Source organism: Schistocerca nitens, chromosome 4 (assembly GCF_023898315.1).
Source record: "Schistocerca nitens isolate TAMUIC-IGC-003100 chromosome 4, iqSchNite1.1, whole genome shotgun sequence".
Lineage (NCBI taxonomy): Eukaryota > Metazoa > Arthropoda > Insecta > Orthoptera > Acrididae > Schistocerca > Schistocerca nitens.
The window spans coordinates 836586291-836658379 of record NC_064617.1 but is presented as its reverse complement, the minus strand read 5'-3'; positions in this window follow the sequence as shown (position 1 = coordinate 836658379).

Genomic DNA, 72089 nt, shown 5'->3' with positions numbered 1-72089 from the left:
AGTTCTCAAAATGTTTTTATATGCCCAGTATGGCTTCAGCCAATTGCCGTCTTATTAGCGGTGGATTTTATTTTTCTTGCCTGGTCACCACTTGCCCTGTTAAAGCCATCCAGCCACTTACCCTCGGTTTGTTCTGGCCTTATCCTTTTCTGCACTGAAACTCGCCATTCTCTTGTTAAGTGGAGTTTTCCAATGCCATTAACCACCTGCTCAATTCGTCTCCAAAATGCATTATACTTTAACTTACTGATGCATGCCCCTGTCCGTATATTGGTAGATATTGTTTTGTTAGTGTTCGGTACTTGAGATTACTGCATTTGCTTTTTGTTGATATAATATACTTATTATTTTCTGAGGATGTCATACCCTATCGTACTGTCGTTATGGATCAAGCTTGTGTAAGGTCGTCTTACACATGTTGTCTCTTCCGAATTAATTTTGTGTTGTTGTGTTCAATGGTTGAGGCATTGCTCATTGCAGTGCATTTACAAATTTACACATGAAACACAAAATATAAAACATTGTACATTTATGAATATACTTTAACAATTTACAAATTGAAATATAAAATACAAATGAAACACACAAAGTACAAATTCTCAGTGGTACAGGTGCAAATGAATATTTAAAGGCATCTCAACTCTTTACTGATGTGAATACCTTTTGCACTCTTTATAAAATTTCAATGACTTTGTCTCATGCATCACTTTCTTTCTTCACCTACTTTACACTTTAAACTTTGGGCTGGGTTTGCTTCCTGATGCTGCTGTCGATCAGTGGTGCCTGATGCTGCTAGTCAGTTGTAGATTCGACATGATGTTGATGAAGATTATCGACATTTACAGTTCTGAGTGTTTGATCACAAATACCATTAAATGGTCATTCCATGTCACGTTGTTTTGACAACAAACTGCTCGTCCAAGACAATACCATGATGTGATAACATAGGTGGCCTTGTCCTTTATTGGTGTAGTTGCCATCAAGGTTGATGAGTGTAGCCCCTCGACAACTGCTGCAGTTTGATGTCTCCATTATGGGTACTCTGTTTGATGGTTTTACCACCTTTGGTTGGTTTGATAGTTTGAACGAAATAACTGCCATGGTTTTATTGGATATTGCTTTCAGTTGATTCTGCCAAATCTCATACTGGTTTAAGATATAGGCTTTAGAAAGGAATCTTGCTGTCTTATACCCTCATCTTGGGACCCATTCTTCTCTTCATTTCTTGTCGTATTTTCATGTCTTCTTTCTTGAAACTTGCAACTTCTTGGGCATAGGGATAGGATATGTTATGCAGTCAAAGTTATTCTGAAGGATTACCAGTAATGTTGTCATGAGATATGGTCAAGTTTGAATAGATTACGGAAGTGATATATTTGCTTTTAGTTATTAGCTTCTCCATTTGGTATTGAGAGAAATATTCCGAGTCTATTTTCCAGGCTGTACTACTACGGAGCTGTCTCCGACAGTTTGCTATAGTTAGCCGCCAAGAGGGAGGTTACAATGAGAAAAAGATTGAATAATCAACGAAAGGATAACGTTTTACGAGTCGGGGCGTGGAATGTCAGAAGCTTGAACGTGGTAGGGAAACTAGAAAATCTGAAAAGGGAAATGCAAAGGCTCAATCTAGATATAGTAGGGGTCAGTGAAGTGAAGTGGAAGGAAGACAAAGATTGCTGGTCAGATGAGTATCGGGTAATATCAACAGTAGCAGAAAATGGTATAACAGGTATAGGATTCGTTATGAATAGGAAGGTAGGGCAGAGGGTGTGTTACTGTGAACAGTTCAGTGACCGGGTTGTTCTAATCAGAATCGACAGCAGACCAACACCGACAACGATAGTTCAGGTACATGCCGACGTCGCAAGCTGAAGATGAACAGATAGAGAAAGTGTATGAGGATATTGAAAGGGTAATGCATTATGTAAAGGGGGACGAAAATCTAATAGTCATGGGCGACTGGAATGCAGTTGTAGGGGAAGGAGTAGAAGAAAAGGTTACAGGAGAATATGGGCTTGGGACGAGGAATGAAAGAGGAGAAAGACTAATTGAGTTCTGTAACAAGTTTCAGCTAGTAATAGCGAATACCCTGTTAAAGAATCACAAGAGGAGGAGGTATACTTGGAAAACGCCGGGAGATACGGGAAGATTTCAATTAGATTACATCATGGTCAGACAGAGATTCCGAAAACAGATACTGGATTGTAAGGTGTACCCAGGAGCAGATACAGACTCAGATCACAATATAGTAGTGATGAAGAGTAGGCTGAAGTTCAAGACATTAGTCAGGAAGAATCAATACGCAAAGAAGTGGGATAAGGAAGTACTAAGGAATGACGAGATACGTTTGAAGTTCTCTAACGCTATAGATACAGCAATAAGGAATGGCGCAGTAGGCAGTACAGTTGAAGAGGAATGGACATCTCTAAAAAGGGCCATCACAGAAGTTGGGAAGGAAAACATAGGTACAAAGAAGGTAGCTGCGAAGAAACCATGGCTAACAGAAGAAATACTTCAGTTGATTGATGAAAGGAGGAAGTACAAACATGTTCCGGGAAAATCAGGAATACAGAAATACAAGTCGCTGAGGAATGAAATAAATAGGAAGTGCAGGGAAGCTAAGACGAAATGGCTGTAGGAAAAATGTGAAGACATCGAAAAAGATATGATTGTCGGAAGGATTGACTCAGCATACAGGAAAGTCAAAACAACCTTTGGTGACATTAAAAGCAACGGTGGTAACATTAAGAGTGCAATGGAAATTCCACTGTTAAATGCAGAGGAGAGAGCAGATAGGTGGAAAGAATATATTGAAAGCCTCTATGAGGGTGAAGATTTGTCTGATGTGATAGAAGAAGAAACAGGAGTCGATTCAGAAGAGATAGGGGATCCAGTATTAGAATCGGAATTTAAAAGAGCTTTGGAGGACTTACGGTCAAATAAGGCAGAAGGGATAGATAACATTCCATCAGAATTTCTAAAATCATTGAGGGAAGTGGCAACAAAACGACTATTCACGTTGGTGTGTAGAATATATGAGTCTGGCGACATACCATCTGACTTTCGGAAAAGCATCATCCACACAATTCCGAAGACGGCAAGAGCTGACAAGTGCGAGAATTATCGCACAATCAGCTTAACAGCTCATGCATCGAAGCTGCTTACAAGAATAATATACAGAAGAATGGAAAAGAAAATTGAGAATGCGCTAGGTGACGATCAGTTTGGCTTTAGGAAAAGTAAAGGGACGAGAGAGGCAATTCTGACGTTACGGCTAATAATGGAAGCAAGGCTAAAGAAAAATCAAGACACTTTCATAGGATTTGTCGACCTGGAAAAAGCGTTCGACAATATAAAATGGTGCAAGCTGTTCGAGATTCTGAAAAAAGTAGGAGTAAGCTATAGGGAGAGACGGGTCATATACAATATGTACAACAACCAAGAGGGAATGATAAGAGTGGACGATCAAGAACGAAGTGCTCATATTAAGATGGGTGTAAGACAAGGCTGTAGCCTTTCGCCCCTACTCTTGAATCTGTACATCGAGGAAGCAATGATGGAAATAAAAGAAAGGTTCAGGAGTGGAATTAAAATACAAGTTGAAAGGATATCAACGATACGATTCGCTGATGACATTGCTATCCTGAGTGAAAGTGAAGAAGAATCAAATGATCTGCTGAACGGAATGAACAGTCTAATGAGTACACAGTATGGTTTGAGAGTAAATCGGAGAAAGACGAAGGTAATGAGAAGTAGTAGAAATGAGAACAGCGAGAAACTTAACATCAGGATTGATGGTCACGAAGTCAATGAAGTTAAGGAATTCTGCTACCTAGGCAGTAAAATAACCAATGATGGACGGAGCAAGGAGGACATCAAAAGCAGACTCACTATGGCAAAAAAGGCATTTCTGGCCAAGAGAAGTCTACTAATATCAAATACCGGCCTTAATTTGAGGAAGAAATTTCTGAGGATGTACGTCTGGAGTACAGCATTGTATGGTAGTGAAACATGGACTGTGGGAAAACCGGAACAGAAGAGAATCGAAGCATTTGAGATGTGGTGCTATAGACGAATGTTGAAAATTAGGTGGACTGATAAGGTAAGGAATGAGGAGGTTCTACGCAGAATCGGAGAGGAAAGGAATATGTGGAAAACACTGATTAGGAGAAGGGACAGGATGATAGGAAATCTGCTAAGACATGAGGTAATGACTTCCATGGTACTAGAGGGAGCTGTAGAGGGCAAAAACTGTAGAGGAAGACAGAGATTAGAATACGTGAAGCAAATAATTGAGGACGTAGGTTGCAAGTACTACTCTGAGATGAAGAGGTTAGCACAGGAAAGGAATTCGTGGCGGGCCGCATCAAACCAGTCAGTAGACTGATGACCAAAAAAAAAAAAAAATTGTCGCCGCTAATGGGGTCGCTTCGTCTTCCTCGCACCTGTGCATCGTTTGTCCCTCGCTGGTGCTGGTTTCCCCTGTCCTTTTGCTATTGGGGTGCGGCGTGGGACAATATTCTTTAAAATACACCTGGCTCGTTCTCCGCACTAATGTGAAGCGTGAGTCAGTAAATTCCTTCCTTCGGCCTCCCGTTTGTCGCTGATGCCCTATTGTGAAATCGTATAAACACTCACACTCAGACTGTAGCTTCCCGTCGACTTTCCGCTTGTGTTTTTAGCTTGTATTGCTTCCCCAGACAATTGTAGTGACGTGGCGCTGCGTGTGTTCTCTATTTCACCTCATTGTCATTATTTACAAGTATCTTGATCTAAATTTACAATGAACTTCACATCGAATATTTACATGAATAATACAATGAATTTTTAAATAGTTTTTTTTCTGTAAAATACAGAAATTTATTATTCACACCTTAAGTTATTTTATTTTATAACGGTTCATTTTCTACGTGAATGATGATATGTAGGTTAGTTAGTTAGTACATCGTGCTAATTTTTCTGACCTACTTCAACGATTTAAATGATTAGCATTATTGTACATATATTTGAATATTTACATGTTTGTGGCTCGTCCTCCGTGCCTCTTGAGATCTGCTGCTACCTGAAACGTATCGACATTGGTTTGCTGTATCATCTGTGATCCATTTTTGTTTTGTTTTCATGGCTAATTGCCATATGATCACTGCAAGAGTTCCTATCCAATGTGTCTGTAGAACAGCACGTCATTCTTCAGCAAATAATGCTGACGAATGTCAACCGAGTTCTTGTCTTTCCACTTATGTATGACCTTTAACCCCTCTGGGTCTTTGTTCTGTTCGAATAAGTCATTGTCTCCATTGCAACGATTAGATAACTGCTCTGATATCGCCGTTAACTCACTCCCACTATCTACTACTGCGTTAACGGCAATACCCTTGACTGTTACATGGAGTATCGGACTTACCTTCAAATTACTCTTGTCTTCGACTTCCTCCCTTAATATGTCCTCAATTACTTCGTAATTTAACCGATCTATGTGTGTTTGTTCTGTCACAACTGGGTGTTTATGGGCATCCATAGTTGCGTCGTCGCCCATCAACATTTGATGGTCTTCATCAAGAGTTTGGGGAGAAGTGCTTCCCTTTTTTTAAATTGTCCAATTATATTCTTGCTACTTCTAGATCAGTTTCTACCGTAACCAATCTACATTTTAAACCTCATTTTCACATCTTACTACTTCCTTTAAGTTTGTCTCCTTGTCAAATATCGGTGTATTTAATTTGGATTTTAGAGCCTGGCAAATATTCTTTAAGTGTGACAGTACTTCCCACTTAGATTCTTCGGATTCGTCAGATTCTACAGTAATTGTGTCTGTACTCGCATCCTGATTAAACTCGTTATTATATTTGTTATCTACTACTGAGCGTTACAGATTCAAATTTTCAGCTGTGTCGTCATTTATTACGACGCTGTTTTCTGTGTCTGGTGTGATGATTACATAGTATGCCCACATATCTGCAAAAACTGTATACCTTTGAATCTGATTTATCAGACTGTTCGCATATTTTATAATCTGGTTCGTTTTCCGATCCAGACAGAATATTTGCCCTGTCATTTTCCTCGCCATTATCGAGTTGTTCTTGTCGATTTTGTTCGATTCCCGCTGTCCACAACGCCTCAGATTCTTCCTGCTTTTCTTCCACAGTTTTGTGGAAGGACTTTAGTAGATCTTGTAGCGTGTCGAGATGGCCGGTAGGCCGTGCGGTTCTAGGCGCTTCAGTCTGGAACCGCGTGACCGCTACGGTCGCAGATTCGAATCCTACCTTGGGCATGTATGTGTGTGATGTCCTTAGGTTAGTTAGGTTTAAGTAGTTCTAAGTTCTATGGGACTGATGACCATAGCTGTTAAGTCCCATAGTGCTCAGAGCCATTTTTTTTAGCGTGTCGAATTTTGATCAGGTGCACGTATCCGTACTTCCCCCTTTTTTCTATGACCTGTATTAGCCGTATTTTGTCGGTTAATCCTATCGTCTTGATCAATCGTAGCGTTACAGGTTACAGTAAGATTTGTATTATCCTGCTGAAAATGATTTTTTATCTCTGCAGAATCAAATATCTGCACCATTTACATTAATGCTTCGTCATAATTAAATGGTTCATTACTAGGTGATGCTGGGAGTTCATCCTCATCGTCAGTGTCAATCCACTCTATCTCGTCCCAGCATCTCAGTTGTGACTTCCTCCCTATTCGTAGTATCTGTACCCTGTTCCCAATTCCGATTCTTGTACGTCACACCTTAACCTGTTTATTGCTATGGTCGCCTTGTCATCCGTTTCTGCAGAAAGTGTATTATCCGCATGAACTTCTGCAATACCTAACGTCAGTCAATCCTCACGCTTCCCAGAATTTGGTGATCGCAATTCAACTTCCATCTGTGGTCCGTTTCTCCGGTAACTACCCGATGTATCTGCCTGTGGCTTCGTTCTCGCACCACCTCCACATCAGCTTTCTCTCCATGGATCTGGCAATCTCTGATTAAAATCAGTATGTCGGTTATCTCGAGTTCTCCTGTTTCCATTTCTATTTCCGTCTATATTCCGCCTGTTCAATCACTATTAAAACCATATCCATTACGCTGTGATCTAGTGTTTCCATTACCGTAATTATTCCCATTTCGTCCAGAATTCAGTCCCAATACCGGCCTACCATTGCTACCATTATTATTACTCTCTTTACTATAACGTCTTCCTTCAATATTATTCTGTCATGAATCGCGACGTCTTTGAGCGTCGTTTTCATACATGAATTCTACTTCTCTCAAAACACCTTTGAAAGTTTCTACATTATCGCCCCTACGTCCTGTCAAGGCTTGTTGATACTTCATTGGCAGTTTCGTTTTGCAAATTTGAATCAATTCTCCGTCGCTATATGGGTTATCTAAGTACTGGTTCCTTTTAGCCATATTCCCAAAGAATTTGACTGCTGTTTTCTCACGCGAATTTTCGAATGAGACATTTTGTAATAATCCATATTTTATTCTCATCTGAGCCTCAGGTGACCAATATGTTGCTGTAAAGGCAGTTCTAAACGAATCATACGAATCGCAAATTTCTGCTATCTTCTGCATAGCTGCAACAACACTTCCCTCCATATGTGTGCAAATGAAATCCAACTTAAGTTTCAATGGCCAATGTGCGGTATTTCTACTTTAAATTGGTCAATAAATGTGCGGGGTTGGAGAATATTTGCATCTTCCTTACAGTGCTGGTATTTCCGCACTGTAAGGAAGGGGTTATCATCAAAACCTCTCGCTTCTCTCTGTAATGTACCTTCTGGGTTTTGAAGACTGGACTTCTGTCCTTGGTTTGCATCAAATCTACGCAAACGTGTGTAACTTAGTTCATTCTGTGACATTTGTGCCGTAGAATCACTTGCAGATCTCATTGCACAATATGCGTGCATAACGCCCGCTACCCGCTCTGTATCATGACTTGTAAGTAATTCCGGCTCGTTAGACGCCATACTGTAACCCACCGGTATTCGTCCTACAGGTTGTGGCACTGCGTAACGCGACTCTATGGCTTGATCAGCGTATGTCACACTTTGTGCTTGACGTACAGAACCTAGAACCAAACCACACTCCTGTATTCCCGATTGACCTGTTATTCTTTCTTGAACAAGTGGTCTTAATCCACACTGTTCCCTACGGTTACCGTGATGTTCTGGCATACGCTGGTTTGGACTAATTTTCCGTTCGCGGTTTACGGTTTCGGACTGACATCGACATGTGCCTTTCCATCCTAACGTCACACGTAATTTCGCGTACCCTTGCTGTCCTATTATCGGCAACTACTCATTTTGTAGTCTTCACAGTAGTATCTACTGACACTGAAGTGGAGTCTGTCGTCGCCTGCGACTCCTCACTAACGCTTTCTACGTAACCTCGACTTTAGATCAAACGTAAAACTTCCGATCTCACCAGTTGAACTAGGTGTCCGTTTGTCTCTTGTATTTTTAAAATACGAGCATCGAATTTCTTTAATGGTGCTTTTGTCGTTCTTTTGTGAGACTTCTCAGCAATAACATGTTTGGCTTTCGTCGTCGCATTGATAGCAAAAGCTTCGATTTGTTTAACCTTTTTGACGCTTTGTTGCGTAACTTCACGCAACGTAACCATGTCTGCTTGGACAGTGTCAATGTTTGTGCCCTGTAACGGGCGTTTGAAGCGTGATTTCCGCTTCCTTGGTTTCAGTTTGCATTTGATCTAATTGGCCTTGAATAGTATCACGCATTTTTTTGTATTTCCTTGTTAGTTTCTTTCAACCCCAGTGTTACGCGCCCATTTAATTCTTTTTGCCCTTGTGTTATGCACCCTTCTATTCGCTTTTCTGATTTCTGAGATTGTTGTAATATACGCTTCAACATTCCAAATATGTTGGCGTTTTCATCTACACCATTTTCGCCTGTTAGCCATCTTCATGTAGTTAAAGCTAACTGGCCATTGACCTTCTTCTTCTGTGCTGGATGCACACACATTGCCTGAACTCTTATAGGACTTGGTAAGATTGTCTGCCGCGAGTAATGAGTGTAATGGGCAGGGGCACTCTGAATGTAGTGTGTGGACATTAAGTTGGGAATGTGGGTCTCACAGGGAGCACGCAAGGGATATCCCTGCATTCGCATTATCCTCTGTGCCCTCAGTGGCTCAGATGGATAGAGAATTTGCCATGTAAACAGGAGATCCCGGGTTCGAGTCCCAGTCGGGGCACACATTTTCAACTCTCCTCGTAGATGTACATAAACGCCTGTTGACAGCTTACGGTCTTCATTTCATTATCATTTCGTTCCCTATCTCGTTTTTTGTGAACCATTTCCTTCACTTCCGAAGATAGTGTGGGAGCACTAACACTCATTCTTTCATGCAATTGCAAACCTGCCTGATTCAATATGATTAAGTTTGGTTCAATATGTTGAAAATTACTATCTACAGACGTCTGATTCATTAGCAACGCCATTCTCATGTCCATTGTATGGACCATCTTGAACATCATGTGTTTGTATGGACCATGTTGAACATCATGTGTTGCATTTGCGGTCTCATTCGGCATTTCTACGTGTTCTGTCTCGTGTTGTTCACACTGATCTACCTTTTGCATGTCCAGCTCGATCCTATCAAGATCTTCCATCACAGTATCATCCATGGTCCTATATTCAATATTTGAACCCGTTCCCTCATCTTTTACGTATATAGCCTTTTGGTTACTGGAGTTGAGTCAGAACTCAACACAACCCAATTCAACATTGTGTTGCGCCAGCAAATAAGAAATAAATGAATACTATTCTATCTACACTACACAGTTGAGTCACATTTACATTTACATTTTTTTTCCACTTTGCATTAGGTTATTGTTTGGGAGGAGTATGTGTTTTGTACCAATCAAAAGCAAACCTTCAATCCATCAGAATGCTGTACATCGAATCCTAGCAGGGTCGCCATTTGTGAATAGTGCGCAAATGGACAAAACATCTGAACTGTCTTCTCAAGCCCAGAGTGGTAAACAGACATTCTATATATATATATGAACCTGGCCCTGTAAGGCATATAATTTATCAATGTGCTTTCAGGGGTCAAGTGATACACAACTTTCATGTTCAACATATTATTTAACTCTTGGACATACTGAATTGGCGATTATTAAAACGTTATCTCCACATATAAAAAATTTTATCATAGGAAAGAATGATTAAATATCCTCATCAGCTAACTTAGGTCTACGATGGTATAGCTGATCAGTGCACTGAAAAGATGGAGAATAAATTTACTTTTTAAACCAATGAAAAACTCTCATGTACTCAATGTGAGGGTAGGTTAGTATACTAGCTTTTGATATTCAATGGTCAAAGTGTATGCAAGTTGGAGTGAGCAAAATCTTGATTCAACATTTACTGTGGCCTAATGCTTGATGGTACTTTATCAAGTAGGATCTGCAACGACGTTGTCTCCATGCTGGATCTGAAATGCTAGTTCCCTACTCTGGCCTTGATTGAATTTACAGTCTCAACTTTCCTGCATTCCATAGAACGTTAACTTTTCCCTAGTCGAAATAATAGCTATTGCACACTTGCTAAGGGTTGGAGTGATGTGCACAATTTCTTTGCCTGCAAAAATTCCCACAGGAATAATTAACTACCTCTTTGCTATCTGTCACCACAATACATGAAGTATATTGTCCACTCTTCGCAGAAGCAAATCTCTCAATGCCCTCGCTATTTTCCACACACTTGTGCAGTCCGCGGCAAGATGAGAGAGATTCTAGAAATATTTGTTCTCAAAATGCTTTTATATAATGGGGATCTCCCCATCGTGTCAGGTCTGCATCACCTAATATGACTTCAGCCAATCACTGTCTCGTTAGAGGTGAATATTTTTGTCACATGGAGTGGCCACGTAGTTTGGGCGCAATGTCACGGATTGCGCTTCACCTCCCGCCAGAGGTACGAGTCCTCCCTTGAGCATGGGTGTGTGTGTTGTTCTTAGCATAAGGTAGTTTAAGTAGTGTGTAAGTCTAGGGTCCAATGACCTCAGCAGTTTGGTCCCTTAGGAATTCACACACATTTGAACATTTTTTTGAATTTTATTTTTCTTGCCAGGTCGCTGCCATGCCCTGTTAAACCCATGCAGCCACTTACCCTCGGTCTTGGCCGTATGAACATTAAAAGGAACAATGTATTGTTCTGGCCTTAACCCTCTCTGCACTGAAACTCGCCATTCTCTTGTTAAGTGGGGTTTTCCAATGCCATTAACCACCTGCTCGGCTTGTCTCCAAAATGCATTTCACTTTAATTTACTTATGCAAGCCCCTGCCCATATGTTGGTAGATATTGTTGTGTTAATTTTTGGTACATGAGATTACTGCAATTGCTTTTTGTTGATACAATATACTTATTATATTCTGAGGATGTCATAGTGTATTGTACTGGCGTTATGGATCAAGCTGGTGTAAGGTCTGTAAAATCCGGGCACCCTACATGGTGTTATCCTGCTGAGAAAAAATTTCACAGTAATACTCGAAACCAGTGACAGAAACACTCAAATTCTACCCTACATCTACAAGCTACGGGGAAAAAGGCTGGGGTGTAAGGTACCATTTTCATTCATTTTGGTTGGTAATACATTCAACTGACTAGATGCTGGTGTTGGACAGAGAGGAGCATCTATCGCTGTTTGACATCAGAGTTCACTACAGATGCGAACTAAAAATAGCCCTACAGCCCAAGAATCGAAGACAATACACGCTATCACAGCTGATGGGAAAAATGCATCACAATTCTAATTACACTTCGAAACTGTCGTTAAAAAACCAGCACTCATATTGAATGGGTCGTAATGGAGGACTGGGGAAAATCGTCGTCCTAAAAGACTACAGAGGTGGCGGCAGCTGAACGTGCGTTCTCCTCCATGTACAATCACAAACTGCCGAAAATGGAGGCCCTCACTCCACCTGTGGGATGGAAGGACCGAGGGAGCTACTCCCACCATTAGCCTCGCGACATGTGCTAGCGCTATCCGCCTTGATACGCGGGTCCTTCAACAACACAAAAGCAGGTATTGTTAACTAAACAATAGGAGATAAAAGGATGGCTAGCCGAAATGCATCTTGGTCGTCTAAAGTATAGTGACACAGCCGCTCCTAATGGTTAGGGGGCGCAGCTCTGGCGTCGAACTATCACAGACTATACAGGTCCTCAACGCCTCCAATGGGCCTCTCGTTCTGAGATGGAAAACACTCCAGCTCGACCAGGGCAGAGCCATGGTCTCATAGATAAGTCGCCCGCTGTTCTGTGCTGGATTATTTAACATCAACTCGACTCCTGTAATAATGCAATTATTAAAAAAAGGAAAAAAAACATTTGCGACGCTCATAAATGTCCTATTTCCATGAAAATAGACAAAGTCCATTCTCATTTAGTTTTATGAGCAAAATCGGTATAGTTTTTTACTTTCGACTGCATTCGCATCTGATTATTTTATGACGTCCAGCATAGTGTACTGCCGCCGATCACAAATGATTAGCAGAGACATATCCACCCTGTGTAATTCGTAAAATCAGGGGAAAAAAAACTTCGACTATTTTTATGTGAAAACTACCGATCACCACAGAATGTTCTCGTTATTTCAAAATTCAACTGATCATGAGAGTCACTTTGCATGGAGAGTATTTTTTTCTGTAGCCTGATTACACTCACCAGGTAGGTCAAACGGGAGTCTGTGGAGGGAACACGATGTCCTTTTCGAGGAACACTATAGAGAAATGACATCTGAAGTTGACCACAGAGGGATTCTACAGCCCCCAACATGCATTTTGCTCAAGGACCATGCTATTAAAAACACGATCGTCGCAACTACGTTAGCGTCACAATGCATAAAAAGCGGTTCCGAGTCTACAGGTACACACATGAGCCACTGATAGTGTTACGCTTTCTGGTAGAAATGCTGTCTGCAATTTGGAATCAAGTCTATCCATTCAACCAATTACTTGAGTTGGATCCTCTAGAGACATCTTTCAATGATTACAGCCACTGGTGAATCATATTTGTGGCACTCTCGTATCTCGAAACGAGTCACTTTTAACGAACCTATCTGCTAAGGATCCCATACGACAGAAACTCCAGTGCTGTTTTTTAGACAGTCCCTCTGCATCTTGAAACGTCTCCTAAGTCTCTGCCCCGCCCTCCCTGCAGCTTAGTCCATGTGATCGGCCCAATTTAAGTCTGGCCTTATATAGAATTCGGAGAGCACTATATCTAAGACCTTTTGCATCCTCTACGGAAACAGGACGAGCTGTGTTCATGCGACAGGAGCGCGTTTTGACCACTCAGTGGAAATGGGAACATGGTGTCATATCTCTGCCAACCGTGTACAGACCAACGCCAAATGAAGCTTTCACCTGCAACACGAGGTAGTAGGAGAGATAGTATGAGCAGTTACGGTGGTGTTTCTTGATGGGAAAATTAGGAAGACTACACATCATACATGGCATGGAGGAAGGACAAAGATTTTGCATCACATCTCCAAACTACATACAGCTAGTCTGAAGGAGATCTGTGTCTCACAGTGTGCATTCATGTCTATCACCCAAACATATGTGGCGATCCTATTAAATATACAGGTATTGATTCATTGGAGCAGGTGGTTTGTGTTCGAAGTCGCTTCCAGAGACCAATGTAAAGTTTTATCGCCTATACTGTAGGATGACCATATCCAACAGACTATCAATCAACATGAGAGGGGTCCTATATTGCTCCTTCATAAGCAGTTTAATACATTGTTTTTTTTCGGTTGTAACACGCTCAATCAGTGTACACCATCATACTTTTTTTTTCTACTATGACTGAAAGACTTGTGTCAGCTGCTGCTAAACCGACATTAACACGTTTCCATCCTCTGGCTCTCACAGAAAACTGAACCTCGAATGACGTAAACTATACAGCTACCACACCACAGACTGGCAGAAATAAAACACAAACGCAGTGTTTCTCATTGACAAAAATGTGTAAGACATCACAGCTGTTCCAACAGCTATGACCTATACAATTAATCTCATCTTCCCATCGAAAGGGTAGCGGATGTCTCGGTGTTCCGTTTCGAAAAGCATTGGTCCTTCATTTTGCAGTCATGTACATGATTACTGTTCCAGTGTTGACCGTCACCGGAAGGTGCTGTTCACAACAAGTGTGAAGTAGCACAAATAAAAAACGACACTGTTGCCTTATTGGTGAAAAAAAGAAAAGAAAAGAAAGACATGTGTAGTGTATCGTAGCATTTAGAAATAGGATGTGTCTGTAGCAATGAGGAACGCTTCCAAACAACTGTATTAAGGTGATGACCTATACACTTAATCCCATGTTCCACAACGACAAGCAGCAGATATCCAGTTTTCCATCAAGGTTCCCTCCATCTCAACAGAGTGGCGTCAGTCAATCATTATGTGATAATCAACAGCGTACCCAGTGGACGGTCAGGACTGGAAAGACGTCATTGATATGGAGTGATGTACTGTAATACACACCGCAGTTGATAGCGAGATCAATTTTAGCAAAGATGCTACATACTTGCAGGTAATATATAAACAAAGTACACTAACCTAACCTTCCTCTCCCGCCATCTGGACAGTTCCCAAGTGTTCGGGGGTGCACTTAGGCTCTCCATCCAGTAGAATCAGGGTTCGAGTTGCTGATATGTTGCGTATTTTACGTGCACTAACTGTTTGTGCACTGCATTATTTTCGAGTGTTTAAGCATTGTGAGCGTGTTTGCATAGTGTTACACATGCATTATTTCGGTAATCTACGAGTAGTTTGCATGTCTGTATGCTGCGTACTCTATTATTTCGGTAATTTACGATATGTTTGCTTCTCTGCACATCACTGTACTGCATTATTTACGAGTACTTTCCAGGTCTGTAAACTGTGTACTGTGACCCCCCCAAGCACGCGAGGGTGTGTGTTTTGTATCAGTGTAATAAATAAACTACGTGAAATCAGTCTCTAAATAAATTGTTCCAAAAATAAATAAAGTACACTCCTTCCTCTCTCCAGCAGCACAGAACAGGCTGAGTTCTATTCCCGCCATTTTTCCCCTCCAGACTTCCAGGGGGATGAGGAGGCTGGGGCACAAGTGCAACTGAGAAAAACACATGACATCATCATGATGTGGCCGGCCAGGGTGGCCAAGCGGTTCTAGGCGCTACAGTCTGGAACCGCGCGACCGCTACGTTCGCAGGTTGGCATCCTGCCTCGGGCAAGGATGTGTGTGATGTCCTTAGGATAGTTATATTTAAGTAGTTCTAAGTTCTAGGGGACTGATGACTTCAGAAGTTAAGTCCCATAGTGCTCAGAGCCTTTGAGCCATTTTGAGTCATCATGATGGTGTGCTCCTATTAACTGAACTGCACAATCACGCGGCCTATCACGGTGCCCTCTAGTGGTGAACTCGTGAACTAGCTCAGTTCTTCGGTCTGCTGGATCGGAGGCAATTGTCGCTTGTGAGGTGGAAGCTTATATGTACGTTTTAGAAATGAAAGACAGTTCCAGCAGAGACAGATGTAACCACGCGTTCCAAGCATTCCATACGTTTCATGTCTTGTCTTTAATGCAAAGCATTTATTTGCAGGATCGTATTCTTCCTCTTCATATGTTCAAGCATTAATGCTCTCTTCTATTCTCCATGTAGGCGGCTATGGGTGCAGTCCTCGGCTAAATGAGTGCATGTAATACAGCTAGTAAAACTCCTCCTGTCTGGCACCAATAGCTCTTCGATAGAACACGTGCTCCTTCCCCACTGAGAGCTCAACAAGCACTGATATCTCAGCCTCTTGTGGTGGTAACACCACACTAAGCCACTACTGCTGTATGTATGTAGATAATAAATTTAAACAAATTTATGCAAATTTAAACAAATTATATTCGAACTGAATGACATCATGAGCTGTCTGTAGTGGGGGCAACACCATACTATCTCCCCTCAGCTGCGAGAGTAAGCTCTTAGAGCAAAATTCCCTCCAAAATTCGAAATTCCCACCCATTTTCCAAGAGGGTGAAGAACCATCAAGCAAAAAAGTCGGAAAGGGGGGGGGGGAGACTGCCAGGTGACCCATAGAAGCAAATAACTCAATTTCCCTGCAAAATAAAAACTTCCTGCCCGGGGGTCATGGCAGAGATGTGTCCCGCCAAAAGCCACCATCAGCTAACATCACGACCGCCATCTTGGATTGTCATGCGCTGTTGCTAAGTCACAGGCCGCCATCTTGGATTATGTCATCGCCGCCATCTTGGATACATCTGGTAACAATGAAGAGTGGGATGAGACAATGGTTGTTCTACTACTATTGCTCCATGATAACGCCCATCACATACAGCGAAACGAATAAGGGAAATGATTGAGGCATTCAGATGGGAAATATAGGCATGCGACTTATTCTCCAGACTTGACTCTGTCTGTCTATCAACTATTTGCATCATTGGGACACGCTTTTACTGAACAACACTTCAGTTCATATGAAAATGTAGGAAAATGGCTCACTGACTGGTTCACTCCAAAAGAAAAAAGAAGAACTGTTTTCTTGGTGTGACTTTCATAGCCTGCCAGAGTGGTGGGAGAAATGTGTAAATAGCAATGGTGATTATTTTGAATAAAATATTATTTCTCAGTTTCAAACAACAGACGTGTAATTATTTCAACCAAATTCCAGTTTCATACTTCTATACCTGGCATATACCTAGTGATTGAAATTACAAACAACTGAAAAGGTCACAGAGCAGTTCTCGAATGGCTTTAGGACCAATGCTTTATTTCTAAAATTTTAGGTGCTCGAACGCAATCTTTTCAATCGTAGTCTCCCCCTCCCCGTCCCCCACGCCGCATCCCCTTCCCTCACTATAAAAATCACAGTTTCGATTTTTTTAAAACTTGTGATGAAACTTACAATGAGCAATCATTTTATTTTCAAATATCAAAAAATAAAACCACAAGTTTTAAGATAAATATTAGGTGCTATCGCGTGTCCTTGTAGCAGCGTCACTTTGTTCCCTAGATTATGACTTCAGAACAACTCAACTAACTCATGTGTACTATTTTTATCTCCGGGTCCGATTTGTTCTAGTGAGTTCAAAATAAATTCTCTGGGAGGTGCCGGAATGCTGTTCCGGTGGGTTTTGCACGAAATTAAGTCCTGTTTGTGACTGAGGGACTGATTTTTATCATCGAGGAATTGATTGGTAGAACGTTTGAACCATTGTTTACAAATACTTAGTGGCTATGTTGGAAAATAGTGACATATATCTGTGTCATTTTGAAGTGTAGTGCAGCATTCAATGAAATTTTCTTGGGCTACCAAACAGTACGTGATTTGGTACAGATTCTATTTTTTCGTCGGTGAAAATGAGGAATTAAGTGTGCCATATTAGGACAAAGAAACACATCGACGTGTTATTATCCCACTTCTGCGCCAGTTAAGCAAGAGCATTCTGCAGCTGTGATGGTCGGTTCAGTTGATGATTGCTTGTTTACCAGTGCTGGTTCTGCTACTGCTAAACTGCCTACTGGCCTGCCAGTTTGGTATACGACTGCCCTGATAGCTGAGTGGTCAGCATGATAGATTGCCATCCTTCGGGCTCAGGTTCGATTCCCGGCTGCGTCGGAGATTTTCTCCGCTCTGGGACTGGGTGTTGTGTTGTCTTCATCATCATTTCATCCCCATCTGGTGCTCAGGTCGCCCAATGTGGCGTCGAATGTAATAAGACCTGCACCGAGGCGGCCGGACCTGCCCCACAAGGGGTCTCCCGGCCAATGACGCCGAACGCTCATTTCCATTTCCAGTTTGGTACACGCGTATGTCGACTAGGACTGTCATTTCTCCTGCGCGAGACGGGATTGCAACTTTCGCAGACTCCATTCCTATCTCTACATCATTCTATGCCTCCATGCCCAATGCTCCATGCCTTCCGCGCCACCCTCCGCAGGCTGCTGCCAAGACCTCAGGCCATGTACCTCTTTCTGAGCTAGCGTCTCTCGCACCTACGTCATTCGACACACTGCGAGCATTTCGCTTGTATCTGCCACCTCTCATCCACCTGGCCAGCTGCATAGCGATTTTCGCACACTGTTTTCATGGACTTGTTGCAGACCGCACCTGTCTCTACCAGACCTACGCCTGTTTTGTGCGCACACACCTGCCACATCGATTCTCCTGCATATTTCCTTCAAGGATGGCATGCAGATCATCGATGACTCTTCATAGGACTGACAGCATACCTCACCGTCCACCTGTTCAACCCTCAGTGTTCTGGTGATGACCTCAGTGCAAGTCGACTGCTTTTTCTCATTTCCTTCTGCTAACCAAGGACAGTCCAAAGAATGGGTTCACGCTGATAGATAACATGAAAATCAGCCACGAATAATCACAACACTGATGCTCCTGCATCTCGTTTCTTGGACATTCAGTCTCGTCCGAGGGCACCAGCCTGACATCTGATTGCACTGATTTCATCAATTACCTTCCTCTCCTGAAATCTATTCAGAATTGAGATGCTTTCTCGGGATTGTGAACTATTTTTTGGCGTCATATTCCCCATGTCGCCTCTCTTCAGGCCTCTGTAACCAATTCCTTGGCTTGAAAAAAAAACTTCCAGGTCTCATAAGATTCAGTGGTCCAAAGACATGAAGCACTCTTTCTGATGCTCACCTATCCATCACTTCTGACATGAGCGATACCGCCATCGAAGCTGTCTTACAGCAGCACGTCAGTGATCTCTCTCAGCCTCTGCATTTCTTCTCCAAAAAACTTTCAGCCTCTCAGCATAAATGGTTTGCCCTCGACTGGGAGTTGCTGGATGCCATTTACGAGGCTATATGTTACTTCTGAGAGCACATCGAGGGATGAGAAGTCACTGTATTCACAGACCACCAACTGTTGGATAATCGTAAACGTACATGGTGTCCACAGTGATGATGCAAAATTCGTGCTTCGTATCTCGCATCTGTATGAACGTACTGATCTAATCAGTGACCTCATGTTCTCCCCTCCTTTTTTTCCCTAAGTTTGGCAACGAAAAGTCGATTATCGTCGAGCGTCTCACTCTCGTGAAGATACTTTGCACTACGTCATTTATGAGGAACTTTGGAGGCATCTGTGCTCCCTCGTCAGTTTGAATGTGCTGCCTGATTCTGCCATGTGGACTTTATGATCAAGCTCCAACGTGACCTTTAGTTGCAACTCTTGTCTCATGTAACCAATTCCCTGGATGCTCTCCTCCGCATTGCAAAACGGGCATACAAAATTATCCACCATCTGTCAGCCAGGCTCGAGTCCTGCTGGCTCCCTCTCCAACAGAACTACCCACCCCGGTTCCCAACACAGTACAACAGATGGTATGTGACTGACTCTCGCTGTGCACCGAACCTAATATATCCACTGTGCTGGTTTCATGTCAGAACATTCGGTGACGCTGCGTGGAACTGCTGTCCTCCATGTGCACAGGACTCACGCACGCCGCACAGTTAGGCTTAGGCGCCCTGTCCCATGCTGTTTCTCCTTGGCATCTCCTCTCAAAAATCAGCCATCATCTCTGGGTTCTCCCCACCTTAACGCTACCAAATTACACTATGTGATCAAAACTATCCGGGCACCTTAGTGAAAACGACTTACTAGTTCGTGGCACCCTCCATCATTAATGCTGTGATTCAATATGGTGTTGGCTTAGCCTTGATGACAGTTTCCACTTTCGCAGGCATACGTTCAATCAGATGCTGGAAGGTTTCTTGGAGAATGGCAGCCCATTCTTCACGGAGAGCTGCACTGAGGAGAGATATAGATGTCAGTCGGTGAGGCCTGGCACGAAATTGGCGTTCCAAAACATCTCAAAGGTGTTCTATAGGAATCAGGTCAGGACCCTGCACAGGCCAGTCAATTACAGGGATGTTACTGTCGTGTAACCACTCCGCCACAGGCCGTGCATTATGAACACATGCTCTTTGTGTTGAAAGATGCAGTCACCATCCCCGAATTGCTCTTCAACAGTGAAAAGCAAGAAGGTGCTTAAAACATCAATGTAGGCCTGTGCTGTGATAGCGCCACGCAAAACAACAAGGGGTGGAAGACCCCTACATGAAAAACACAACCACACCATAATGCCACGGCCTCCGAATTTTACTGTTGGCACTACACACGCTAGCAGATGGCATTCACCGGGAATTCGCCATGCCCACACCGTGGGATCGCAACGTTGTGTACCATGATTCGTCACTCCACATAGCATTTTCCCACTGTTCAATCGTCCAGTGTTTATGCTCCTTATACCAAGTAGGCGTCGTTTGGCATTTACTGGCGTGATGTGTGGCTTATGAGAAGCCGCTCGACTGTGAAATGCAAGTTTTCTCACCTCTGGCCTAGCTTTCACAGTACTTGCAGTTGATCGTGATACAGTGTGGAATCCTGTGTGATGACCTGGATAGATGTCTGCCTATTACACATTACGACCCTCTACAACTGTCGGTAGTCTCTGTCAGTGAAGAGATGAGATTGGCCTGTATGCTTTTGTGCTGTACGTGTCTCTTCACGTTTCCACTTCACTTTCACATCGGAAACAGTGAACATAGGAATGTTTATGAGTGTGAAAACCTCGGGTACAGACGTATGACACAAGTGACACCCAATCACCTGACCATGTTCGTAGTCTGTGAGTTCCACAGAGCGCCCCATTCTGCTCTCTACAACGTCTAATGACTACTGAGGTCGCTGATATGGCGTACCTGGCAGTAGGTGTCAGCATAATGCACCTAATATGAAAAACATATGTTTTTGAGTGTGTCCAGATACTTTTGATCACATAGTGTACATCATGCTAAGGCTGCAATATATGAACTGTTAGACCTGGGTATTGTGCAGCTCTCCGATAGCACTAGTCATCCCCTAATCACCTGGTGCCGAAAAAAGATGGTTCGTTCTACCTCTGTGGTGACTACTGCAACTGAACGGTCGCACGTCTTTGGACAGTTAACCCAGTCACCAGATTCAGGGCTTCGTCCAGCAACTTCACGGCATGCAAGTTTTCATCATGATTGACTGCTGCAAAGTGTACCACCAGATTTCAATGTTTAAGGACAACATTCCGAAAACAGCTATCACTACCTCCTTTAGATTACTGGAATACTGCTTCATACCTCATGATCTAAAAATGCAGCTCAAACTTGGCAGCAATTTATTCACTCTACACTGTTTTTATTTCCCTTTTGCTTTGTGAACCTCAATGACATCCTCATTTTTTCTTCCTGTGCCGAGTAACATGAACATCAGCTTCAACAGGTCCTACAAGTCCTTTCTGACCACGGGTTGAAATCAGCCACGAATAATCACAACTCTGATGCTCCTGCATCTCGTTTCGTGGACATCCTGTCTCGTCTGAGGGTACCAGCCTGACATCTGATTCCATCAATAACCTTCCTCTCCCGAAACCTATTGAGAATTGAGATGCTTTCTTGGGATGGTGAACTATTTTTTGACGTCATATTCCCCATATCGCCTCTCTTCAGGCCTCTGTAACCAATTCCTTGGCTTGAAACTAAACTTCCAGGTCTCATAAGATTCAGTGGTCTAAAGACATGAAACACTCTTTCTGTGACTTGAAGACGGCCCCAATGAATGTAGTCATGGTGGCACATTCTATCGCTGATGCTCGCCTGTCCATCACTTCTGACATGAGCGATACCGCCATCGAAGCTGTCTTACAGCACCATGTCAGTGATCTCTCTCAGCCTCTGCATTTCTTCTCCAAAAAACTTGCAGCCTCTCAGCATAAATGGTTCACCCTCGACTGGGAGCTCCTTGCCATTTACGAGGCTCCCAGCACAGCACAACAGATGGTATGTGAGTGACTTCCGTTGGACTTTTATAAAAAAGAATCTCTGTAAAAATAAAACACCATTACAAGAAAATAAAAAAGTAACAAACCTCTTAAAAGTAGCCAGCACATTTAATAATTGTTTAAGGATGTTACTGATAATATAAAAAATCAAACATAAAAAAGAATACCCATTCCAGTGAACATAAAATAAGCCCAAGTAGTAGATCAGTGTACATCAGTGCTGTCTCACAAGAAAAAGTAGAAAAAGGAGGAACTGCACCTCTGTAGGCACTAATAGTGACCCTGCAACAAGCTTAAAGAGGAGTGCTCTAAACCTGATTTAATTACTTATGCACTTACGTGACTGTTCACTTCATGCAGGCACTTTTGCTGATGTATTGAAAATATCTAAGGTTATTCCAATACATAAAAAAGGTGAAAGAGATAATGTAAATAACTACAGACCATTCAAAATTACCTCTTTCATTTCAAAGGTCTTAGAAAAAGCTTGTGGCGGCAGCACCGTCCAACGCACGGAGGGCTGAACCAAGGTTGCTACATAGAGGGGCTGAACTACGGCACTGCCGACACAAGTAGGGGCAGCTGTACCGTTACGCCGAATTTCGGCAACGGTGCGTCGCACACCGGACCGCACGGGAACAAAGCAGGCGGACAGTGCGAGCTAGTCGACGCGACGCGACGCGACACACGTCTCTCAGTTCTCCCTCCGCGGACCACGTGCGTCAAGTCAACGTGACTCCGCCGTAAATGCGTACGCGCGGTCGTAAACGCAGTCGCCGTTCCGCAGTGTGCACCGTACTGTTAAAGTGTCTTTCGCTCCTTCGTGGACGTTACGGCGCCTCCGGTCACGCCAGGAGCAGAACATTCAGTGACGCAGCCTTTTGTCTCGCTCGGTCCACGCGGTCGCGCCACAGCTCATCACTCGAGTGTATACCCTCCAGGATCGGTGATCGAGCCGTGCCGGCAGTGCAACGCACCTGTACGGGCGGACATTAGCGACGAATGGTATTTGACATTTATTGTAACGCTAGGAAGAATAAATGTGTCCTGACCCGAAACTGCTTTAGTCGTTTTTTGTCACCAAGCCTCTCCCTTGAGCATAGTGCGTGGGCGCGGCGATAAAGCCGGTTCACTGCACGTGAGTGACTGTAAAGCGGAGATACCACACGTTCCCACTTCACTGGTGACCCCGACGTGATCTGAGGCTAAAAAAAAAACACGTGGTGACGAACGTGGAACAAAGGAGGCGGACAGTGCGAGCTAGTCGACGCGACGCGACGCGACACACGTCTCTCAGTTCTCCCTCCGCGGACCACATGCGTCAAGTCAACGTGACTCCGCCGTAAATGCGTACGCGCGGTCGTAAACGCAGTCGCCGTTCCGCAGTGTGCACCGTACTGTTAAAGTGTCTTTCGCTCCTTCGTGGACGTTACGGCGCCTCCGGTCACGCCAGGAGCAGAACATTCAGTGACGCAGCCTTTTGTCTCGCTCGGTCCACGCGGTCGCGCCACAGCTCATCACTCGAGTGTATACCCTCCGGGATCGGTGATCGAGCCGTGCCGGCAGTGCAACGCACCTGTACGGGCGGACATTAGCGACGAATGGTATTTGTCATTTATTGTAACGCTAGGAAGAATAAATGTGTCCTGACCCGAAACTGCTTTAGTCGTTTTTTGTCACCAAGCCTCTCCCTTGAGCATAGTGCGTGGGCGCGGCGATAAAGCCGGTTCACTGCACGTGAGTGACTGTAAAGCGGAGATACCACACGTTCCCACTTCACTGGTGACCCCGACGTGATCTGAGGCTAAAAAAAAAACACGTGGTGACGAACGTGGAACAAAGCAGGCGGACAGTGCGAGCTAGTCGACGCGACGCGACGCGACACACGTCTCTCAGTTCTCCCTCCGCGGACCACGTGCGTCAAGTCAACGTGACTCCGCCGTAAATGCGTACGCGCGGTCGTAAACGCAGTCGCCGTTCCGCAGTGTGCACCGTACTGTTAAAGTGTCTTTCGCTCCTTCGTGGACGTTACGGCGCCTCCGGTCACGCCAGGAGCAGAACATTCAGTGACGCAGCCTTTTGTCTCGCTCGGTCCACGCGGTCGCGCCACAGCTCATCACTCGAGTGTATACCCTCCGGGATCGGTGATCGAGCCGTGCCGGCAGTGCAACGCACCTGTACGGGCGGACATTAGCGACGAATGGTATTTGTCATTTATTGTAACGCTAGGAAGAATAAATGTGTCCTGACCCGAAACTGCTTTAGTCGTTTTTTGTCACCAAGCCTCTCCCTTGAGCATAGTGCGTGGGCGCGGCGATAAAGCCGGTTCACTGCACGTGAGTGACTGTAAAGCGGAGATACCACACGTTCCCACTTCACTGGTGACCCCGACGTGATCTGAGGCTAAAAAAAAAACACGTGGTGACGAACGTGGAACAAAGCAGGCGGACAGTGCGAGCTAGTCGACGCGACGCGACGCGACACACGTCTCTCAGTTCTCCCTCCGCGGACCACATGCGTCAAGTCAACGTGACTCCGCCGTAAATGCGTACGCGCGGTCGTAAACGCAGTCGCCGTTCCGCAGTGTGCACCGTACTGTTAAAGTGTCTTTCGCTCCTTCGTGGACGTTACGGCGCCTCCGGTCACGCCAGGAGCAGAACATTCAGTGACGCAGCCTTTTGTCTCGCTCGGTCCACGCGGTCGCGCCACAGCTCATCACTCGAGTGTATACCCTCCAGGATCGGTGATCGAGCCGTGCCGGCAGTGCAACGCACCTGTACGGGCGGACATTAGCGACGAATGGTATTTGACATTTATTGTAACGCTAGGAAGAATAAATGTGTCCTGACCCGAAACTGCTTTAGTCGTTTTTTGTCACCAAGCCTCTCCCTTGAGCATAGTGCGTGGGCGCGGCGATAAAGCCGGTTCACTGCACGTGAGTGACTGTAAAGCGGAGATACCACACGTTCCCACTTCACTGGTGACCCCGACGTGACCTGAGGCTAAAAAAAAAACACGTGGTGACGAACGTGGAACAAAGGAGGCGGACAGTGCGAGCTAGTCGACGCGACGCGACGCGACACACGTCTCTCAGTTCTCCCTCCGCGGACCACGTGCGTCAAGTCAACGTGACTCCGCCGTAAATGCGTACGCGCGGTCGTAAACGCAGTCGCCGTTCCGCAGTGTGCACCGTACTGTTAAAGTGTCTTTCGCTCCTTCGTGGACGTTACGGCGCCTCCGGTCACGCCAGGAGCAGAACATTCAGTGACGCAGCCTTTTGTCTCGCTCGGTCCACGCGGTCGCGCCACAGCTCATCACTCGAGTGTATACCCTCCGGGATCGGTGATCGAGCCGTGCCGGCAGTGCAACGCACCTGTACGGGCGGACATTAGCGACGAATGGTATTTGTCATTTATTGTAACGCTAGGAAGAATAAATGTGTCCTGACCCGAAACTGCTTTAGTCGTTTTTTGTCACCAAGCCTCTCCCTTGAGCATAGTGCGTGGGCGCGGCGATAAAGCCGGTTCACTGCACGTGAGTGACTGTAAAGCGGAGATACCACACGTTCCCACTTCACTGGTGACCCCGACGTGATCTGAGGCTAAAAAAAAAACACGTGGTGACGAACGTGGAACAAAGCAGGCGGACAGTGCGAGCTAGTCGACGCGACGCGACGCGACACACGTCTCTCAGTTCTCCCTCCACGGACCACGTGCGTCAAGTCAACGTGACTCCGCCGTAAATGCGTACGCGCGGTCGTAAACGCAGTCGCCGTTCCGCAGTGTGCACCGTACTGTTAAAGTGTCTTTCGCTCCTTCGTGGACGTTACGGCGCCTCCGGTCACGCCAGGAGCAGAACATTCAGTGACGCAGCCTTTTGTCTCGCTCGGTCCACGCGGTCGCGCCACAGCTCATCACTCGAGTGTATACCCTCCGGGATCGGTGATCGAGCCGTGCCGGCAGTGCAACGCACCTGTACGGGCGGACATTAGCGACGAATGGTATTTGTCATTTATTGTAACGCTAGGAAGAATAAATGTGTCCTGACCCGAAACTGCTTTAGTCGTTTTTTGTCACCAAGCCTCTCCCTTGAGCATAGTGCGTGGGCGCGGCGATAAAGCCGGTTCACTGCACGTGAGTGACTGTAAAGCGGAGATACCACACGTTCCCACTTCACTGGTGACCCCGACGTGATCTGAGGCTAAAAAAAAAAACACGTGGTGACGAACGTGGAACAAAGCAGGCGGACAGTGCGAGCTAGTCGACGCGACACGACGCGACACACGTCTCTCAGTTCTCCCTCCGCGGACCACATGCGTCAAGTCAACGTGACTCCGCCGTAAATGCGTACGCGCGGTCGTAAACGCAGTCGCCGTTCCGCAGTGTGCACCGTACTGTTAAAGTGTCTTTCGCTCCTTCGTGGACGTTACGGCGCCTCCGGTCACGCCAGGAGCAGAACATTCAGTGACGCAGCCTTTTGTCTCGCTCGGTCCATGCGGTCGCGCCACAGCTCATCACTCGAGTGTATACCCTCCGGGATCGGTGATCGAGCCGTGCCGCCAGTGCAACGCACCTGTACGGACGGACATTAGCGACGAATGGTATTTGTCATTTATTGTAACGCTAGGAGCATAGTGCGTGGGCGCGGTGATAAAGCCGGTTCACTGCACGTGAGTGACTGTAAAGCGGAGATACCACACGTTCCCACTTCACTGGTGACCCCGACGTGATCTGAGGCTAAAAAAAAAAACACGTGGTGACGAACGTGGAACAAAGCAGGCGGACAGTGCGAGCTAGTCGACGCGACGCGACGCGACACACGTCTCTCAGTTCTCCCTCCGCGGACCACGTGCGTCAAGTCAACGTGACTCCGCCGTAAATGCGTACGCGCGGTCGTAAACGCAGTCGCCGTTCCGCAGTGTGCACCGTACTGTTAAAGTGTTTTCGCTCCTTCGTGGACGTTACGGCGCCTCCGGTCACGCCAGGAGCAGAACATTCAGTGATGCAGACTTTTGTCTCGCTCGGTCCACGCGGTCGCGCCACAGCTCATCACTCGAGTGTATACCCTCCGGGATCGGTGATCGAGCTGTGCCGCCAGTGCAAAGCACCTGTACGGACGGACATTAGCGACGAATGGTATTTGTCATTTATTGTAACGCTAGGAAGAATAAATGTGTCCTGACCCGAAACTGCTTTAGTCGTTTTTTGTCACCAAGCCTCTCCCTTGAGCATAGTGCGTGGGCGCGGCGATAAAGCCGGTTCACTGCACGTGAGTGACTGTAAAGCGGAGATACCACACGTTCCCACTTCACTGGTGACCCCGACGTGATCTGAGGCTAAAAAAAAAAACACGTGGTGACGAACGTGGAACAAAGCAGGCGGACAGTGCGAGCTAGTCGACGCGACGCGACGCGACACACGTCTCTCAGTTCTCCCTCCGCGGACCACGTGCGTCAAGTCAACGTGACTCCGCCGTAAATGCGTACGCGCGGTCGTAAACGCAGTCGCCGTTCCGCAGTGTGCACCGTACTGTTAAAGTGTTTTCGCTCCTTCGTGGACGTTACGGCGCCTCCGGTCACGCCAGGAGCAGAACATTCAGTGACGCAGACTTTTGTCTCGCTCGGTCCACGCGGTCGCGCCACAGCTCATCACTCGAGTGTATACCCTCCGGGATCGGTGATCGAGCTGTGCCGCCAGTGCAAAGCACCTGTACGGACGGACATTAGCAACGAATGGTATTTGTCATTTATTGTAACGCTAGGAAGAATAAATGTGTCCTGACCCGAAACTGCTTTAGTCGTTTTTTGTCACCAAGCCTCTCCCTTGAGCATAGTGCGTGGGCGCGGCGATAAAGCCGGTTCACTGCACGTGAGTGACTGTAAAGCGGAGATACCACACGTTCCCACTTCACTGGTGACCCCGACGTGATCTGAGGCTAAAAAAAAAAACACGTGGTGACGAACGTGGAACAAAGCAGGCGGACAGTGCGAGCTAGTCGACGCGACGCGACGCGACACACGTCTCTCAGTTCTCCCTCCGCGGACCACGTGCGTCAAGTCAACGTGACTCCGCCGTAAATGCGTACGCGCGGTCGTAAACGCAGTCGCCGTTCCGCAGTGTGCACCGTACTGTTAAAGTGTTTTCGCTCCTTCGTGGACGTTACGGCGCCTCCGGTCACGCCAGGAGCAGAACATTCAGTGACGCAGCCTTTTGTCTCGCTCGGTCCACGCTGTCGCGCCACAGCTCATCACTCGAGTGTATACCCTCCGGGATCGGTGATCGAGCCGTGCCGGCAGTGCAACGCACCTGTACGGGCGGACATTAGCGACGAATGGTATTTGTCATTTATTGTAACGCTAGGAAGAATAAATGTGTCCTGACCCGAAACTGCTTTAGTCGTTTTTTGTCACCAAGCCTCTCCCTTGAGCATAGTGCGTGGGCGCGGCGATAAAGCCGGTTCACTGCACGTGAGTGACTGTAAAGCGGAGATACCACACGTTCCCACTTCACTGGTGACCCCGACGTGATCTGAGGCTAAAAAAAAAAACACGTGGTGACGAACGTGGAACAAAGCAGGCGGACAGTGCGAGCTAGTCGACGCGACGCGACGCGACACACGTCTCTCAGTTCTCCCTCCGCGGACCACATGCGTCAAGTCAACGTGACTCCGCCGTAAATGCGTACGCGCGGTCGTAAACGCAGTCGCCGTTCCGCAGTGTGCACCGTACTGTTAAAGTGTCTTTCGCTCCTTCGTGGACGTTACGGCGCCTCCGGTCACGCCAGGAGCAGAACATTCAGTGACGCAGCCTTTTGTCTCGCTCGGTCCATGCGGTCGCGCCACAGCTCATCACTCGAGTGTATACCCTCCGGGATCGGTGATCGAGCCGTGCCGCCAGTGCAACGCACCTGTACGGACGGACATTAGCGACGAATGGTATTTGTCATTTATTGTAACGCTAGGAGCATAGTGCGTGGGCGCGGTGATAAAGCCGGTTCACTGCACGTGAGTGACTGTAAAGCGGAGATACCACACGTTCCCACTTCACTGGTGACCCCGACGTGATCTGAGGCTAAAAAAAAAAACACGTGGTGACGAACGTGGAACAAAGCAGGCGGACAGTGCGAGCTAGTCGACGCGACGCGACGCGACACACGTCTCTCAGTTCTCCCTCCGCGGACCACGTGCGTCAAGTCAACGTGACTCCGCCGTAAATGCGTACGCGCGGTCGTAAACGCAGTCGCCGTTCCGCAGTGTGCACCGTACTGTTAAAGTGTTTTCGCTCCTTCGTGGACGTTACGGCGCCTCCGGTCACGCCAGGAGCAGAACATTCAGTGACGCAGACTTTTGTCTCGCTCGGTCCACGCGGTCGCGCCACAGCTCATCACTCGAGTGTATACCCTCCGGGATCGGTGATCGAGCTGTGCCGCCAGTGCAAAGCACCTGTACGGACGGACATTAGCGACGAATGGTATTTGTCATTTATTGTAACGCTAGGAAGAATAAATGTGTCCTGACCCGAAACTGCTTTAGTCGTTTTTTGTCACCAAGCCTCTCCCTTGAGCATAGTGCGTGGGCGCGGCGATAAAGCCGGTTCACTGCACGTGAGTGACTGTAAAGCGGAGATACCACACGTTCCCACTTCACTGGTGACCCCGACGTGATCTGAGGCTAAAAAAAAAAACACGTGGTGACGAACGTGGAACAAAGCAGGCGGACAGTGCGAGCTAGTCGACACGACGCGACGCGACACACGTCTCTCAGTTCTCCCTCCGCGGACCACGTGCGTCAAGTCAACGTGACTCCGCCGTAAATGCGTACGCGCGGTCGTAAACGCAGTCGCCGTTCCGCAGTGTGCACCGTACTGTTAAAGTGTTTTCGCTCCTTCGTGGACGTTACGGCGCCTCCGGTCACGCCAGGAGCAGAACATTCAGTGACGCAGACTTTTGTCTCGCTCGGTCCACGCGGTCGCGCCACAGCTCATCACTCGAGTGTATACCCTCCGGGATCGGTGATCGAGCTGTGCCGCCAGTGCAAAGCACCTGTACGGACGGACATTAGCGACGAATGGTATTTGTCATTTATTGTAACGCTAGGAAGAATAAATGTGTCCTGACCCGAAACTGCTTTAGTCGTTTTTTGTCACCAAGCCTCTCCCTTGAGCATAGTGCGTGGGCGCGGCGATAAAGCCGGTTCACTGCACGTGAGTGACTGTAAAGCGGAGATACCACACGTTCCCACTTCACTGGTGACCCCGACGTGATCTGAGGCTAAAAAAAAAAACACGTGGTGACGAACGTGGAACAAAGCAGGCGGACAGTGCGAGCTAGTCGACGCGACGCGACGCGACACACGTCTCTCAGTTCTCCCTCCGCGGACCACGTGCGTCAAGTCAACGTGACTCCGCCGTAAATGCGTACGCGCGGTCGTAAACGCAGTCGCCGTTCCGCAGTGTGCACCGTACTGTTAAAGTGTTTTCGCTCCTTCGTGGACGTTACGGCGCCTCCGGTCACGCCAGGAGCAGAACATTCAGTGACGCAGCCTTTTGTCTCGCTCGGTCCACGCGGTCGCGCCACAGCTCATCACTCGAGTGTATACCCTCCGGGATCGGTGATCGAGCTGTGCCGCCAGTGCAAAGCACCTGTACGGACGGACATTAGCGACGAATGGTATTTGTCATTTATTGTAACGCTAGGAAGAATAAATGTGTCCTGACCCGAAACTGCTTTAGTCGTTTTTTGTCACCAAGCCTCTCCCTTGAGCATAGTGCGTGGGCGCGGCGATAAAGCCGGTTCACTGCACGTGAGTGACTGTAAAGCGGAGATACCACACGTTCCCACTTCACTGGTGACCCCGACGTGATCTGAGGCAAAAAAAAAAAACACGTGGTGACGAACGTGGAACAAAGCAGGCGGACAGTGCGAGCTAGTCGACGCGACGCGACGCGACACACGTCTCTCAGTTCTCCCTCCACGGACCACGTGCGTCAAGTCAACGTGACTCCACCGTAAATGCGTACGCGCGGTCGTAAACGCAGTCGCCGTTCCGCAGTGTGCACCGTACTGTTAAAGTGTTTTCGCTCCTTCGTGGACGTTACGGCGCCTCCGGTCACGCCAGGAGCAGAACATTCAGTGACGCAGCCTTTTGTCTCGCTCGGTCCACGCGGTCGCGCCACAGCTCATCACTCGAGTGTATACCCTCCGGGATCGGTGATCGAGCCGTGCCGGCAGTGCAACGCACCTGTACGGGCGGACATTAGCGACGAATGGTATTTGTCATTTATTGTAACGCTAGGAAGAATAAATGTGTCCTGACCCGAAACTGCTTTAGTCGTTTTTTGTCACCAAGCCTCTCCCTTGAGCATAGTGCGTGGGCGCGGCGATAAAGCCGGTTCACTGCACGTGAGTGACTGTAAAGCGGAGATACCACACGTTCCCACTTCACTGGTGACCCCGACGTGATCTGAGGCTAAAAAAAAAAACACGTGGTGACGAACGTGGAACAAAGCAGGCGGACAGTGCGAGCTAGTCGACGCGACGCGACGCGACACACGTCTCTCAGTTCTCCCTCCGCGGACCACGTGCGTCAAGTCAACGTGACTCCGCCGTAAATGCGTACGCGCGGTCGTAAACGCAGTCGCCGTTCCGCAGTGTGCACCGTACTGTTAAAGTGTTTTCGCTCCTTCGTGGACGTTACGGCGCCTCCGGTCACGCCAGGAGCAGAACATTCAGTGACGCAGCCTTTTGTCTCGCTCGGTCCACGCGGTCGCGCCACAGCTCATCACTCGAGTGTATACCCTCCGGGATCGGTGATCGAGCTGTGCCGCCAGTGCAAAGCACCTGTACGGACGGACATTAGCGACGAATGGTATTTGTCATTTATTGTAACGCTAGGAAGAATAAATGTGTCCTGACCCGAAACTGCTTTAGTCGTTTTTTGTCACCAAGCCTCTCCCTTGAGCATAGTGCGTGGGCGCGGCGATAAAGCCGGTTCACTGCACGTGAGTGACTGTAAAGCGGAGATACCACACGTTCCCACTTCACTGGTGACCCGACGTGATCTGAGGCTAAAAAAAAAAACACGTGGTGACGAACGTGGAACAAAGCAGGCGGACAGTGCGAGCTAGTCGACGCGACGCGACGCGACACACGTCTCTCAGTTCTCCCTCCGCGGACCACGTGCGTCAAGTCAACGTGACTCCGCCGTAAATGCGTACGCGCGGTCGTAAACGCAGTCGCCGTTCCGCAGTGTGCACCGTACTGTTAAAGTGTTTTCGCTCCTTCGTGGACGTTACGGCGCCTCCGGTCACGCCAGGAGCAGAACATTCAGTGACGCAGCCTTTTGTCTCGCTCGGTCCACGCGGTCGCGCCACAGCTCATCACTCGAGTGTATACCCTCCGGGATCGGTGATCGAGCCGTGCCGGCAGTGCAACGCACCTGTACGGGCGGACATTAGCGACGAATGGTATTTGTCATTTATTGTAACGCTAGGAAGAATAAATGTGTCCTGACCCGAAACTGCTTTAGTCGTTTTTTGTCACCAAGCCTCTCCCTTGAGCATAGTGCGTGGGCGCGGCGATAAAGCCGGTTCACTGCACGTGAGTGACTGTAAAGCGGAGATACCACACGTTCCCACTTCAGTGGTGACCCCGACGTGATCTGAGGCTAAAAAAAAAACACGTGGTGACGAACGTGGAACAAAGCAGGCGGACAGTGCGAGCTAGTCGACGCGACGCGACGCGACACACGTCTCTCAGTTCTCCCTCCGCGAACCACGTGCGTCAAGTCAACGTGACTCCGCCGTAAATGCGTACGCGCGGTCGTAAACGCAGTCGCCGTTCCGCAGTGTGCACCGTACTGTTAAAGTGTCTTTCGCTCCTTCGTGGACGTTACGGCGCCTCCGGTCACGCCAGGAGCAGAACATTCAGTGACGCAGCCTTTTGTCTCGCTCGGTCCACGCGGTCGCGCCACAGCTCATCACTCGAGTGTATACCCTCCGGGATCGGTGATCGAGCCGTGCCGCCAGTGCAACGCACCTGTACCACGAGAGACGTGGAACCGCGAGTAGACTTGCACGTACACACCCGCGCCGAACAGTGTTCAATAGTGAAAATTTTTTTTTGAACTAACTCTTTTTTTGTATTGTTTTTGTGCGCCTATGTTTCGATCGCGAACTGCTTAGTGTTATTCTTTTTTCGTGTGTTTCCCTTGTCGTGTTATTTTCACTGTGTACTTTCCTCTTGTGCGAGGATTCGACTCTGAACTAAGATGGCGACTTTAGAGGAGTTGCAAAAGTCCGTTGAAGAACTGCTCGCACACAACACGAGGCTAGAGAGTGAGCTACAAGCACGGACAACACGTGCGGACGCCGCACAGCCACAGACAGCTCAGGACAATGTTGGCGCGCAAATTCCCGCCACACCGACACCTCCTACGACCGCCGGAACGCCGACAAGCGCTGGACGGGTATTGATGAGGCTGCCTCCCTTTTGGCCGCGCGACCCTGTAATGTGGTTCAGCCAAGTGGAGGCAGTATTTATGAGCAACCACGTGGCTTGCGACCTGGCGAAATTTGGGCACGTAGTGAGCCAGCTGGACCAGAACTACACGGCCAAAGTGCGGGATATAATCACTGCCCCACCAATGCAGTCAAGCTACAAACGGCTCAAGGAAGAGCTGATCCGGCGGATTTTGTCATCTGAGGAACAACGAGTGCACCAACTGCTGCGGCAAGAGGAATGCGGCGACCGGAGGCCCTCGCAGTTCCTGCGCCACTCGCGGAGCCTCGCGCAGTCCGATATGGTGCCAAATTCACTGTTATCTGGGTGCGCAGCTTCCCAGCTCAGGTGCAGGCAGTGACAGCCGCACAGACGGAGATGCAGCTGGACGCCGTCGCTAACTGCTAGCCGACATTGCAAACGGCCAGCTCATCGACGCGACAACGAATTTAAAGATAGCGGGACAGCGCTGGCAGGCTGCATACTACTGTGTTAAACCCGTGAAGTGCTCCAGACCGTACGCTGACATCCTTGAAAAATTCCCCAACCTCACCCGCCCAGCTGGTGCACCGAGAGACATCAAACATTCGATGTTGCACCACATAATAACAACACCCAGACCCCCCCCCCCCCCACATCGTGTCGCCCACGTCGACTCGCACCTGACAGAATTGCAGCAGCAAAGGCAGAGTTCGAGGCCATGCTGAGGCAAGGCATCGTGCGACCATCAAGCAGCCCATGGTCATCGTTGTTGCATTTAGTGCCCAAAAAAGACAATTTGTGGCGCCCGTGTGGGGACTATTGCGCGAACGGTGCAGGACCGATACCCAGTCCCACACCTTCAAGACTTCAGCTACGCCTTGGCGGGCTGCGTGGTGTTCAGCAAGATAGATTGCGCAAAGGCGTACACCCAAATTCCGGTGGCGCCCGAAGACATTGAAAAAACAGCCATCGTAACGCCCTTTGGGCTTTTCGAAAGCCTGTTTATGACTTTCGGTCTTCGGAATGCTGCCCAGACTTGGCAGCGGTTCCTGGACGGCATCTTGCGAGGCTTGCCATTTTGTTTCGCGTACCTCGACGACATTCTGGTGTATTCCAAGTTGCCCGAACTCCACCGCCGCCACTTAACGACTGTCTTTCAGTGCCTGAGTGAAGCCGACGTTGTTATTAACCCCGCTAAATGCGAGTTCAGTGTGATGGAAATCGAGTTCCTCGTCCATTTAATTACGCCCACCAGACCGACACCGCTACCGAAGAAAGTGAAAGCAATACTGAACACTCCGCGTCCACAGATGCACAAAGAATTACATCGTTACCTCGGCATGTTGAACTTTTATCGTCGACACCTGCCCAATGCCGCAGCCGTGCAAGAGCCGCTGACTAAGGCATTACAAGGTCCTACCTCAAAAGGAAAGACCCTCGTGAATTGGACAGATGCAATGGAGCAGAGCTTCACGGACTCAAAAAGGAATCTCGCGGAAGTGATGCTGCTCGCGCACCCGATACATGACGCGGACTTAGCTGTAGTCATGGACGCCAGCCAGGCCGCCATCAGTGCGGCGTTACAACAGCGCGTCGGTGGGAGTTGGCAGCCTCTCGGTTTTTTCTCAAAAAAGCTTTCCGAATCGCAATGTGCTTGGAGCGCTTATGACCGAGAGTCACTTGCGGTGTATGCGGTGGTGAAATACTTCCGACCGTCCATAGAAGCCCGAAAATTCGTCATTTTCACCGACCACAAACCCATTACCCACGCGTTCGAGAACAACCACACTAAGTGTTCACCACGCCAACTCCAGCAGTTAGAGTACGTGTCTCAATTCACAACAAACATCCGACACATTTCGGGGATAGACAATATCGTCGCCGATTGTTTGTCCCAAGCATGTGCCGTTATTTCACCCCCTGTGAACTTTGAGGACGTGGCCCAAGTACAGGAGAGTGATGAAGAACTGCACCGCTTCCATCACGACACTTCCAGCGGGCTGCAACTGGAGCTGGTGCCTGTCCCCAGCTCTGCACAGAAGATTTGGTGTGACATCTCAACCAGCACGCACCAACCATTCCTCCTGGAGGAATTCCGGCGCTGTGCCTTCGACAGTGCCCACGTACTGTCACACCCCAGCACCAACACCACTGTGACGCTCGTGGCTGCACGTTTCGTCTGGCCCGGGCTTCAGAAGGACTGTCGCGAATGGGCACGCACTTGCACCACATGTCAGCGCGCCAAAGTCGGGAGGCACACCCACGCACCCTTGGGCACCTTCGCGGACACGACACGCCGATTTGCGCACGTTCACGTGTACCTCATCGGCCCGCTTCCTCTCTCACAAGGCAAGCGGTACCTCCTAACAATGGTGGACCGCTTCACTCGCTGGCCGGAAGCAAAGCCCGTCGAAGACATCACAGCTGAGACCGTGGCCACTGCATTCGTCGACACCTGGGTGGCACGCTTTGGATGTCCCAGTCACATGACAACTGACCGTGGCCGCCAGTTTGACTGCGCATTGTTTATGCATGTCGCCAGACTGTGTGGCACCCGGTTACACAGGACACCAGCTACCATCCGGCGTCGAATGGCATGGTCGAACGGTTCCACAGGACTCTGGAAGCCGCTCTAACCTGCCATGACACCTCATGGCCAGAGACACTCCCACTGGTGTTGCTCGGCCTGCGAGTAACGCCGAAGGAGGAGATCGGCGCGCACTTGCCAACCTCGTTTACGGGCGATCTCTGACAATCCCGGGTGATTTTGTCGAAGATGTAAGACTCCCACACAGCACCGTGGCACCCACTCTGGCAGAACGTCTGTGCACTCACATGGCCGGCCTCCGAGCGCACACACCGACGCGGCGCAGCACCGGAAAGATATTCGTCCATGCCGACCTGCAGCATTGCACGCACGTCATGTTGCATACCAACGCAGTACAGCCACCTGTCCGACAGCCCTACAGTGGACTGCACCACGTGATCGCCCGAGGAGACAAAGTGCTGGTCATCGAGTGCAACGGGAAGCCGTCGACAGTGTCAGTCGACCGCGTCAAACCAGCCTATGTCTTGCCCACTCCATCAGCCACACATTTCTTCGACCCGGCAGAAGATCTGATCACGGACGACACTCCCTCTGCCAGCAGTCAGACGGAACCTGCACCCGTAGCCGCCGGTGACGCACAGCTGCAGCCTGCTGTCATCGCGCCGCCACGTGCGCCTCCCACCACCACGCCCAGGCAGCTAGCACGGCCGCCCGGACCGCGCCCATCATAGGCGCACCGGTCGCCCCCACCACAGCCACCAGCGGACTACATCACGCACGCCAGCCGCTGCGTCCGATTCAAACGGCCGTGCTGCGTCGCCAGCGCGCCACGACACCCAAACTTGCAATCACGCGCCCGAGCCGCCGAACGCCGTCAGAATCCGGCGCCCACGAGCCGCCGTCCGCTGTAGAGACCCGGCCTCCAGTTGAAAGAGCATTCGGCCTGTAACTCCAGTCGAGCCCCAGAAACCGTCTCCTGCGTTCGTCGCAGCTCCTGGTTCCGCGTTCACGTCACTTTGCCTCCACTGTGTCAGGCGTTGAGGCCGGATTGGTATCCGCGCCAGTTTACCGCATTCGTTTGCCGTCAAGCTCCGGACATCGCGCTCCACACCACCCGGACCCGCGTTCGAGTCCCGACAGTACCGCACTCACGCAAGTGTCTTCAAGACATCACCACCTATGACCTGCAATGCGCGCCTTCATGCGCATTGCTATGGACGGTTGCAGCCAGTGCCTGCTGCCGCTGTCACTAGTCGACAGCGCGAGGACACGACCACGGCATGCTCGCCGGTCCGGCGCGCTGACATCACGGGCCGCCACCCTTCCAACGCCGACCGATCCCCACCAACGCTGCTGGCGCGAACCTTAAACACACACGCGCTACTAAACGATTGCCGCGTTTTCGCAGCTACGGAGCTCCGCTTTCCAAGGGGGGATCTGTGTGGCGGCAGCACCGTCCAACACACGGAGGGCTGAACTATGGCACTGCCGACACAAGTAGGGGCAGCTGTACCGTTACGCCGAATTTCGGCAACGGTGCGTCGCACACCGGACCGCACGGGAACAAAGCAGGCGGACAGTGCGAGCTAGTCGACGCGACGCGACGCGACACACGTCTCTCAGTTCTCCCTCCGCGGACCACGTGCGTCAAGTCAACGTGACTCCGCCGTAAATGCGTACGCGCGGTCGTAAACGCAGTCGCCGTTCCGCAGTGTGCACCGTACTGTTAAAGTGTCTTTCGCTCCTTCGTGGACGTTACGGCGCCTCCGGTCACGCCAGGAGCAGAACATTCAGTGACGCAGCCTTTTGTCTCGCTCGGTCCACGCGGTCGCGCCACAGCTCATCACTCGAGTGTATACCCTCCGGGATCGGTGATCGAGCCGTGCCGCCAGTGCAACGCACCTGTACGGACGGACATTAGCGACGAATGGTATTTGTCATTTATTGTAACGCTAGGAAGAATAAATGTGTCCTGACCCGAAACTGCTTTAGTCGTTTTTTGTCACCAAGCCTCTCCCTTGAGCATAGTGCGTCGGCGCGGCGATAAAGCCGGTTCACTGCACATGAGTGACTGTAAGCGGAGATACCACACGTTCCCACTTCAAGCTATATATGACAAACTTATGGAATTCTTAAATAAAAGAAATATCCTACGTAGCTAACATGGGTTCAGAAATAAGAAGTCAGTAGCTGGCATTTATGAGTGCATCAATTGTATAATTAGTCTGACAGACAAGAAACAGGAATCAACAGGAATATGCCTATTTATTGATCTGTCAAAACATTTTGACTTGATGGACCATAAGATTCTGCTGTCACATCTTGAAAAGTAAGTTATTAGATATACGTACAACAACTGGGTCAGTTCCTTCCTGAGCAGTCATAAGCAAGCAATGAGCAACCCCAAGGATCAGTTATGGGATTCATTCTGTACATTAATGAACTAAGCTTAAATGTGGATGCCTGTAAAATGATCATATTTGCAGATGACACAATAAAGGGGAAAGTAAGGAAGAATTACAGCAATCAGTAAATACAGTCATGAAACAACTCAGTAACCCAGTACAGAATAATTAGCTTTTAATAAACAATAAAAAAACTATCACACTAAAATTTCACAGTGCTCTGAACAAGGATGTGTACATCCTATTTCTCTCTATCAACGATGAACCATTTGGTATCAGTACACAAACCAAAGTCTTAGGACTAAGACTGGAAAACAATGTAAAATGGAATAAAAACATACACTGAAGGGAAAAAATCACTACACCAAAAATAATTAATGTAGAGTAATGAAATTTTTGGAATACATTTGCCTAGGTAACATATTTCAGTGGTTAATATTGTAAGATGGCAGGCTAAAGTACGTACAACATAAGGCTTTGCAAATGTGAAATACTGAAATACCACCACAGTGTTAAACGTAAGGATACAAATGTGTGTGCGTTATGTTGTACAGGTGCCAGATGTCAATTTGTGAGATGAAGTTCCATGGCTGTTGCACTTGGCCAGTCAATACAGGGATGGTTAATGCTGTCTGTGGAGGATGCTGGATTTGTCATCCAATGGTGTCCCATATGTGCTCAGTTGGAGTCAGATCTGGTAATCAAGCATGTTGGGTTACTACAGCGGTATGTGGGCGAGGGTTATCCTGTTGGAAAACACCACCTGGAATGCTGTTCATGAGTGCTAGCAAAACAGGTGGAATTACCAGACTGACATACAAATTTGCAGTCGGGGTGCATAAGACAGTCAAGAGAGTACACCTGCTATCATACGAAATCACACCTGATACCATAACTCCAGGTGTAGGTCCAGAATGTTTAGCATGCAGACAGGTTGGTTGCAGGCCCTTAACTAGCCTCCTCCTAACCAGCACACGCCCATCACTGGCACCAAGGCAGAGCCAGCTTTTATCAGAAAACACAACAGATCTCCACCCTGCACTTCAATGTGCTCTTGCTTGATGCCACTGAGGTCGCAAATGGTGGTGGTTTGAGGTCAGTGGAATGCATGTGACAAGGCATCTGGCTCGGAGCTGTCCTTGAAGTAACCTATTTGTAACAGTTCGTTGTGTCACTGTGGTGCCAACTGCTGCTCAAATTGCTGCTGCAGATGCAGTACAGTGCACCAGAGCCATACAGTGAAAAGATGGTCTGCCGTCTCAGTAGTACCAAGTGGCTGTCCAGAGCTCGACCTTTTTGCAGCTATACATTGTTCTGAGCACGACTGCCAGCAATCATACAGTGGCTACATTCCTGCCAAGTCTTTTTGAAATATTGCAAAAGGAACATCCAGCTTCTTGTAGCCCTATCACACGACCTCATTCAAGTTCAGTAATGTGTTGATAATGGCATCTTTGTTGCGTAAAAAGACATTCTTGACTAACATCAACTCACCATGTTCAATCTCAGAGGTAACTAATATACAGCACGTATTTAAAGCAAACCTGACTTGCAACCTCATATTGCCTCTACTATGTGAAATTGGAATGGGCATCGTCTTTCAAATGTAGAAACATGCCTACCATCTCCTTCTGGAGTTGCAATCTTTTTCTGTCAGTGCAGAAAACCTTAATGCTAAATTGAGGAAGACCTGCTACCTTCTATACTCACTAAAATCCTGCTGTAGTGAGAAAAGAGTAAAGAACACAGGAGGGAATGAAAGAGAAAACATGCAAACATGCAATCATTCTTGCCTCAGGGTCACATTTTGGGGGAAACTCTAAAGCAGATATCAACACATTTAGACTGCAAAAGGAGCCATTAGAATTATGTTTGGATGCCAATATAGAGACTCGTGCAAACATCTGTTTAAGATCTCTCGTATTTTTCCATTACTCAGTATTTACATGATGGAAGTCCTTATATTCTTTAAAATAAATGTAATGGGTAAGGGTAGTAGGGTGCAAAACATCTGTGATACTCATGATCACTTTACCAGACAAAACAAAAACTTACGTACAATCTACATCAACACATTCCTGTGCCAAAACAGTACTTTCTACATGTGAGTTACATTTAATAACAAACTCCCAGAAAACATTAAAGTAATTAGACATCAAAACCTTTGAAAAGTCATTAAAATCATCACAGCTTTTACTCCACTGAAGAATATTTAAATTTATGAAGTGCATTATTTGCATCTTTAAATAAGTATGCATAGAAATCACCTTCGCCTGTATACTTATAAAATGCCTTGTCCATTATCTAATGTATAAGCTGCTTTGTAGACAACAAGAACAATAAAGACAATATTGTACAGTCTACATACTATCTGAATGTGTAATTCTGGTCCTGAAGCATAAAACATAGATAGTGTCAGGTGCAGATATTTTATTGGTGTCTGAGGACAGTGTACTGAGCAATATTACATCAATATTTACTTTATTTGCAGACTAATAATTATAGCTATTAGAAGTAGTATGTTTTTAGGTTGGTTAATACCAGTAAGTACATGTGGCAACAGCAGTTCGTTAATGCTTATTTTCCCCTAGGCAGCAGGTCAGGTGTTGAAGTGTGGATAAAATATGGTTAGTCTATACTGACAGGCACAGTCCATGTAGTGTTGCAGTTATGACTGTGCAGAAAACATCAAGTAGTAAATTATGTGACATGTCTGCAGGAAGACTATTTGACACAAAGAAAAAACAACTATCATGGCATGTATTAAGGTACCATTGATCACAATATCTGTACTTATACCCCCAACAAGCTGTATGTGTGCCAGCAAATTACTATCCTCTATACCTACCACAATATTGTACACAGACTTCAGAAAGTGGGTCTACTTGTGTAGATCCACACGAAGACCAATGGGCAACAAGAGCAGTGCATCTTCAGAAGAGATTACCTATTCCAGATTTCCTGCAGACGCAGTTCTGCTTCTGTACAGATAACAGGTGCATCACAGTGTGCGAGTCAAATGGTGTGGCAATAGGAGACATACTCCAAAGTTGAAGTACACGGAACAATATGATTCCTGTGGACAAAACGTCAAAGTTGCACGCAGATTCATCATAAAATTCTGGCAGTATGTGGACCAAATGCAATGTCACATCCAGCCTTTGTGAAACAGTGCCAACAGTTTGACAAAGGCTCCACAGATGTGGGTGATGCTGATCTACCATTCAGTTTAGATCTTGCACCAAGTGATTGTCATCTTTCTGGCAAGCTGAATGAACATCTTGGGAGACATAGATATTCCGATGATGAGAATGTTCACACAGCTGTTCTTGAATGGCTCCATCACAAAGGAGCAGACCTCTATTATCAAGGAATTGAATAAGTGATAGAACATTACAACAACTGTTTATGGAGACTTAGTGACTTAGTTGAAAAATGGTGTCATATATGTGTGTCACTTTGAAGTGTAGTGCAACATTGAATAAAAGTTACTTTGCCTGTAATAATAACATGTAATTTACTTTTCGAAGCGCCCTCATAGCTAACCAAAACGTTTCTATCAGCCCCCCTATGGTTAACAATTATCTGAAATGGTGATTTCTTGTTCTGCTTTCGACCGTGCACATTGGTGGAATAAGATACGAACCATGGACCTTGCCGTTGGTGGGGAGGCTTGCGTGCCTCAGCGATACAGATAGCCGTACCGTAGAGGCCAGACAAACATGTGGTTCCTGAAGAGGGGCAGCAGCCTTTTCAGTAGTTGCAGGGGCAACAGTCTGGATGATTGACTGATCTGGCCTTGTAACAATAACCAAAACCGCCTTGCTGTGCTGGTACTGCGAACGGCTGAAAGCAAGGGGAAACAACAGCCGTAATTTTTCCCGAGGGCATGCAGCTTTACTATATGATTAAATGATAATGGTGTCCTCTTGGGTAAAATATTCAGGAGGTAAAATAGTCCCCCAATTGGCTCTCCAGGCAGGGACTACTCAAGAGGATGTTGTTATCAGGAGAAAGAAAACTGGTGTTCTACGGATCGGAGTGTGGAATGTCAGATCCCTTAATCGGGCAGGTAGGTTAGAAAATTTAAAAAGGGAAATGGATAGTTTAATCCTAGATATAGTGGGAATTAGCGAAATTCAGTGGCAGGAGGAACAAGACTTTTGGTCAGGTGAATACAGGGTTATAAATACAAAATCAAGTAGGGGTAATGCAGGAGTCGGTTTAATAATGAATAAAAAAATAGGAGTGCAGGTAAGCTACTACAAACAGCATAGTGAACGCATTATTGTGGCCAAGATACACACGAAGCCCACGCCTACTACAGTAGTACAAGTTTATATGCCAACTAGCTCTGCAGATGAAGAAATTGATGAAATGTATGATGAGATAAAAGAAATTATTCAGTTAGTGAATGGAGACGTAAATTTAATAGTCATGGGTGACTGGAATTCGAGAGTAGGAAAAGGGAGAGAAGGAAACATAGTAGGTGAATATGGATTGGGGGTAAGAAATGAAAGAGGAAGCCATCTGAGGTTTTCCACAGAGCATAACTTAATCATAGCTAACACTTGGTTCAAGAATCATAAAAGAAGGTTGTATACATGGAAGAATCCTGGAGATACTAAAAGGTATCAGATAGATTATATAATGGTAAGACAGAGATTTAGGAACCAAGTTTTAAATTGTAAGACATTTCCAGGGGCACATGTGGACTCTGACCACAATCTATTGGTTATGAACTGTAGATTAAAACTGAAGAAACTGCAAAAAGGTGGGAATTTAAGGAGATGGGACCTGGATAAACTGACTAAACCAGAGGTTGTACAGAGTTTCAGGGAGAGCATAAGGGAACAATTGACAGGAATGGGGGAAAGAAATACAGTAGAAGAACAGTGGGTAGCTTTGAGGGACGAAGTAGTGAAGGCAGCAGAGGATCAAGTAGGTGAAAAGCCGAGGGCTAGTAGAACTCCTTGCGTAACAGAAGAAATTTTGAATTTAATTGATGAAAGGAGAAAATATAAAAATGCAGTAAATGAAGCAGGCAAAAAGGAATACAAACGTCTCAAAAATGAGATCAACAGGAAGTGCAAAATGGCTAAGCAGGGGTGGCTAAAGGACAAATGTATGGATGTAGAGGCATATCTCACTAGAGGTCAGATAGATACTGCCTACAGGAATATTAAAGAGACCTTTGGAGAAAAGAGAACCACTTGTATGAATATCAAGAGCTCAGATGGAAACCCAGTTCTAAGCAAAGAAGGGAAAGCAGAAAGGTGGAAGGAGTATATAGAGGGTCTATACAAGGGCGATGTACTTGAGGACAATATTATGGAAATGGAAGAGGATGTAGATGAAGATGAAATGGGAGATATGATACTGTGTGAAGAGTTTGACAGAGCACTGAAAGACCTAAGTCGAAACAAGGCCATGGGAGTAGACAACATTCCGTTAGAACTACTGACAGCCTTGGGAGAGCCAGTCCTGACAAAACTCTACCATCTGGTGGGCAAAATGTATGAGACAGGCAAAATACCCTCAGACTTCAAGAAGAATATAATTATTCCAATCCCAAAGAAAGCAGGTGTTGACAGATGTGAAAATTACTGAACTGTCAGTTTAATAAGTCATGGCTCCAAAATACTAATGCGAATTCTTTACAGACGAATGGAAAAACTAGTAGAAGCTGACCTGGGGGGAGGTTACTTTGGACTCCGTAGAAATATCGGAACACGTGAGCAATATTGACCCTACGACTTATCTTAGAAGAAAGATTAAGGAAAGGCAAACCTATGTTTCTAGCATTTGTAGACTTAGAGAAAGCTTTTGGCAGTGTTGACTGGAATACTCTATTTCAAATTCTAAAGGTGGCAGGGTTAAATTACAGGGAGCGAAAAGCTATTTACAATTTGTACAGAAACCAGATGGCAGTTATAAGAGTTGAGGGACATGAAAGGGAAGCAGTGGTTGGGAAGGGAGGGAGACAGGGTTGTAGCCTATCCCCGATGTTATTCAATCTGTATATTGAGCAAGCAGTGAAGGAAACAAAAGAAAAATTTGGAGTAGGTACTAAAATCCATGGAGAAGAAATAAAAACTTTGAGGTTCGCTGATGACATTGTAATTCTGTCAGAGACAGAAAAGGACTTGGAAGACCAGTTGAACGGAATGGATAGTGTCTTGAAAGGAGGATATAAGATGAACATCAACAAAAGCAAAACGAGGATAATGGAAGGTAGTTGAATTAAGTCGGGTGATGCTGAGAGAATTAGATTAGGAAATGAGACACTTAAAGTAGTAAAGTAGCTTTGCTATTTGGGGAGCAAAATAACTGATGATGGTCAAAGTAGAGAGGATATAAAATGTAGACTGGCAATGGCAAAGAAGGTGTTTCTGAAGAAGAGAAATTTGTTAACATCGAGTATAGATTTAAGTGTCAGGAAGTCATTTCTGAAAGTATTTGTATGGAGTGTAGCCATGTATGGAAGTGAAACATGGATGATAAATTGTTTGGATGAGAAGAGAATAGAAGCTTTCGAAATGTGGTGCTACAGAAGAATGCTGAAGATTAGATGGGTAGATCACATAACTAATGAGGAGGTATTGAATAGGATTGGGGAGAAGAGAAATTTGTGGCACAACTTGACTAGAAGAAGAGATCGGTTGGTAGGTCATGTTCTGAGACATCAAGGGATCACCAATTTAGTATTGGAGAGCAGCGTGGAGGGTAAAAATCGTAGAGGGAGACCAAGAGATGAATACACTAAGCAGATTCAGAAGGATGTAGATTGCAGTAGGTACTGGGAGATGAAGAAACTTGCACAGGATAGAGTAGCATGGGGAGCTGCATCAAACCAGTCTCAGGACTGAAGACCACAACAACAACAAGATAATTGACTTCATATTTCACTGGTAATAAAGCTATGATAAGAAACTTATGCAGACACTGAGTGACTTCGGGCATTCTCTAATTTATTGTCGTGTTTGAACATGTTTCATTTTCAGCCTGGTTTACAAAGGTGTGAATGTAATTGCACAAGCTTTTTCTTAGCTATAAGCCTTGTTGATACTGGAGTAAAGAGAATCAAACACAAGAGGATGAAGATTCACTGAATAACATGAAGTTATTCACATAATTCACTTCTACCTGTAAACAAGTGTTTTCACAGGAGGGAATGAAAGAGAAAACATGCAAACATATGAAGGCTGTGTAATGCCAATAAATACAATACATTATAGTCACAAAGAAAAAACTTATGTTCAGATTGAATTACCTTGTATTGTTTGTAACCAATTGAGAATAATGCCACAGATTATGGAAAATGTGGGTGCCTGAACTTTTACAAGTGTGTCAAACACTTGATGGTTTATCTTTTCTAGAGTGGACTACAGCCTTGGTGCTGTTCAAAAATGTCACTCATATGTTAGTAATTGAATTTCATTCACTTCTCACTGTGAATGAGGTGAAGATCGCAAAGCTGGATATAACGTATCAATGAAGTAGAGAAGTTGAAGAGAGGGCAGCACTTCCACTGTGATTCTTAGCAACTGGAGAAAGTTGCACTAGTCTTAAGTCCTTATTTCACATTTCAACTGCTTCTACATCTAAGATAATTTCGTATGTCTGTAGTAGAATATGAGAAGAACTCAAGGATTTTATCAAGGTAAGTGCAAGGGAGATAATATTTATAAAAATGATTAATGTAATGTAAAATTATACAAAGCACCTTCCTTATAGGGTTTTCAATAATATCTGCTTTGCAGTTTGTTGGTAGACTGAGGGAAAAAGGTATTGTTATTTGATTAGTAACAATATTGAAATATTTTGAAATAATACCAAAAATGTGATGTTACGAGGTTAATCCCAACAGTAAGATCTCCTTTTTTTATAAGTACATAGACCTGTTTATTTCTACAATGGTTTACATCAGTTTACAGCTTAAACATTTAGCTATTTTTTGACATAATCGCCATTTCTGTCAATGAATTTTTATAGACGCTGTGGCAGTTTTTGTATGCCCATGTCATACCAACTCACCGCCATGCTGTTCAGAAAGTTATGAACCTCTTCTTTCACCTCGTCATTGGAGCTGAATCACTGGGACCACAGTTAACACTGACAGGTACTGTGAGACTCTGAAAAAACTCAAACGGGCAATTCAGAACCGGAAAAGAGGAATGTTGAGCAAGGGCGTACACATCCTCCATGACAACGCTCACCCACACATTGCAAACTGTTGCTCTCCTGCAACAGTTTCAGTGGAACATAATCACCCACCCACCCTATAGTCCCGACTTGTTGCCCAGTGACTGTCACCTGTTCCCTAGGTCAAAAGAACATTTGGCCGGAAGTGATTCAGCCCTGGCGTCGAGGTGAAAGAAGAGGTTCATAACTTTCCGAACAGCATGGCGGCAAGCTGGTATGACATGGGCATACAAAAACTGCCACAGTGTCTACAAAACTGCATCAACAGAAATGGTGATTATGTCAAAAAATAGCTAAATGTTCAAACTGTAAACTGATGTAAACCATTGTAGAAATAAACAGGTCTATGTACTTATAAGAAAGTAGGAGACCTTTCTTTTGGGATTACCCTCGTATTACAGCAAACTTGAGCATGAATCATGAGAAAGGTCAGGTCAATTGTATATTTTAATATTGCATCAACCAACATTACCTGTTTACCTTCAATGACATTTATTTTGCAGTCAATCATTAAATAAATTAAAAACAAAGTAAACAAACATGACTGTAGGTGGGATGAAAGGTAAAGCAAAAAACAGTGCACCACATTGTTACTGTTCTGTACTGCTGATGTGGTGTAAGATATGACGCCTCAATTATTTCATGGTGCTGAACTGTGACAGAAGGGCAGTTAGAATTGCTCATATGTGCTTGGAACAGAACTTCCTGGATTTTAAAGTGGACTGTGTTCTGAATGTGACTAATATACAGTTTTTTGATTTAGGCACCACATGAATATGTCACTTTTGTCTGTTTCCCATTTGCTATACTCTTTTTATTTATTTATTTATTTATGTACTGAAACCTTTGAGGTGCATATATTATACCCTAGATGCTGGACAAAATTTCATTAGTTTAAACATTGTTACATTGAATATTATTTGTTAGGGTCAGTTTCATGATGTTTGCAGAAACATATTTTACAACAGAGAAAATTCTATACATGGGCATTTTACATAATTTTTTTATTGAATTTCGATTCCGCCCCAAAGGAGGCGGGCTGGCAGCAGCTTAGTATGATGCTCTTCAGGCTTTTAATTTGTTAAGTGGGAGATGTGTAACATGTAATACAATACACTTAACACAGGCATTTTACATGATTTTTTAAACGTGGGATACATGTAACGTATAATACAATGCAATGAAATACACTTGATGCAATTTGGCACTTTCGGACTTTTATTTTTCAATGCTTGTAGGTACGTATTTTCCAGGAGAGAGCTTCTTTGTATCAGATGTGCAGTATATTTTCAAATTCAGTTTTGAAGATACTGTGGTACTGAGTAGAAACAATTTTCCAGAAGATATAAAGTTACAGATTTTTTTAAAGATATGTGTGTGGTTAACAGCATTTAAGGGGCTCCGGAACGCCCTATACTTGCAATGTTAAAATAACGCTTATAAATTACATCTTTCCTCACAAAGTATTTGAGGTAGGAAGTTGAACTTTTTACAGATTATTTATTGGAATATGGGCTACAACTTAACACAGGGATTTTACAAAATTTTAGTTCAGTTATTAAAGATGATTTTTTTTTCAATTGTAATGAAAATTCACAACATTTTTTTGCAATTTTTTATTTAGATATTCAAAAATATACAGTTTTTTGGAAAAAGGCTGTGTTAAATTATGCAGAAGGTACTGTGTAACATTTACTGAAAGTTTGAAACAAATATGTCTGGAAGATCCTTAGAAAACATGTAATTAGTATGAGAAAATAAAAGTTTTGGGAATCGAGCGACAAAGATTGGATTAACTTTTTAGTGCATTCCAGGTCCATAGGATGGATTATCTTCATCCTCTGCAAACTCCTCCTCCAGCTTCCTCTTGTTCCTCCTCCTGTTTACTCTTGCTTGTATTTCTAGACTCTTTACAGCCCTGTCTGCAGCCCGAAGGCGTTCCTTGTCTAACGCAAGCATCGCTCGTACCATGTTAGAACCTATCTTCATTCCCATATTTCTAAATACCTTGCACCTTGAAGTCGCCATTGGAGCCATAAGCCAGTAATTACGACATGTGAATCACTCGCTCATCACGCAGCTGTACGATAGCTCAGTCGGTAGAGCGTTAGGTTTTCAACCAAAGGGTGTTGGGTCCAAGCCTCTGCCTGGGCGAAAATTAATACACTTTCGTAACGGCTAATGTGCTGGCCATGGAGGATTTCTAATAACTTTACTTTTACTTATTATTATACTTCAAGAAAACAGAGACTCAAGAAACAGAATTAATTACGAATATTTTCGAGATAACGACAGAGTAAATAAACATGAAACAATCGACAATCACACCAGCGATATATATTGAACCATCACAGGTTAGCCACAACACATACTTTATCTCACATCACTAAAATGTACCTGACGAACACGGACGTTAATAATAACACCATTTGACAGCAGTTTAACAGCGCCACAGTGGGTCACGCCCATGTAGAACACATTTCAAAAAAAATTTAAAAATAGTTGTAGTCTTCGGAATTGAATAAATTATATATCTATTAAAAGGTAATAGTCTGCAGATTCAGAAAACGCCAAAAAGTAAAAATTGAACTTTTCATAATTTTGAGCCTTTCCGGAGCCCCTTAAGTGACTTGGCAGTCTGGTCCTGAGGATATACACCTTTCTTGCACAGGGTGGTGTAACAATGATATCTGTGTATGTCACTATTTGACTTTGTATGGTATTTATGTACAGTTTTATTTTTAATAAATGCATTTTCATTTTTTAGCATCCTCTTTTTACATACATGACAACCTCAAGTATGCAGGTACGTGGTAGGGGTAGGATCCTATGTTCTTTAAAGAATGGTTTACAAGATTTTCAGCTGTTTGCATTTTTCCTTATCATAAAATCTTCTTTTGTTTCTAGAAAGTTGTTATGCTGTGAGGGGAATTTCCCCAGAATATGATGCCTTGCCTGAAAAATGAATATGTGCAAGCATAATACACCACTCTAACTGTTACAGCTCTTGCATTGTTCCACATAATTGTCATTGCATAGGTCATTTCAGATGTTTAGAATTTAAGAATGTGATGTAGGAATTCCATTTCAGATTGTCTTGTAAGTAAATGTCAAGAAATTTTCTTTCAGGGACAGTTAATTTTTTGGTTTTCCTTTGACATATTTGGTTTTAATGGATTTTTATTTCGCTGCATGTGGAATGTATGACGACTGTGTTTTGAGGATTTGTCATTAGCTTATTCCTCACAAACAACTCTGAAATCTTTTGATTTGTGACTTTAGCACACAGACTAAGAACTTTTCATTTTCACCTTCAATCAGTACACTGGTGTTGCCTGCAAATAGGACTGCTTTGGAGTGTCAAACACGTAAAGGGAAGTCATTTATGAAAACTAAGAAGAGAAAACGACCAAAAGTTGAGCCTTTTGGTAAATCATGGGTTAAAGTGGAAAGTTTTGAGTAATAAGTTTGGAGTTCATTTTTTTACATATGTTTGATCTCTGTTATCTGAGAGTGATTTTCTTACCATGATTTCAGCCATTCACTTAGCAAACATCTGACAACATAGCCCTCTAACTTTCTTAAAAGAATTTCATGCTCTTTTAGACTGAGGGGTTTGGTTAATCTAGGAAGATTCCTGAAACATTTCTATGATTTTCCATTGCATTTAAAATACGATTTATGAGGGTAAAATTGGCTGTTTCAGTACTGCACTGTGGCCTGAAGCAATGCTGACAACCTGAGATAATATTATTTTTATTAAAAATGACAGTTAATTGTGACAGAACTAATTTTTTGGTGATTTTTGAAAAGCCTTACAGGAATGTCACAGGCCTATAGCTGACCATCTGCTCTTGCTCACTCTTTTTATAAAGTGGTACAACTTTTGCTGTTTTTAGCTGCTGTGGGAACATACCACTTGAAAGTGAAGAATTGCAGATATCAATCCTATAGTCCTACATAATAATAATAATAATAATAATAATAATAACACATTTGTTTGCAAACCATTACAAATTTGGAATTTTTCTCTGTCAGCTCCAAGTTTCAAAAGTTGTTCCAGTATTCCAAAAGTGTGAGAAGTGTCTCTACCAGAACTACAAATTGGTGTCTATTGTTTGAATACTTTTTAAAAATATTTCAGCCACTCAACTTGTACACAGCTTAGTAACTATTTTGAAAAACATGACCACCTCTACAATAGTCAGCATGGTTTTCACACATGGAAAAATTTTATCTCCATTGTCCTTGAAACTGTGGATGAGACATTAACAGCATTTGAAAACACAAATATGATGTCTCTTGTGCTACGTGACTTAAGTAAGGCATTTGATTGTATTCCCTTTGACATCTTATTTGCCAAACTGCAGTTTTATGGAATAAATAACTCAGATGTAGTTAATTCATATTTAAACAACAAGAGACAGTATGTGTCAATTAAACATATGCATTCTCTCTTAAAGAAAGCACATAAAACAGAATATTGCTATGAAGGAAGGAATGAAGGTGTTTAATGTCCTAGTGACAGTGTGTGACTAAGCAAGCTTGTATATTTTTACATCCCCTCCTCTTCTGCCACCTACCTCCTTAAAATTCATTTTTTATTTCTGACTAATTACCATTAACATAGGTGAGTGTAAACTGCATTTTCATAAAAGAGAAAGACTGACCCTCAGTTTTAAAGACTATAACACCATATATAATTTTGTGCTTAGTTTTGTGTATGTAATTGATTTTCTAATTTATTTTGACTATTCCTAATTAATACTTTTGCTATAGGATTAAATCGGTAATTGTTTCATAGCTTAAATCTGTTATTGAATTATAAACAAATATAAATTCTGTACTAATTATAAACATTTGGAGGAACAACTAATAGCATTCTTTAAGTATTTATTTGGCTCTGTTCGAAAACATGTTAGCAAATCCAGCTCTTAATTAATTCCAAAGTAGTTGCCAGTTTTGTCAAAAGTGTTGTTTGTGTAACTAAATAAACGGCCAAGTTTCTAATGAGGAATCTGTATTGATTAGATCAACAACAATGCATCAAGTTGACCATGAAATAAGTGTAAGACAAATAGTCCATGTGTTAAAACAATGACAGTGTCTGTTCAATATGTACCGTATTATTGTGCAAGAACTGTGTGCTTAGGTATTTACTTATCATAGGTGTTCAACTGCAAACTATTGTAGCATTATGCTGACGTATGCCTGCAAACTACTAATTGGGCTTATCAACATTTACCACTAGTGAACTGGCCATATAACTGTGTATATTGGGGAGTTGTGAACAGTGAAAGTGAAGAACTGTGACATGCAAACATGCACCTGTTGGCTACATCATTTAAAGTAGTCAGTGTTGAACTTCCACCCCCCATTTTTCAGCCAGTATAGCAATGCAGTACATCGACACTGAGGACAATCAACGAGGAAATAAAGCAGGCGAGCGTCACATATGGTGACATTGCAGGTGAGGACTATTGTAATTGGGCACAATAAACTAGGACTAGTGAAATTCGAACAGTAAACTCAAGAGCAGTTTACAGTACAGTTTTAATGAAGGAGATACAACAGCCAGTCAGTGCATGGGTTCCATGGCCACAGTAGGACAGCAGCTAATCAGCAAGTGGGTTCTATGGAATCAGCCACTGAGTACAGGAGCAGCCAAGCAGCATGCAGGTGGACACATCGGACTCAGGTAAACAAGACGCCACGCCGGGAGAATAGGCGATGAATCAAGACAACAACAGCAGCAGCAGGAGATGAATGAATGAGAATAAGGTAATTTCATAGCAAAAGCCATTTTATTAAGTGATACATAATGAGTGGCCTTAACAAACAAGACAGTGTGATGAGAGAGAATGGACAACAGGGAACTGGTTCTGAAGACAATCGTGGTTATAAATCAGGCATGAACATAACTTTGAATGATGGGGATGAAAGTCCTATTGTAGATGAAATGATAAAAGTGTCATCTACAGTGTATGGTGAGGTGAGCGAATTGGACGAAAACAGTACTGAAGTGGATGAAAATGTTAAGGTTAAGGAGGAGGAATCTAGTAATGAAAGCCAGCAAGGGCAACAATTTATGGCAGACAGAAAATTGGAAATGATGTTAAGGCAAATTATGAGTAGTATATGTACAAAGGAGACATTAGTAGTATGAAAGTAGACATTAGTAGTATTAAAACTGACATGACTAGCTTAAGGGATGAACTGAAGAAAGAAATTGAATAGGAAATTAAGGTAGTTAGCTCTAGTCTTTCAGAATTAAATAAGAAGATTGAGGCAATAGGAAAAGATAGCGATGAAAAGATAAAGAAAGTAGTACAGAATACTAATGAGAAATTAACATTAATGAGTAGTAAATATGTAGAAGATAGAAAGAAGCTTTGTAATGACTGTAGTAGGACGGTGGAGGCTTCTGAAAAACAGTGTAAAGAGGAAGTCAAAGCAACCAGGAAATTTTATGCTGAAAACAGGGTTGAACTTGTGAACCAAATCGATCAGTTTAAAAATGATTTAGAAATGGAGGTAGAAACCAAGTGTGTAGTAGTGGTAGAGGAAAAACTGGTAAAATTAAATAAAAATGTAGATTCGAAATTGGCTGAAATGGAGAAAAAGATGGAAGAGGTACAAAATCTAAAGCATAGAGTATGTAGCATCCCAAACAGTCCTTCATTTGTTATTTGTAAGAAATTTAATACTTTTGAACCATATGAGGAAGTGCATCCACTGGATTTCATTAGGGAATTTAATGATTTGCCTGAAACATGGAACGACAAAGAGAAAATGTCATTTGTGAGAGATTTTTTGAAAGGGGATGCTTATGGATGGGCAGCTCAGGTAGCTGATAGCTGTACTTCATGGAAAAGTTGTGAAAGCATTTTTAGATGACTATTGGTCAAAATAGAAGCAGTAGAGAATTTTGAGTGAATTTTTGGGAGGAGAGAGATTTGACTTTAGGAAAGGTACTGTGAAAGGTTTCTGTCAACTTTGGATAAACAAACTGAAATATTTGGACAAAGAGCTAGGTAGTGAATCAGTAATTATGGGTTTAGGAACTAAGTTGCATCATAAAGTTAGAGAATTGCTTGTACCTGCCCCTAGGGGTAATATTAGTGATTTCTTGAATTATGTTGATAAAGTGGAGAGGGTGAAGCCCTCAGTGGAAGATCATAGGAGGAATTTTGATGACAATAATCAATCAGGGAGAGAATTTCAGATAAATAGGAAGAACAGGACAAATTACAGTAGAATTTCAAGGCATGGTTGGATGGAGGATAGCCAGAATGGGAACGGAAATGGTAGCAGAAATTCAAGTAACAGAAATGGAGGAGATTATTTTAATTCTGGATCAAACCATTTATACTAGATAATGATCCAGTTTTGGCTTGCACTAGAGCAGGTAGTGATGAAGAACCACCTGTTTATAAATGTACTGTAATCAGAGGTAAGGGTAATGTAAATGATAGTAGTAAGACAAGTGTAAATTGTGCAATTCATGTCACTGCAGTTGGGAATGAGAGCTTAACAGAAAAAGCAGTACTTTGGTGAAGTACAAGCCATATAATGCTGCATCATTAGGTCTATAGATTATCTGAAAACATCTATTTGTGTTCGGAGGAATTATGAGCTTAAAGTGGTAATACTGTAACAATGAAAAGTAATTTTGCTTAACTGATAACTGTGGTGCTAGACTGATGTGAATATTCTGACAGGTTAACTATTTGGTAACATTTTGTGAGGATTTAATTTTCTGGTTGTATGAGAGTAGTGTTCAGTGTTGAGCAGAGAAGTGGGGCTTTGATTTGGTACATCTTCCATCCCCTTAATTTTGATTTGAGTAGTTATTCAGTTATGTGATGGTTACTTATTTTTTTCATTCTGTAATGTTTAGTAAATCTATGCTACTGCACATTTTGAGTTTTTACTAGAGGTAATGTACATATTTTAGATACTAAAGTGATATTTTCCAATTGGGAAAGAGACCCAAATTTTTCAAGTTTAACCACTTTCAGAAAGAGTTATGACCTAGAGTGATGTTTTGTAGTATAATATGCACTTGATTTAAAATTTTTGCTAGTCCCTCCTTTGTACTATAGTCAATTTTAGTGCTAATTAGTGTGATGTTATGAGAACTGTGTAATGTATTTATTTATGATGTAATGGCTATCATTTATAGTGTGAAACATTTTTCTTGGACTTAGTTAGAAGTAAAAATGAATGTACTAAAATAGGGTAGTAAAGCAGGATATTTTGTCTAATTTTTTCATGTACTAGTGCATTTCATTACTAATTGCTACTTGGACCTGTTGAAGTCATGGACAGCTTGGTGAGAAAGTGTGCAAAAGCTGATTAAAAGTGTAAAAGTACTTGTGAAAAATACTGAACATTGAACAAGTGAAATATTCTGTCTAAAAATGAACTTCAAGGTGTAGTATAATTTAACTTTTTGCAACCCATGACGATTTATTTTTTTAAGCAAGACAGAACTTGTATAAAGTGATATGTATCTTAGTATGTAATCCTTGTTTACCCAAAAGGGACATTACTTATGATGAAGAGGCCTAATTTTTATTAAAAGTATAACTTGTAGGTATTTTATGCCATTGTACAATACACTGTAAGTAAATATTTTGTATGGGGATTTTCATATGGTCAGTTCATGTAAGTAGGAAGTTAAAAAAAGAAGAAGAAAAAGAAAAAAGAAAAAAAAACGTATGTACTGTAGTTTTGATAAGATTTCTGACATATGCCTGCAAACTATTAATTAGGCTTACCAACATTTACCATTAGTGAACTGGTCATATAAATGTGTGTTATTTGGGGGTGTGAACAGTGACAATCAACGAGGAAATAAAACAGGTGAATGTCACAAGCGCTGTCATTAGAGATGGATTATTGCTATGAAATGCAAATGCTTTAACCCTATGTCTGACAGTTTCCTTTGTGAAAACCACTTCCATGCACTTCCATGTCTCAGACTAGAACTAGAACTCTTTACATTTCTGATCCCCAGCATTGCAAGTAAGTTTCTTGCATCAATTTTGTTTATGTCCATACTCTATACCATTGTGAAGTGCACAGCAGAGGATACATTCCATTGTACCATATTTTAAGGTTTTTTTCCCATTCCACTTGTCTGTGAAGTGAGGAAAGAGTGACTGCATAAATGTGTCTGTGCATACTGTAATAAGATTAATCTTGTGTTCACAGCCCATATGGGAGTTATACATAAGAGGCTATAATAAATTCCTTAGTCAAAACTGGTTCTTGAATTGTGTAAGCAGGCTTTTTGGGATAATTAATATCTGTCTTCAAGTGTCTGCCTGTTCAGATTTTGCAGCATCTCAGTGATGCTCTCCCATGGGTTAAACAAATCTGAGGCCATTTCTGTTTCTCTTCTTTGTATATGTTCAATACCCCTTGTTAGTCCGATTTGATTTGGATCCCACAAAACTGAGCAATATCAAAGAATGGGTTGCACAGCTGTTTTGTAGGTAATTTCATATGCAGACTTATTGTATTTTGGTAATTCAATTAAATTCAATTTATTAGCGTCCTTGTAGTACATCATCGAAATGATATAGGACTTGTCAATAAACATTACAATTTAAAATACATATACATGAAAATTTGTAATTGAATTTACTTGTCACTTAGACATTACAATTTTAATAGAACTTTTAGAACATTAACATAAAAATATACAAGTAGGATAACAACGTACAAAAAAAAAAAAAAAAAAAAAAAAAAAAAAAAAAAATTGTGATTCTCACATCAAACATTATTTACATTCTTACATTAACAGTTTCACACTTTCATAGAAACAGCAAGTATTTAAATGTGAGCAATTACACATATTTATTATGTCAGGGAAATATTAACTGCGCTTTTATTGTCAACAATTCACAAACTCTTCAATACTGTAAAAACTATTGCTCAATAACATGTTTTTTAATTCTCTTTTAAATATGTACAGTTTTGGTATTGTTTTTAGTTCTTTGAGGAGAGCACTGTAGAGGATTTTGGGTTGATATCCCACACATGAACCATAGTCGGCACCTGCTTTAAATACAACAGAGTTTACATAGTCTTCCAATTTCATATCCTCACAAATTGTTATACCCAGATATTTGTTTGAGCTGACTGGGTCCAGTTGTGACTCACTGATACTGCAGTCACAAAATACTACTTTTTTTTTTCATTTCTTAAAGTGCGCATTTTTACATTTCTGAATTTTTAAAGCCAGCTATCAATCTTTTTCACCACTTTGAAACCTTATTAAGATCTGACTGAATATCTACACAGCTTCTTTTAGGTAGTACTGCATCATCTGGAATATGTCTGAGGTGACTATTAATATTGTCGCTACACTACTCCCGTAACTTGAAAAACATGAACAGTAAGTGTTCCAACACAGTTACCTAGAGCACTCCAGAAGCTTTTATTTTTGTTAATGACATTTCATCCAAAATAACATACTGTATTCTCCCTAAGATGAAATCATGAATCTGGACCCCAATTTCTTTTGATACCCCACCTGATCATACATCATACACTTCTTAATAGGCGTCAGTGTGGTGCTGAGTCAAATGCTTTTTGTAAGTCAAGAAATACTGCATCTACTATCCTCACTGCAGGAGAAGTCACAGCAACTACTAGGCATGTCAGCTGGTGTCAACACCATGGCCTTAACTCCTGACATTTGCCCATTTACTACATTAACAATTAGGTGACTGATGCTTGCTGCAAGGACTTCGCTAATTGTGTTATGCACGATCACAGAGCACTTTGCTTTTAAAATGCCCCTTGCCCCTCTGACTGTGGACTCCTTGTGATTTGACCACAGTATCTAATTACTGTGATTCACGGCTTTCAGACATCGCGAAGAAAGTGTAAGCTAGGTTTCACATGAGCAATATTTTTAGAATCCATGCTGAATGTCATGGAGAATGTCATTCTGTTCAATGATACTGGATAGTATTTTTTTTGGGAAGCACCTTTACTACCCTTCTTTAGATGGGTGTGATTTGTGCTTCCTTCCATCTACTGAGAACTGTTTGCCTGTAGGATTTATGATACATATTGGATAAAAGAAAGGACAACCAGTGGCAAATTCAGTTTAGTATTTGATAGCAATTCCATCAGATCCTGAGACCTTGTCAATTTCAGCTGTATCTCAAAGTTATTGTCGCTAACATCTATATCGCTTATACATGCAGTAGTGTGAAGTAAACTGGGCAACACTCCTGTGTCTTCCTTTGTAAAGGGACATAGGAAAACCAAGTTTAATATTTCTGATTTTGCTATAATATTCTCAATTTCAGCTCCTATGTCAACAACGAGTGTCTGGAACAACACAGACTTAGGTGCCACTGATGCTTTTATATATTATGAGACTTTCTTTGGATTTTGGGAGAGTCTATCACTGATATTCTGCTGTTAGTCACTGATGGTTTCATGCAATGTCCTTTCGACAGCCAAACTTGTTCCATTTAGAATCTCTGTATGTATACAGCCATGTTCTTTGTTTTATGCCTATTATCCAGTGGTCTCCACTTCTTTAGACATTTCTTCAAAGACACTGAATACCATGGAAGGAATCTCCCACCATGAACTGTTCTGTTAAGTACATTTAAACTCTGTCCATTGCTCGGTCATCTGTTGTAAATTTGAGGCACAATTTCCATACACATTCATGCCCTAAGGTGAATGTTTCAAGTCACTACTTGAAATGTGATACCATGCCTCTTTGTCTAGTTTACTAGTGGAGAATTTGGAGTATTATGGTTGTCTGACTGTCATGTTTAGCAGCCAATGTCATTTGTTGCAAAGACACTCTGAGACTAGTGGATGTCATACTGGGCCTCATGAAAACTTGGAGAAAGTAAGAGAGTTAATATTGTCACATCACGTCAAAAGAGTATGAAAAACATTTTATCAAGCTTGAAAGCTTCATGTACATGCAACACAATGCTGTATCTTGAAGTCAATTAAACACAGATCAGGTATTTGTTGTTTGACCATTAATGGAGTGTCAGTCAAGGGATTCCAAATTTCAGAATAAAACATGAGAAAAAGCATGTCAGATTTTCAGTGCTCAAATCATTGCATTTAAAATTGAAGTATGACATACTTAAAAAAAAGAAAAAAGAAAAAAAAGAAAAAGAATAGTGTAAGAAATAATGCAGCTCACAACAGAAGAACTCTAATTAATTTCAACAAAAGTTATCATGCCAGCCAAAGACATTTTGTGGCACATTCAGCAATAGATGTGATAATTATAATTCTATGTAATGCAGTGATGATTGTGAAATAGTAATTACTTTGTTGTGGCATATATTATATAGTATTTTCAGACACTACTGAAATTTATGACGACACAGTCATCTCTAGCAGCTGTGGGAGGGAGAATGAAGTAGCTCTTGTTACTGTTGTTTCTTCATTATCTTTTCTTTTTGAACATCTGATTTAATTCAAGTCAGCCTTGTTTCTTCTAATCTTTATCCTTGTCCAATATTCTTTCTTTCATATACTTTGCAACCATCTTCGCGAACTGTCCATGAAGTTTTTGCAATAGATCTAATTCTGTCCTTGAAACCTGTGACAGCCTAAATTTTTTATTTGAAAATCACCCTGCTATAAATCTGTTTCCTGAAATTTTATTTCTTCCAAATCCCTTTGTACATCTTGAGTTCAATGTATTTTGATTTTCTCATTCACAAGAAACTTGTGGCAGTGATATTTTTTCGTGCACTCATGCGATGTGATATCAGAATGCACAAGGCTTTTCTTTGGTGAATGTTGTATTTCCTCTTTGCCATCATGTTATGTAACTTCTAATAGTGTTTGTTGATTCTAGTTATTGTTAAGTAATTTTGATAAGATTCAAACTAATAAAGAGTTTTGTTCATTCATTATATGCTACATGTATTCTATTTATGTGGTATAGGTCACTTCCTACATAACTAGGGACCTACAACTAAGGATTTTCAGACATTTCATTGATAGGCATAAGCCTATGGCAAGCCTAAGCAGTTGGAACAATGAAAAATGACAGCAAATGATACTGTCCAATGATGGAAGAAATTTGCAGGCTTCAGAATGAAACACAAACCTTTCAGGTACATCTTTCAGAAGATATGTATTTTAAGCATATGTCAGACCAAAGAAATGATGGTTCAACAACGTCAGCACAACCCAGTAAGGTAACATCATCAGAAATGGTTAGTATCGCTACAGAACGACCACAGTGAGAAACAGCAATGGATCTATCTGCAGCAATTCACCCACTCAATGGCTTCAGTTACGAGCACATTCATTTATGCCTTCCCAACCACATATGTGGTTCACAGTAATGGAAAATATATTTCAACAACAGAGAGTTGTCAATGATCATGAGAATTTCACTTTGATGATAAGTGGCCTCGACCACCAGACCTTGGCATTTAATATTGGACGTTATCTGACGTGTTCCACACCCAGGAGGATTCCCTCTTTTATGGGTCTATGGAATGAACAATTAATCTAATCTAATCTAAAGTGAACTTCCTTATAGCAGAAGCGTACAGCAGACTGAAAGAAGTACTATTTTCTCAATGCATGAAGTCAGTTGACATCAGAGTCAGGCAGGTACTGCACCAAGAGAAGTGGGGAGACAGGAGCCCATCAGAATACTGGCGACATTTATACAGCCTGGTAGATAGTTACTGTTACATGTTTGGCAACAACAGCTTTCAGCACAAGTAATTACTGCACTAGCCATATGCAAGGAAAGATCAGCTGACAAACTATTACTTGCTGTGACATAATCTACGAGAGACATGAGCCAACAGCAACACTCGACAGATTCTGTGTATGGTAACCACCATGGTCAGGAAGACAAAACAGGAACCACAATGATAAACTGTGCTGCAGTCACACCACAACATGCAACAAACATTTCAAATGAGATTACAGATTTAAAAGCAACAACAGAGGACCTGAGAACACATCTGTGCATGCAACTGTGATGACAAGTCAGCATTAATCAGAGGAGAAATCTGTCTAGATGTGAGACACAAAGCCAGCAAGGGGATGTACCTAAAATGTGTTGATACCATCAACATTCTGGAAGAGATGCTGCAAGATGCACATCGCTGTGCTCCTACTCAACGAACCAAGGTACTTACAGTCACAGTACAGTGTTGTCATGTTAGCAACAGCAGCTGCCAATACATACATCTAGTTCTGCTTTGAAGAGGTTGTATATATTAGACAGATATATGGGCACAATGCTTTTGGTGGATACCAGGTCAGACATCAGATTGTTTTCTGTGAGCCAAGCACCATGCAACAAGGGAGATGTACAGTCATGTTTGAATGCAGTGATAACTGTGTGATTAACATGTATGAACATAAAATATGCAGGATTGATGTGGGTTTCTTCAAACGATTTACATGGTCTTTTGTGGTAACTGATGTATTAGAACCTATACTGGGCGCTTGTCACCATTTTCTATCACATTTTGCACTGATAGTCAACTTACAGGGAGAATGTTTAAATCTGACAGACAACAGTAAAATATCAGGTGCTAAAGCGCATGCAACTTGTGATAAGCTTCAGATCACTGGCATCTCTGTATCTGAGGAGCTAAGTAATAAAGAGGAAAACTATAAACTTTTGGATGACCAGGAACAATGGACGAGTTGACTAAATAGGTTCACTGCAAAGAAATTAAACATAGTATGATAAACTTTATCCTTACCATGTAAAGACAACCAGTCTCACATCAAGCATGGAGAATTGTGTCAGAGAAGCTGAAAGAAACAAAGGCAATTTTCAAAGAAATGTTAGAGTTGGAAGTGATTCACCAGTCAGATAGCCTGTGATCTTAGCCCATAACTTGGATGTGAGAGGAGGACAGATAGTGGAGGCCATGTGGGGATTACTGGGCATTAAGCTTGAGGACCATCTCAAATAGATACCCAGTACCTAACACACAGGACTTCACATGTGCTCTGGCTGGTGCAAAAACTTTTTGCTTTCTCAACTACAAGAAAGCATACAACAAGATACCAATAGCTCCAAGAGATTTTCTGAAGACGGTAGTGATTATGCCATTGGGGTACTCCAGTTTTTATTTAAGCCTTTTGGCCTTAAGAATGTAGCACAGACTTGACAGCATTTTCTTGATGAACTGATTAAAGGATTGGTATTTTGTTTTGCTTTCCTTCATGACATTTTGGCATTCTTGCCAGATACTCAAATGCATGAACAGCATCTGTGTCAAGTTCGCAGGCTTTGACCATGGAGTGGTGTTAAATGAAAATAAATGTGTCATGCACAAGAACCAAGTCACTTTTCTTGGACACAGTGTGTTGTCAGGAGATATATTGTCTCTACCAGAGAAGATTGTAGTGATACAATCTCTGCTGAAGCCAGCAAACTACTAAGAGCTGAAACAATATCTGGTAGTAATAAATTGTTATTGACATCAACTGCCAGCAATGGTTATGGTGCAAGCACCACCCACCAATACACTCGAGAGACCTGAGACCAAGGGTCAGTGACCGATTAAGTGGACAGCAGAAATGCACAAAGCATTTAGTGATCTACAGTCAAGCCTCAGCTAGGCAGTGTTGCTTTCTCACCCAGTTCACTACACACAGGTAGTTATTATTGCAGATGTGAGTCAGTCAGCAACTGGTGCAGCACTTTACCAACATGTAGAAGAGCAATGACAGCCACTGCAGTTTTTCTCCAATAAAATACAAGCACCATAACAGAAGTGGAGTATATATGAGGATGAATGAAGCAGTTGGATATTTCTGCCTACAAATAGGAGCTAGATCAGTGACCACGTTTACAAACAGCAAACCTATAACATCGACCTCTAAAAATGCTAGTAATAAGTGTTCGTCAAGACAGCTCCATTATATTGAGTTTGTAAGACAGTTTATGACAGACATACGCCATGTACCGGTAAGAGGTATAGAGAATTTAGTGGCTGACTATTTTTGTGTATTTATGGGATTTCAGACTATGATAAGCTCATGGTGGAACAGACTGTGGATTCAGAACTACAACAACTGTCAAACAACCTGTCTACATGTCTGAAGTTCAAAGAAATTCCAGTGCCTAAGCTGAAGCTGTAGTGTGACATTTCCCAAGGCAAGCCAAGACCATTCATTTCATAGAAGTTCTGAAAGATGGCATTCACTAGTGGTCAGAGCCTTTCACACCCAGAAGCCAACACTACAATCAAGTTGCCAACAGATAGCTTGATGTGTCCTGGTATGAAAAGAGATGCACACCTTTGGGTACGTTCCTGTATTTCTTGCATGCACAGTAAAGTGGGCCGACATTTACGTACTTATACTGGAAATTTTCAAGGTACCTCTACTAGATTCATATACGTTCATGTGGACCCAGTCAGACCTCTTCCACAGTCAGAGGGTAACAGGTAATTAATTTACGGTCATAGAGAGGTGTACAAGGTGGGCAGAAGAAATTGCAATAGCCAATATATAAGCCAAAACTACAGCGAAGATGTTTCTGTATACATCCATCACATGTTTTGTATGTCCCCTCCACATTGTGACTGATCAAGAATGTCAGTTCGAAACCACACTGTTCTTAGAGCAGGGCAAAATGTGCAGTTTCCAATGCCACCACATGACTAGCTGTCATCCCATCAGTAATGCTATGGTGGAATGGTGGCACAGGACTCTGAAAACCACATTGATGTGTCATCAAGTGAGATGGATGGAAGTGTTGTTAGTGTTATTAGATCTGCAGACAACTCGCAAACCCAACATTGGTGCATCACTGGCTGAAATGATTTACAGTGAACCACTATGGAGATCAGCAGACTATTTAGTACCAACCTCACTGCCAAACTCAGAGGACCTCATGCAGTGGGTGCAGCATGACTGCATGAATACTGTTGCCCACCAGCTTCCTATCATGGCACTCGTAAGGTGTTGGTACACAAAGACTTACATGATTGCTCTCATGTAATGTTATGAACTGATTCAATCACCCAAAGTCACCATGTATTGTCCCTTTCCACGTGTTGAGTAGAGACAAGCACACCATGGACATATTGTGCAGTGGCATTTCAATGAAGGTATCATGTCAAGCCAGTATGGGTTTTACACATACCAACCTCAGACGCTGCACCTGTGGATCAAGATGCAGCAAATGCAGAATGAAATAAAAGGATTCCTAGCATGTCATCTGAAACAGCACCACAACTGGTGGATTCTTCACCACCACAAAAAATAGCATCACCACTCCTGACACATCTGATGTGCACAAGAGCCAGCCATTGGATTAAATTCGAGTATAAAGACATCCCAGGGGCTCTGCACTTTAATGGGGAAGGGGCTGTATGGCAGTAATATTTTTTCAAGCTCTTGCGTGACGTGATGTCAGTGTGTGCAACGTGTTTCTTTGGTGGATGTTATTTTTTTTATCTTTGCTGTCATGTTAAGTGTTTGTTGATTCTAGTTGTCATTAAATAATTTTGACAAGATTCGAACTAACAAAGAGTTTAGTTCATCCATTATATGCTATGCATATTCTATTTATGTGGTGTAGGTCAATGCTGATACTGCATTATCCAATTTGTCAACCTCCCTTAGTCCATTCTAAGGATGTGTGTGAAGGACATGATTATTCTTAACCTGATGCTGCTGGTCCATGGTTCCCTGTATCTAGATATACAGTACATCTTCTATACTGGCTGTCTCCTGTTCTTTGAGGTCACAATAACCTTCTGAGAATCCTTCATTCCACATCTTCTAGCCTCTCACATAATGCTACTCTTACTAGCTTTTGAACCTCAGTTGTGTATAAGGCTTCAAGGTGTATACTGCCTGGTAAGGGGTCAGTTTTGTATTGATCAAATGATTCTTCATCTTTTAGATGTACATAGTTATTTTGTATGTTAAATTAATTCTGTTTATTCATGCTCACAGCACTTATTTTTCTGTCAGACGAGTTTCTGTTCATTCTTCTAAGGATGTGAATTCTTCACCTTTGGGATTTTCCAATCTCTTATTGCCATCTATGTAGGACGTATGTTGATGTTGGTCACATACAGTGTCTTCACAACAGAGATCTGTAAGCCTGCTTTAGCCATTAGTCAATTTACTTGTGTGGTTTGGTTAACGTCCTTTTCCAATGATTTTGACAAAATCATCTGTGAATGGCAGACAATATAATCGTATTCCTTTTTTCTTGCGCCCCAGTCATATTCCACCTTCCCCTTTCACTTCTTATCACCACTCCCCGATCACCTTATCAAAGTGCTAATTTAAGGAACATAGGAGACAGTCTGTCCCCCTGATTAGATTAGATTAGATTAGATTTACTTTCATTCCAATTGATCCGTAGTGAGGAGGTCCTCCAGGATGTGGAACATGTCAGAAAAACAACAATACATGAAAAATATTTACAATTTAAACAAATAAGCTAATGTACCATTCCACAGGTTCCAAGTGGAATGATTGTCATTTTTAATGAACACTATATGAAAGAATCATTTTAGAAATACTAATGCACTGAATTTAAAATAAAAAAGTTTATTTATTTATAAGTAATAAACGTGTAATACAACTACTATAATACTTATTTACAATGAACATATTACTGCACTGAAATGGTGCAGAAGTTAGAGTGTACTTACACACACACACACACACACACTTATTTACAATGAACACATTACTGCACTGAAATTGTTCAGAAGTTATATTGTACTTATATATATACACACACACACACAAATCAGTTGGTTCTACTGAGAAATTCATCAATGGAGTAGAAGGAGTTGGCCACCAATCCTTTAGGCTTCTCTTAAACTGAATTTCATTGGTTGTTAAGCTTTTTATGGCTGCTGGCAAGTTATTGAAAATGTGTGTTCCTGAATAATGCGCACCTTTTTGTACAAGACTAAGTGACTTTAAATCCTTGTGAAAATTATTCTTATTTCTAGTATTGATTCCATGAATTGAGCTGTTGGTTTGAAAAAGTGATATATTTTTAATGACAAATTTCATTAAAGAATAAATATATTGGGAAGCAGTAGTTAGTATCCCTAGTTCCCTAAACAGGCTTCTGCAGGATGTTCTTGAGTTCACACCACATATAACTCTTACTGCACATTTTTGTGCCCGGGAAACTTTAGCTTGGCTTGATGAATTACCCCAAAAAATAATCCCATATGGCATTATGGAATGAAAGTAAGCATAGTATGCCAGCTTTTTCATTTTTATATCCCCTATGCCTGACACAATTCGCATTGCAAATATAGATTTGTTAAGACGCTTCAGCAGTTCTGTGGTGTGCTTTTCTCAGTTGAATTTATTATCAAGCTCTAATCCCAAGAATTTAACACTGTCCACTTCTTCTATCTGCTTGTCATCATATGTTAGGCTTATACTCGTGGGACACCCCTTACAAGTTCTGAACTGCATGTAGTGTGTTTTTTCAAAGTTTAGTGACAAGGAATTGGTTAGGAACCAGTGATTAATGTCCAAAAATATTTTATTAGCTAATCTTTCTAAGACTACACTTGATTTGCTATTTATTGCAATGTTTGTATCATCGGCAAACAAAACGAATCTGGCATCTGGTAATGTTACTGATGAAAGGTTATTGACACACACAAGAAAAAGTAAGGTCCCTAAAATGGGACCTTGTGGGACCCCACATGTAATTAGTTCCCAGTTGGATGATGCCTGATAGCTTGATACATGTCTCTTTCCTAATAACACCCTTTGTTTCCTGCCAGAGATATAAGATTTGAACCATTTTTCAGCATTTCCTGTAACACTATAATATTCTAATTTATTTAAAAGAATATTGTGATTTACACAGTCAAATGGCTTTGACAGATCACGAAATATACCAGTTGCCTGCAATTTTTTATCTAATGAATTAAGCACATTTTCACTGTAAGTGTAGATAGCCTTCTCAATATCAGAACCCTTTAGAAATCCGAACTGTGACTTTCACAGTATGTTATTTGAGATAAGATGGTTATAAAGCCGATTGTACATTACTTTTTCTAAAATTTTTGAGAATGCTGGCAAAAGTGAAATTGGATGGAAATTTTATGCTATTTCTTTATCTCCCTTCTTAAACAGTGGCTTAACTTCAGCATATTTTAACCATTCAGGAAATATTCCACTGATAAATGACTGGTTACACACATAGTTTAATATGTTACTTAACTCAGAATCACATTCTTTAATTAGCTTTGTTGATATTTCATCATACCCACTAGATGTTTTTGATTTTAAATATTTTATGATGGACATTATTTCTGCTGGGGTAGTGTGGGTCAGATTCATATTATGGAAGTTACTTGAAATGTCTGGTCTGAGGTATTTCATAGCAGCATCTACAGAACCTGACAACTCCATCTTTTCAGTAACAATTACGAAATGTTTGTTAAAAAGTTCTGCAACACTATACACATCTGTCACCAATGTATTATTTACTCTTAATGCTATTTGTCCCTCTTCATGTCTGGTTCCACCGGTCTCCTCCTTCACTATACCCCATATTGTCTTTATTTTGTTATCTGATATGACTATCTTTCATTGTAATACATTTGCTTTGATGTCCGTATTACAGTCTTTAATATTTTGCAGTATTTCTTGCAATGTGCTGTAGCATCAACATTGGAACTGTTTCAGATTGACAGATAGAGTTTTCTTTTTGTTTTACAAGATACCCCTATTCCTTGAGTAATCCATGGCTTCTTTGTAGACTTTGCTCTAACCTTGGTAAGTTTTTGGGGAAAACAGTGTTCAAATAACGTAAGCACTTTATTAGCAAAAGTGTTATATTTTTCATTCATGCCATGAGCACTGTAAACATCAGTCCAGTGAATGTCTCTAAGGAGTGTCCTAAAATAATCAATTTTTGGCTTATTGGTTACCCTCTTGAGCTCAGATTTAACAGATTTTATATCCTGTTGAGTGTTCACATTTAACAGAAGGAACTGCATGTCATGGTCTGAGAGGCCATTGACTATTGGTTTTGTAATATAATTTTGCTCATTGGATTTTTCTATAAAGATATTATCAATGGCTGTTTGAGAGCAATTGGCTACCCTAGTGGGGAACTTTACAGTGGAAATTAAGTTGAATTATAGTGTTACTAACTCAAATAAGTTCTTATTGGGAGAGTCTTTAAGGAAATCGACATTGAAATCACCAGTTTTTGGTTGTTAAATTGGCCAGTACAGCTCCAAGGTGGTTTACGAACAGATTAAAGTTACCTGCAGGTACTTGATATACATTTAATGTTATGAAGGATTTTTTGTGAAATTCTACTTCTGTTGCACATGCTTCCATATGCTGTTCTAGGCAAAATTTATGAATGTCTATGTACTTAAATTTATGACTGACTCTTGTTTTGATCCTAGAGGTCTCTGAAAGCTTTCCTCTGAACTTGACCTTGGATGTTGTGTTGCTTAAGGTCTGTTTAATTAGTTCACTGGATTTTCTATCCCAGCTCATCTCCTTCAAAATTTGGAAATGTTTTGGTCTGTCTGCTGAATCGTAGGCTTTATTAGCCTGTGAAAGTGAGCATGAAATCCTTGTTTTCAGGCTCTGACTTATCTCCTTTTTCATGTAGTGTATGTACTCATGCCAAGATCCATCCTTCTGATAGCTGCTCCTCTTACCAAATATTACTCATAGTACATCACTTGAATGATTAACCTTGTTGACATACTTGAAGAGTTTTGCAATAATCTTTCTTAGAAGCTTTATTGTTCTTCAAGATATTTATGATGTTTCTAACCTCTTCTACAGTTGGTAGTTCTGAATTGGGATTCGGTTATTCTTGTTCTAGCTGAATTCCTCGTATGTTTCTCCACAGTTTAGGAGCACTTCAGAGTATCTGGCCAAGATCTGACTGTTTTCCATGTCATCATACACTATCTTTTCTTCTTTGTTCATAAGCTGAGTTTAGTGGATCATATCTGCTTAAGTTAACCTTAATGTTCTATAGAAGTCTCATGTACAGTTCTTTCTGAAGTTCCCTTCTATTTGAGTTAAGTGCAGAAGTTCCTTCTATTTGAGTTAAGTGCAGAAGTTCCCTTCTATTTGAGTTAAGTGCTCCTTCTCATATTTTTCTTCAGATTCCTAATAGTTTTGGAAGTGTTTTTCTTTCATTCTTGGAAGTTCCTTAGTTTTCTGAGAAAACCAATCAACCTATATTTCTCAACAGTCTATGGCTGCATTACCTTGTGGATTTTTATGGCTATAGTGACGGACCACGCACCGAAAACTCCAACTTATTACGATAAGACACTTTTATTACGGTTCGTATATTTACAGAAACACAAGAAAAACAATGCACAATTTCACGACACGTGTATCACTAGTCAAGTCGCAGACGGGACTGCCAAAGAAGCTCGAGTCTCCAAAGACCGTTTACTCTGCGCTTCGCCGGTGAAGTTACTGGCAGTTGACTGTCGCTACAACCTCATTCGGTAGGCCACCATGCACATCTCCTCCTTTTCTCCAGGTGAACTGTTCCCTTTGCAATGGCAATCAGGGCATCTTTTAACTGTTCCCATCCTTCTTGCTTCTTCTAATTTAAGATCATCTTAAAATTTTTGCCAGTTATAAATTTTTCCGTATCAAACTTCATTATATGCATAATTATTTTAATTTGCTTGTCTCTTGGTACAATCTTGAACTTAATTTTGGAAAGAACATGATCTGAATCTAAGTTTGCATCCCTCAGGACTTTGACATTTCGAATCTTTTTGCATTTATCAGGTCGACACATGATCAAACAGGAACTCTCCTACTAGAGCTCTGAAAGATCCCCATTTTTTTTTCTTTTACTGTAAGATGTTTAAGTGTCACTAGTTTTGTTATTAGATCAAAACTCTGGATTTTTTTCTTTTATTGGAATATGTTTACGTGCTTTAGTTTCATTGTTAGATCAAAACTCTCACAAATATCCACCAGACAGTCACCATTTTGGTTAGTCCTGTTGTGGGTTGAGTAGCTCTCAATGATCTTTCTGAATTTTCTTTCTTTCCCAAGTTGAGCATTAAAGTCTCCAAGAAGTATCATAACATTCATCATTGGAACCTTGGAGAGTGTCTCCTCCTAGTTTTCCCTAAATTCTTCTACTTTATCTGGATCTGTTCTGTTAGTCGCATTTGGTGCCATGTGCACTGATGACAGTGTATATCTTACTTGCTCCCCTAAAGTGAGGAGGCACTACTGTTGTTGGAGCTGAAATTTGTGATTTATTTACTTCATCCAAGGATCTTCTCACAATGATAAAAATCAATACTTCAATATACAGATACACACAGAATACTTAAGAATGCTCTATAAGGATAGAACATGTGGCTGGCACCTTGATGAAGAAAACATCCTGGAATTTGCCCAAAGTGATATAGGAAAACCCATATCAAGGTGGCCAGACAGTGTGTGTCACATTTTCCCAAAATATGAGGTGCAGCTGCACTGTCTCATTTGGTTGGTCCCTATTATACAGGGTGTTCAAAAATTATCCCCGCAGTGCCATATGATTGTTAGCCATGCATGGCGTATGATTGTGGTTCCCATATTTTGCAACGGAACAATAAACGCACAATGATACTGCAGTGACATTCTGTACTCATTCATAGGATAACTTGTGTTAAGCGAAATACTGAACGGTTATTTTCAAGATGGTGCAACAGCGCATACAGCTCATGTTTCATGTCACTGCTTGCTGATGTTTTTGGTGATCACATAATATCACAGGGACTTTGGCCTCCGCGATCGCCTGACCTAACACCACCTGACTTTTTCTTCTGGGGTGCAGTGAAAGCAGCTGTCTATAAACACCATCCAAAATCCATCGATGAATTGAAAACTGCAATATCCACTTTCACTTCTTCTGTTACAGAGGAAATGTTACAGCTTGTGTTTGGAAACATGATTAGACAAATTGAATTGTGTATTCAACAACAGGGGGGACACTTTCAACATTTAATGTGAAACTTTGTAAGTAAAAATTAATATTCAATAAATTAATAACTTGAATTTCACTGAGTTTCATTTCGGTATATTCACTGCGGCATATGACACGCACAGCTAACAATCATACGGCACTGCAGAGAGACTTTTTGAACACCCCATACAATGAATGTTCTAGCTACGTTTTAGAGCAGATGCATTTGTCATGTTTTTCATTTCTTTGGGGAGTTTATTATATAATTTTATTCCCTGACAGAAAATACAGTCTTGAGCATTTTGTTTGTTTTTCTTTGGTAAATATCCTGTCTCTTGTTCTATGATTATGTAGAGAACTGTTAGTGGAATAGTTAGCAAGTTATCCCTGATATGCACCATAGATTGGTAGCATGTGCTCACTTATGCAGCATGGAATGTAATTTTCTGAATACATAGCTCTTTACAATGAACCTGATTACTACTTCTAGGTATTATTCTTCTGGACTTTTTTGCAATTTAAAAATTGTGCTCCTATGTCATGCCTTCGATTTCCAGGAAATAATCCCGTACCTAAGATTTGAGTGTAAGCAGGAATAGTTTACGTCGCAAGGCACTGGCTGTGTAGGCTGATGATAAAACTCTAAGAGCATAACATGTGTGCTCTTTCCACATTAACTGGTAATCAATATTAATCCATAATAACTTTGTATTTGTTACACAATCTGCAGATTTATTGTCTATGCCTATTGTGAGAGAGCTGTTTTCCCTCTTTATCCTTAAGCATACTGTTTGTTTTCTTTATGTTCAATGCCTAACTGTAAATATCCTTGAGGGTTTCATTTGTTTTGTCTAATAGGAGCTGTGGTGTTTTGTGAGTGACTATGATGTTGCTGTCATCAGCAAAGAGAACTTTTTCTCTGTATCTTACACTACTTAGAAAGTCACTTAAGAATGGAGCTGGATCCAATACAGCACCCCTAAGAACACTTATATTTGTGTGGTTCTCATCTGACAATTGTTTAGATGTGTGGAATATCTCAATCTTTTGCATACTGTTTTTCAGGAAAGACTGGAACCACTTGTTCACTATTCCTTTCACACTTAGTACTTCTAGCTTGTTTAGCAATATTTTAAGGTCAGCAGTCTCAAAAGCCTTGGATTAGTCTTAAAATGTACCTGAAACAGTCACCCCTGTCAAGAGCTTCAAGTATAACTTTTGTGAACTCAGTAATGACATCTACCACATCGGTAACCAAACAGTGCTTCATTACATGGATTCTATTTACAAATGTAACTCATTAGTCTGTCCTTCACAATAGATTCAGCTATTTTTGAGAAAGAAGACAGTAGTGAAACTGGCCTGTAATTTTCCATACTTTATGCATTACCTTTCTTCATAAGGTCACAACTTGTGCATGCTTTAGATCTTCTGGAAAATATCTGAACTGAAGGACACATTTATTATGCTTACTAATGGGGCTTGTATGCTGTCTATGCACTTTGTGGCGGTTATCAACTGCAAGAGTCGACCGCCTCATCTTTGAGAACGAACTTCTTTGAAAACTGTTGATCTCGGTGTGTTCCGAACTCTGTATTCGAGCGGATGTGCTTGTACCA